We start from the raw sequence: 71,878 nt of genomic DNA on the forward strand, positions 1-71,878 counted from the left end.
GCAAGGATGACAAGTGTCTGGCCCTTCTCTGCCCAGATGCTATGGCAACATTGCTAACTGATCACAACTCACAGGAAGCCTCAGCACCTTTCCTCCCATCCTTCCAACTGCCCACCCCAGTGGGTCAGAGTTGGCACCAAGGCCATATCTATTTGGAATGCTGGTCTTAACTTCTTCCTTCTCTGGCTAATCCTTAAGCTGTCCTTGAGGTCTCGACTCAGGAGGCTCCATGTCACCTCTGCCAGGAAGTCTTCCCTGATATGCTGTTCCTCTTAATCTGCTTTCAGTCACACCCTGTGTATAATATATCTATATCTATATATCTCAGAATACTTTTTATGCAACATTTTAATAATATACTTGCTCGTCATACTAAAATGTGACCTTTTTGAAAGTGCATGAAATGCCTCAGTAGGGATCCCTGGGTGGCGCAGCGGTTTGGTGCCTGCCTTTGGCCTAGGGCGCGATCCTGGAGACCCGGGATCGAATCCCACATCGGGCTCCCGGTGCATGGAGCCTGCTTCTCCCTCTGCCTGTGTCTCTGCCTCTCTCTCTCTCTCTCTCTCTGTGACTATCATAAATAAAAAAAAATTTAAAAAAATGCCTCAGTAATCTTCATATTTCCCGGACCCAACACAGAGCCTGGTATACAACAGATGCTCAGAAGTCTTGATTGTACACAAATGAGCGAATGAATGGGTGATTGAATGAATGAATGAAGAATAACCTGGTCGTGCCAGGTTGTTTTGAAGGTGAACGAATCAAAAGTTCATTAAGCCTCTTTGAAAAAGAAAATCAATTTGCTTCTCCCTTCCCCATAGCTGCAAGAGAAGGTCATAGTTCTCAGCAACTTGCCAAGAGATGAAGTTGAACCTGTTTGTTTCAGTCAGTGAGACTGGAGAGAAAGCATTTGCCTCACCTTCCCGTGAGGAGCAGTGTGAGTCATATGTGCCCTCACCTTTCATAGTGCACTGATCTAGGCCACCCTGGGTCCTTCAACTCACTCTCCTGAGTCCTAAAATTTTTTCTAACTTATGTGCATGTGTATGCACATGTGTGCGCATGTGCGTGTCTGGGTGTATACTTACGCATGTCCAAGCCACCTAGTTATATGCGGAATCTTGTCAGTTATTTGAGTGCAGGTGCATTCAGCAGGGGATTATCAATATTTTCTCTCCACTTCTCTTGGTGCCATGTTCTTGGTCTAATGTTGGAAAGGAATCTTCATGGTGAACTGTGGCTGCTACTAGCCTGGTCTTTAATACTTTGGATCTATTTCTCTTTGTATTCTCTTTTTATTTCAGAAACCCAGTTGGAGATTGAGAATTCCAATTCAAAAAGATATTATTTCCTAGAAGAATGCCAAAAGAAAAGGGCAGTTTGAGTGTATGTTGCAATGTTACACTTTTATCTGGATCCTCAAGGAGCTACAGAGTGGTCTTTGCCTTTGATTAAGACCAGGTTTCTGCTTTCCCGGTGAATGCTCTCCTTCTCACTGCAGATCTGCTGTCCTGGAGGTCTCTAGAGAGGCCCTCTCTGCCTAGAAATGGGCTGCAAGGAGCAGAAAAGCCCTTGGAGGCAGCAGAATGCATAGGGGACATGCGATGCTGGGAGACATGGTGACACTGGGGGACACAGTGACATTGGAGGACACAGTGACAATAGAGAACACTGACACTGGGGACGTGGTGACACTGGAGGGTATGGTAATGCTGGGGGACACAGGCACCCTCTTTCCCTTCTCAGTGCCTCAGTAAGGGCCAAGAAGGATGCACATGATCACAAGTGAAAATGGAAGTCAGTGGGAAGAAAAGTTAGTTCTGTAGGAAGACACTCCTGGGTAACAGCGTCTGGCTGCTGCAGGGATATTAGTGAGAGGTTTAAGAAAGAAGCTTTAAAGGGATTAGTTGGTAGGGAGGAGTTTGAAGAAGCTAATTATAAAGTTTGTACCAGAGATGAGAGAGGATTATAAGGCCTCTTTGTGCACCAAGATTTTGAAAATGAGAGAAGAGTTCTTTTCCCTGAGATCAGTGGGGATAAATAGAGAGCAAAGGTAAGGAAGGGAGGTGTGAGAACTGCTGAGCCATAAGTGGGGTTCAGGGCTGCAGCAAGGAAGACCATGTTTACTTGCAGTGCATACATCTATGAGGGTCCTGCTGTGGTCTGAGCCACGTGGAAGTGGCAAAGACTCCTCACCTGATCATAATTCATCAAGTGTCAGCTTACTGACAGGATTACGCATTGTTATGAGGCTCTGTGAAATATGGGTATTATTAATCATTTTGTCTTTCCTGGACCTCTGATCTATGCTAAGTGTAGGACTTGGAGCCCTGGGGAATACAGGTTTGCCTCCTAGGCTTGGAGTACTTGGCCAAGAAGGATACAGGCCTGGGATATAGGAAATGCTGCGGGAGCTGTGCTGAAAATGAGGGTTGTCCCAGACTGGGGGGCTGCGGCAGGCTCCACGAAGGAGGGAAGCCAAGGCAGGGTGCAGAAGGATTGGGGTTGCCATGCGGGGAGAGCCATGCAGCCAGGAGGCCTGATGGGAGTGAAGGAGAACTGTGGGAAAGAAGCAGGAGCTGAGGCTTGAGGAGGCAGTGAGAAGAAAGCCTGAGAGACCCTTGAATTGTGGAGTAATGAGCCTGAGCTTCTTCTGCAGATGCTGGAGAACCATTTGAAGGGTTTGTCACATAGAAATGTCCAGGTAAAAACTGGGTTTCAGGACAACTTGGCCAGCAGGTGCACAGAACACATCATAGCAACCTGGACAAGGAAAGCCTGTGGGAGGCTTTTCCAAAGTCCCTGGCAAGACAATAGGGCTTCCCTGAGGTGGGAATAGAAATGAACAGTTGGACGAATGGGCTTGCCCCTATCAAGACTGGGCTAAGCCCCATGATGATGGCAGTGGGCTGGGGTGCTCTCCCATAGAGTTCATCATGCATCTTTGAAAGACTTTGGAGGAATAAGAGAAGGGGGGAGGCATTCTTTTTACCACAAAGCAAGCATCACTATATAATAAAGAGAAGACATGGTGGCATCTTCTTTCAATTACAAGCCTCATTGTCTGTACTCCTGTCCCTGAGGAGTACTTGGTTTGGTACCAAGGCATTCTGCTCAGCTGGCCCGAGACACATGAATCCAGAGAGCTGGCAATTCCTCTGGGTTACACATGAGACCTTGCACTATGCAAGGCCACTAGGGTTGCATGTTACAGGTGGGATCCACCAAAACACAGATTATGTCATTGACCTCCTGAGTCACAAAGGTAGTAAGGGGGGGTGGGATTTGAATTCATATCTGTCCCAAACCAAACCTTTGGCCTTCCTTCTATTCCATCAAAATGGATTAACCATTTTGAGAGGTACAAAATTGGGATGGTCAGGAAATAGCTCTGTAACAAATGGGAGAGAGGAAACAAACTCCCTTGGGTTGCTCTCTGACTCCCCTCTTCTTCTGATCCATTTCAGCCGCCTGGGTCTATCTGCCATGAACAGCACCTTGAGAGATGCCCAGGCCCCGAGCCACCGTGAGTGCCTCCTGCCTTCTGTGGCCCGGACCCCCTCTGTCACCCAGATCACGCCAGCCAAGAAGATAACCTTCCTCAAGCGAGGGGATCCCCGGTTTGCTGGGGTTCGCTTGGCTGTTGACCAGCGCGCTTTCAAGAGCTTTGGCGCTCTGATGGACGAGCTCTCTCAGCGCGTGCCTCTCTCCTTTGGGGTGCGCTCTGTCACTACGCCCCGGGGCCTGCATGGCCTCAGTGCCCTGGAACAGCTGGAGGATGGTGGCTACTACCTCTGCTCTGATAAGAAGCCCCCCAAAACACCCAGTAGGCCAGGATGGCCACAGGGAAGAAGTTCATCCGCTCAGCAATCAAGAGATTTTGAAAGTCGGTGTGAGGCACCAGGAACATCCTCTTCCTGCAAGGGTCCTAAGGCCCCAAGGAGGATAGTGCTGGTTAAGAATGGTGACCCTAGATTCCAGCAGACAGTGGTTCTCAGCCATAGAAATACAAGGAACCTGATGGCCTTTCTCAGCAAAGCTTCAGATCTTTTGCATTTTCCTGTGAAGCAGGTGTACACAACAAGTGGGAAAAAGGTAGGCTATTGGAATGTGCTATTTCCTTTAAAAAACTATCTGGACCTTAGATGCAATGCGGGGAGCGGGGGGTGGTTACTCCTTACAGCAGGGCACTGATTGCCCTGCTACTAATTAAAGGTGAATTAGAGGAGTGGAGACATGCAGTCAGTTAAACAAGCAATTATTATTTGTATTTTGGCTACCATTTAGTGAGCGCTTAGTGAGTGCTAGACACTGTGCCTTGAACGCTTTCATTATTTTCTTATCCAATCCTTCTATTAGCTACTACCACCTATTTCAGCGAGAGTTCTGTGCAGAAAACAAAAACTCTTCAAAGTACCTTGAGCAGAAAGTAATCTAACACAGAGCATTAAGGGATTTCTGAATCTTTGGACAGTTGGAGGCATGAGCTCTAAGCTGGATCTACAGAAATAGCTCCCAGGGTTCTACAGGAAGCTGCTAACCTGGCTGAAGCTACTGTGATTTTTGAGTTCAAGAATACTTCTCTGTAGGGCATCCAAGGTTATAAAGCTGGGATCAGGAAACTGCCACCACTGCATCTTGATGCTCTTGACACGTAGGAGCACTGGGGTGCCAGGTCTAGCTGCTGTTGCCTCGACTGCTGTGGCCTCCCGGTGCCCACACATCTGCTTCACAGCAACAACAATCAGAAGCAAGAAGAGATGGTGTCTGCCTCACTTGCTTTCCCAGACTTGATCAAGTGCATCTAATTGATGGAGAACCCCATCTGCATACAGCCCAGACCATGAAGGCTAGAGAATATAATTTTTTGCCTTCCCAGCTTCTGCAGAACATAAATGTACACCATAGGTGGGCAGGATGGAGGTGGCTTGATCTATCCCACAGTCTCACCATAATCTAATCCTATCGCTATTGAACGCTGTTGAATCCTATCGCTATTTTCCCACTACTTAAATTTACGAGCAACAACTACAGCAGCATGTTCCCATCTAAGAGTGTAGCTGTCTTTCCTACAATCAAACATATTCATCTTCCCCTCAGAATCACATCAGCAATATACCGTCCATCCTCTAGGCACAAGCCTATCTTTTGTAGCCTCTGTCTTAAGATTTAACTATCAAGTCCACAGCCACCAAAATGTCTTATATGAAGTGCTAGAGGGAGGTAAAGGCAAAACAGAAAATTGATTTGTGCCTAGCAGAGCTGTGAAGAAAACTAGGTTATCCTCTGCATCGCCATTGATAGTATGAGGTTTCCTTCCACTGTCCATTTCCTGTTCCCTCTGCCCTCTGCCAGCACCTCAGCTGAATGTGGTGACGGATATGGAGGAGCACTGGACCACTTCCACCACCTAAATTATGGTGCATTTACTATGTGCTAGTATGTGTTACATCATTCTTGTGGACTCTGAGCCCTTGGAGGTCCTTCCTGAGCTATTGTGGCCTTGTGTTAATTTTTACCATTGAATATGGAAGCCACAGAAAGCACCCAAGGGATTCCTGGGCTGTAAATGACTTTTTCCATGACCCTATTTGCATAATAGCAGCTCTATTGCCCCTAACCAAGTTTGAATAGGATTCAAACTCCCATTCTTAGAGACCCATTACAGAATCAATCACCCCATGCGACACACAACTCCCCTTGTTGCCTTTTGGTTCATTGTTGCCAGGATCCTCATATGGCCAAGTGACTGTCTCAACTTTCAACTTCACGGATCCACTGTCGTGTCTCCTGGTGGGAACATTTTCCCTTGCATCTAGAGACCTTCAAACTAGCAGAGCCTGAAGTTGTTGGGATGGGAAGTAAAATGTTTGCAGCTAGGTCATAGGTGTAATAGTGAAAGGAGCTGCTTGCATTTCCACCCCTTAATTCCAAAGGTACCTGTTGTCTGTGGAGAAACAGCACTGTACTATATGGTGGTTACCAGTCCAGAGCACATATCCCGTCCTGCAACATAATGCCTCAACATTGTAAAGTGATGCCTTTCAGCTGATGCCCAAACTTAGCTTCCCATGGAATGATCCACTGTTCTATAAGTTATGCTGCTTTTGGGTAATAGGGTATATGGCTACACGGTGAATTCCATTGGTGTTAGTGCATTGCCTCACTTCTTTTGCTATAAAATCAGTTCTTTGGATAGAAGTAATTTTCATGGATTATGGCAATGATGCATGAGGTCTTCAGTAAGTCCATGGATGGTGATACTGGAAGAAGGATGTGGGCAAGGAAGGAAATATATATTTAAAATTAGTGAATTTAAAATTCCAGTGAATCCACATTGCTTACCCTCCCCATGAGGGAGGTGTTCAATGTCATTAGCTTCCCACGAGATGGCTGGCTGAATACCTCAAGGTTTGCTGCAAACTTGCTCGCAAGTGTTTTGGCACAAGTTTAGCATGGATCTCTGTTCTTGGCAGAGGGTCCCCCTCAAGCAGACTTGGCAGTCAGACCTACATGAATAGGGTAGTTTATATTTCCAGTTCATGTTATTTTGCCACTCTGTTCATGAGCCAGTTGAGCGCACCTTGGGGTGGCTGGAGGAAAAGAATGACTGACATCCATTGGGCAGGTCATTTGTCCACATGATTATCACCTTCTGGTGAGCATTCAATGGGACTCAAATATTCTCACTTAATGGACCCATTCTGGGAAACCCATTTACATACAGATTCTTCTCTAGAGTTCCTTGTCACCAACCCTCCAGTCTTCTTCCTTCCAAGGCCCTATTGTCAGATTGAACTGCTAACTACTGCCTATGCATTGCCATAGAACCTCCTGCCATTGCTCTTTCCATGAAAAGTAACCAATGAAATCACATTGTCCCTTGTGCTTTCCTACCCCACTGCCCTTTAAGGTCCTGCAGGTGGGTCTGTGATGCTGCAGCAGTCAACTTTTGACTCATGTCAGAATATCCTGTGAAACCATCTGAAACACACGATCAAGCATTTTATTCTTCAGTTAACTGGCCATAGGGAACTTCCCCAGGAAGTTGTAGGTATGCAGGCAGGAGAGATGACAATGCAGCAGAAGCGAGTGACCTGGGAGTGGGACTCATGCAATTTACTAATGCCTCAGTTCAAATGAAGTCTGGAGCCTGATCTAGTACATACCACTCCCTCCTGATGATGGAGTGCTGCTTTGACATACTTGCTTTATGGTTTGATGGATCATATAACAGTCATTTCAATTATAGTTCAACAACTAGAAGAATAAGTTTCTGTGCGGGATGTTTGGCTACAAGAGAAAAGAGATTCTTTTACAGTAATAGTAGAAGCATCCAGGTCCTCTGGCCACCCTGAGCTGAGAGTTTAGACCTTGAGCTTGCCATTTTCTTTAAGTCAGAGAAGCTAGCCTACTCCATAGTCCTTGTAGTTCTCATTCTCATTAAAAGGGTCTATCATGCCAGTCAGTGATGGTCAAAGTCTTGCTCTCAGTAAGCATTCATCCTACTATCAGAACTAATCATCCAAAAACCTGTTTTTATCACTTTGTGCCAAAGGCTACCAGTATTCCATTGTGACCAGATTGTCACTGCCTTCAAACCCAATCTGGTCAGATAACTATTCCAAGATTTCTATCCTTGAGGGTCTACTGCCTACAACAACCTCTGATATCGTACATTGAATCAGTCATACCTACAGAGGAAACAGAAACCTCTGTAGGTATCTTAAGCATGAAGAAAATAACTTATACATGTTTCAATTATACATGTATATTGTATACAAAACTTACACATTAGGGGATCCCTGGGTGGCTCAGGGGTTTAGCGCCTGCCTCCAGGATCAAGTCCCACATTAGGCTCCTGCATGGAGCCTGCTTCTCCCTCTGCATGTGTCTCTGCCTCTCTCTCTCTCTCTCTCTCTCTCTCTCTCTCTCTGTCTTTCATGAATAAATAAATAAAATCTCAAGATTAGAAAGCTGGAGGAGAGAATAGGCTTGGTTTCTAGAAATAATTTCCAGAGCATCACAGAATTGACCTATCTGGGTGGATTGGATGCCTCTAACATGATCACGCAAGTGGGTCGTTGGGGTGATGTTCCTGGAATAATTGAGTTCAGTATCAGTCCACCATTGTTCTGATTCCAGACCATTGTTCTGGTCTGGGATCAGAGAGGTCATGTGACACTGCTGTCTGTTGATATTCAGAAAGCTGATGATGGGGTACAGGAACAATGAGTGTGGCTTTTGCCATCTCAGCTGCACATGCCCCTTTTCATATTTGACTTTTTTTCTTGTGGCAACAGTCAAGAGAAAAAAAAAGATGGCCTCTGCTTCAATGTCATTTCTCCTAGCTTGTGCAAGTTCATCTAACTGTTGGAAATGATTTCATGGTTAGAATTCTAGCTGCAAGGGAGCCCAGAAAATGTGTGTATAGAGCTGTGTACACTCTGCATTACTGGAAATTACACCAGAAAGGGAATAAAATAGAGGTTGACTAGTTTAGGACATGACATCTACTGCACAACCTCATGAGGCAATTCATGCTATCATTTCCTTTGTATAGGTGAGAAAATTGAGGGACAGAGGTCAAATAATTTGTTCATATTTGCATAGCTAGCAAATGATAGGATTAGTATTAATGATTTCAGAGTCATAAGAAAACTTCTAAATTATGGCACATTTGCTATGTACCAGCATGTGCTACGTGCAGAGTATACTGAGAAATAAGGCAGGGTTCTTACCTTCAATTAGCTACAGTTTAGTGGGTAAGGGGAAAGGGAGACAGCAGGTACAAAAATAAGTTAAATGAATAAAAAAATATCAGTGTATTTTTATATAGACTTACACCAGAACAATACAGTCTCTGTGAACAAAATGGTCTTATTGCTCCCCAGGGCAGGCTGTGGCATAATTATCAGTTTTTAGGTCTTCAACTGAGTGAACACTCTCAAAACACTCTAAGTAACTTTCTTTTTTTTGTGTGGATCCTAAATCTTGACGTTTTTTCTAGAATGGGAGCATCATTTTGCCCTGAGTTCTTTATCTCCCTCTTAGAAAATATGATTTCTTAGAAGTATGACTATATCTATAAATTAATAGATTTGGGTCATGTTTGTATTTTTGTGATGGACTAGAGCTCTAAATCAACAAAGAAATGTACTCAGTAGTTTGAAACAAACTTCTAATTAACTAGATTGAAAGATATGGTATCTAACTAATTTAATGTCATTTGTGGAGAGAGGTAGCAAGAGTTCCCTTTTTCTCATTTCCTTGCTAATGAACACACTCTTCTAATTTGAGAAAATAAAGAAGAACAGATTCAGTCCTTTGAAGATGAAATTAAATCCCCTAACACTGCCAATTACTATATAATGTCATAAATAGTGCAAAGTCTCACATATACAAGGGCCTCAGGTCCATGTGAAATTTTTCTAAAAGTAGGGACCTATTCCTTGGAACGCAGTGAATGCTCAGCATCCAGCCCAGGATGTCCTGGGTGGCAGGAGGGAAAGGATGGCACAAACCCCTGAGCAGGAGCTTAGGGAATCACTGGGGGGAGCCTGTAGAGAGAGCAGTCTTGCCCTTCTCTGCTCCAAAAGGGCTGAAAGCAGAGGCAATGGGCTCAAGATTATACTGGAAAACACAGATTAGACCCAGGAGAGAACTTTGTGTGGGAAAAGAGTGAGATAGTGAAATCATATCTCCTTAGGGAAGCTGGAGGCCTGTCTGCTCTGGTTGCTTTTAAAAAATACATATTCTGGAGAGTGCAAGTGAGGGCAGGGAGGCAGGCCAAAGACTTCTTGAAATGTTTTCCACTTGAGGCATTCAGAAGAACGCCTAGGAACCTCTGAGGAAACCACAGGCCTCATATACCAGGTGGAGGGAGGGGTGTAGGTGGAGAGGAAGGTCATGGTGGAAGGACCTCAGCCCCCAGCTAGTTATGGAGATACTATGGCAAGCGGATAGGATCCTTCCCTTGAATCAGAATTCTGGTATGATATGTGCAAACTTTACGAAAGGGCCAGAGTGATGGGATTCTTTCTTTATCTATGTCTCCCTGGGCAGAAGATGGGTTCTGCATACTGGGCCTCCTAACTCAACACTCTCCTTCTTCAGGTGGACTCTCTGAAGGGTCTGCTCCACAGCCCCTCAGTGCTAGTATGTGCTGGTTACGAGTCTTTCAAACCACTGGCAGTGGAAGATGCCAGAAGATATGGGACTGAAACTTTATCTGGGCAGACTTCAAGAAACAAAACCGGTGAGTTAGTTTTGGCATTTCTCCAAATTTGTTTGCACTGGATGGTGGTTCAGTAGGAGTGGGCATATATTCCTTCTAGATAATCTAAAAAACCTGCCTTTTGGCCCCAGTTCTTGGGTATCCCATTTGTTTTGGGTCACCCTTGCCTTTTCTTCTTTCTTAGTGCCATCGACCTTAATTGGGTTGAAATTTGGCTGGCATGTGAGAGAGGGGAGTCTGGTATTTAAAAAGAACAGGGACTAGAAGATCTTTAAGTTTCTAGGATCTAAAATAAATTTTATTAAGGACCATAGTGGGCATGACATTATGGAGACAATGGACCATCGGTATGTAGCATTTGCATCTTTCAAGAGTCATGACTCCCTTAGACAACAGAAGAAGCCAAATGGACTAAAACTTGTGATAACCATCTATCCTTCATGTATTCGTCTATCTATACATCCAGCTGTATATATCTCCAAAAAGCCTACTATGTGCCAGAGTGTAGGTGTTGTTATTTGAAGACACATTATTTTCAAGGCATAATTAACAACTACAGGTTGAAACTTTCAGCAAAATCATTGGAAATGGACAAATCTGGTGAACAAACAAAATATTATCCTTTGTGAAAAGCTGCTAAGAGATGACAATAATGGTTTTGGTGATCACTGCATGCCAGGTGCTAGAGGTACAAAGGCCTGTTAGCCACAGAGCCTCCTTGGAAGGAGCCCCCAGTCTCATTAGGTGCTTATGGAAGAGCAGAACTTGATAAAACCTTCTGTCCAGACAGATTCTAGGGGGCACATCTGTTTTTTTTTGCTCACCATAGGCTTAGCCTCCACTAGCTTTCTCCTCTTGCCAAGCGTTAGTTCAGGAGATGAAATGAGAAAGTACTAAAGATTTCATTCTTCCTTGGGATCACTTCTCTCTTCCTTCAGTGGCTCTTTTTTCTTTTTTTCAAGGCTAGAGTGCAGGCTTGACTATCAGGGCTTAGTATTGTGTATCCACATCCTTCCTTGCCATCATTTATCAACTCCAAAGCTTGATGAGTGTTAGAATGATAAATCACCACTAATAATTGCAAAGCATTTTTACAGTTTACAATCAGGCACCTATGCAGCAGCTTATTGATTTTGCTTCCTGTGTTGGGGGTGGGCATGAGCAGGGCTAGGAGTTAGCTCTGGCTACTGCTGCTCTGCCTTCCAACTCTGCTGTTTATCAAGAATCTACTTTGTGCTAGCAACTCTGCAGAAAGCTTTCTATGCATTGCCTTGCATCATCAAAACAAACCTGCCATTATTATTTTACAACTCAGTAAAGAGGCTCTGCCAAAAGCTACACAGCAAGGAAATGGCAGCATTGAGACTGAATTCAGATCTCAAGTTCATCTTACTAGATTTTCTGGTTCACAAATTGCAGACTGCGTATTCATTCTAGAATGGTTTCTGCCCTTACTTTGTGGTTTTGGAGGGTGTTTAACTAATGAAAGGCTCATGATTAGCCTTTTTTTCTCCTACCCTGAAGCTTTCCCTAGTAGCTCACTGTCTTTCCTCTTTTCTCTTATTTTCATTGTGTGCCAGGAGGCTGGGGGCCAAAGGCCAAGCAGAGTGTGATCCATTCAAGGTCCAGGTCAGGCAGCCGGCCACGGCAGTGCTCCTTGCTGTCAGAGAGGTCTGGTCTCAGCGACGCCCCGGGATCCCTGCATTGCGCCCAGACGGGCCCTGCTCCTGACGGACACCCTCAGGATGTGCCTGCCCACCCTGGCCCATTGGTGGCCAGTGACGATGTTGAGAAGAAGGTCCGCATGAATGAGGATGGCAGCCTATCTGTAGAGATGAAAGTCCGCTTCCACCTACTTGGCAAGGATGCAGTCCTGTGGTCCAGGAGGGTGGGGAGGGCCAGTGCCCTCCCGGCAGCCAGTGAGGGGGTCCCTGTCCTGGGAGAGGTGGACTCCCTCCACTGTGTGTGGGAGGGCCACCTTGGGGGCTCCTCAGAGCCTGGGGCACAGGGACTGGGGCCCTGTGGGGCAGGAGGATGTGAGGAAGCCTTGGGCCGAAGCCGGTGGCAGCCAGGGTCCAGGTATGAAATCTGGATGAACCCCCTGTACTCTACCCAGGGAGATGGGACAGACTCTCGGAGGAGATCCAGGCTGACCCAACACTCCCATTCCCGGAGGCCCTGTAGCCAAAGGTTCACCAGCAGGAAAAGAAGCAGCAAGGACAGTGTCAGCCCTGCCTCTAGTGACAGATGCCCCAGAGACTCTGAGCCAAACTCCTCATGCTGCTCCAGGTCTCCGGGGAGCAGCATGGGCAGCTGTGACCTACAGTCAGCCTCTGGGGCTATCTCTCAGAGAGGAGCAGGGTGGGAAGGGGGTGACCCATCGGGGACGAGTGAGAGCCCAGGTCCACAGGGAGCAGGGCAGGGCAGCAGGGAGTGCCACAGCCGCCTGAAGGCCCAGACCCAAGGCACAGCTGGTGCTCTTTCTGACTCCTCAGGAAGTGCTGGGTCTCATGAGGAGTCTAGTGAAAGGGGTGAGCAACCCCAGGGCTGCCCAAGCAAGACAAGGGCTGTGAGTACTTCCCGGCCAAAGATCACCCAGAGGGAAGGTCTCAGTCCTCCCACAGTGAGTCCCTTGTTTTTGAGGGATGAGGACTCACAGGAAGAGGAGAGTGGACAGGGTACCAGGCACTCTCAGGCTAAGGATAGGTCTGGGATGAGATGGCGCCTGGCTCTACGTCATTTTGGCTCTAGGGACATTGCAGGAAGCTGTTCTCCAGTCCCAGGCAGGAGAAGAAAGCAGAAGGGCCGAGCCAGTGCTATGTCCTTACCCAGCCAAGGGGCTCAGACAGGCCACCCCAGGCAGCATCACCGCCCACTTGACTCACCTGTGCCCAAGAAAATGCCTGGACCTCCCAGCAGAGCCAGGGCCTGCCCAGATGGCCCAGCACCACACCTTTCTGAAAGCTCACCTAGTGCCAGGAACCGGGCCTCTCAGGACACAGGGCCATCCTCCTCTGCCTCTCTTCATTCCCAGTATGCTCTCATTACCCCTGTGAGCAATTCTGAATGTGCTTCCAATTTCTACCCCCCATATTCCCTCTCTGCTGAGACTGAAGGGGACCCTAAACTCAGGGCAAGCTCACCAGCTCCCACACCTTCCAACACATCAGACTCTTTGGGCAACCAAGCTGATGGGCTGGACAAAAAGCCAGGGGGCGACATTCCCAAGCCTTCCTGGCCTTTAGATCCGCCAGGTGGACAGCCTGAGGGAGGGATGCCAGGAGCCCACCGAGGCTGCAGCTGCTCACCCATCAGCACATCCATGTTCCACGGGACCCCCAGTGATGAGACTCATGCCCCGCAGACCTCCCAGCCATTAGGCAGCCAGGGAGTCTTCTCTGAGGTCTGCTTAGAATGCAGCAGATACTGTCCCACTCCCCCAAGGACATGGCCTTTTGTCAAGAAACATGCTTATTGCAGCAGCAGCTCCAGTGCTGACTGCGGGCCAGGTCGGGGGGAGCTGGGGGAGGGAAAACTTGATATGTGGCGCCCACAGCCCCCCGCCTGTCAGCCAGGGGCCATGGGGAAAGCAGTCAAAGCCTCGAGAAGGGGCAGCTCCAGCTGTGGTCCCAGGTCTGGGAGAGTATTCCAGAAGAAAGTTGCTGGTGGAGGGAAAAGCCTGGAGGAGGAAGAGAAAGATGGCAGAAAGATGCTGTGTGCTCTGCCCCGAGCCTCACCAGACACTGTGGTCCGTGAATGGTTGAGCAACATCCCAGAGGAGCCCATACCCATGAAATGTGAAATGGTGGGTGACAGCACAGATGTGGCAGGGGATGACCCAGAAGGCCCCAAGGAGGATCCCGTTGGCCGACATTCCCCAGAATGTCTAGGGAGAGCCAACCCAGGTCAGACAACTGTTGCACGAAGGTGCTGCCAGCGAGAAAGCAGAACCAGATGGAGCCCTCCCAGTGCCTGGTGATGCTCATTCCAAGTCAGGAGAAGGTCTTCCTTGTAGCGGAATTTCACAAGACCCCAGGGAGGCTGGATCAGGCAAAGGGATGGCTGTGGACCGTGGTGTGGGCCAGTGCCTGCTTCCCCACAAGCTCTCTGCCTCCATACAGGTCATGAAGGCACTGATAGGCTCCAAGCAGGGCCGGCCCAGCAGCCTCCCTGAAGTGTCCAGTGCAGTGGGCAGGAGGCTCAGCCGATCTGCCCAGGCCCTTATCACCTGTCTTGCTGGGCTCCACTTCTTTGATGAAGACCTTGGGTCTCCCACTGGCCAAGTGAGGTTCATAGACTCTCCTCGGTACCAGGAGCTCTTGAGCATCTTCCAGGCTCTGTGGCCAGCGTGTGGACTCAGGCGAGGTGAGGTGGACTCAGGCCTCTGGGAGCTGGGCCGGTGCCAGGCTCTGCCAGGCCTCAGGTCCCACGTCATGACTGAGGACCTCACACCAACGTCCTCATCTGGTGTGGATGTCGGCAGTGGCTCTGGAGGCTCAGGGGAGGGCAGTGGACCCTGTGCTATGGACTGTGCCATGGTCCCTGAGAGGATAACACTGCCCTTGAAGATCCCCTCCCTGAGACAAGATTCTAGAACCTCTGAGAACCGAGAGGATCCGGGAAACCAAGAGCCAAGTGGTTCCACAGCCTCTTCAAACTCCCAAGCATGGGCTTGTGCCACCAGAAAAGATGAGGCAGAAAGAAACAGTGGACAGCAGGTGCTAGGCAGTAACCTGGACCCAGTAGTTGACAACACAATGCAAGAAGAAGAGGTACAAGTAGAGAAGAAAGTCAGAGAAGAAAAAGAAATAGCAGAACTGCAAGGAGAGGGTGTCCCAGGATTTCCAGAAGAGGAAACAGTCATGGGACAAGAATTGTCAGAGGCCAACTCTCAGGCTGGGGAAGGTGCACCAGAAGATAAGAGTGTGCAGGAAGAGGAAGCAGGAGACCCTGCCTCCCCCATACTTTGCCCTCCAGGGAGGAAAGAGAAACCCACAGAGCCACCTAGGAGCCTCAGCGAGGGGCATCCAAATGCCAGTGAAACTGAAAGTGACCCCAAAGTTGAGCCTGGTTTGGAGAAGCTGCCCAAAGCAGCTGAGACATGCCATGAGCAAAGCCAGGTCAAATGCACCCAGGGGCCTGGGGAGAAGAGCTCTTCTGCGGTCCGTAGGGTGTCTCTGGACCCCGACCCCCTCTGGGTGTCCAGGTTGCTGAAGAAGATGGAGAAGGCCTTCATGGCCCACCTTGCCAGCGCCACGGCTGAGCTCCGAGCCCGCTGGAGCCTACAGAACAATATCCTGCTGGACCAGATGGTAGCAGAGTTGCATCAAGACCTGGGCCGGCGGCTCGAAGATAGCATCGAGAAAGAGCTCCGGAAGGTCCAGAGCCGGGCAGGGGGCAAGATGCAGGGGCCGGCCAGGGAGGGCCTCAGGTGGGAGATGTCCCTGCAGACAGAGCAGCGCAGGCGCCGCCTCCAGGACCTGCGCCGCCTCTCGGCCTTCTCCAGGCAGGCTCGAAGCCAGGGGCCCCTGGCCCTCCCCACGGAGGATATGCCAACCCTCAGTGGAGCCCTGGGGGCCTGGCAGGTTGGGGAGGCTGAGGAGGAGGAGTTTTGTCCCTGTGAGGCCTGCATGAGGAAAAAAGTGATCCCCACGTCCCCAAAGGACACAATGGAGGCATCCAGGGCACCCATCAAAAAGGCCTTCGACCTGCAGCACATTCTACAGAAGAAGAAAGGGGGATGCATTAGTGGGGAGGCCAAAGAGGCAGCCCCTGAGAAGAGAGGGATGGAGCCGCTTCAGGGGGACCCCTTCGGGACAGGGACTGTCCAGGAGTCTGATAGAGGCCTGGAGCTGGGGTTAGACCAGGACTCTGGGACAGAGGAGGGGGGTGAGGGTGAGAGCAGTCAGACCCTTGGCAGAGAGGGAGACCCCAGAGTGGGAGAGGGGGAGGCATCTGTTCAGAAGAGAGAAGGGAGCACAGGTGGGCCAGGCAGCATCCCAGAGGGAGCAGGTGGGGAGGAGCTGAGCTCTGGGGGGAAGGAAGAAAACACAGAGGAGGGCTCTGGGGCTGAAGGCAGTTTGGAAGGTGAAGACTCAGGAGGAGGTAACCGAAGCCCAGGAGATCAGAACGATGGTGACAAAAGTGAAGAGATCCAGGAAGCTGAAGGCGAGGGGCAGCCAGAGTCAGGGGGAGGAAGGGGAGAAGGAGAAGAGGAGAAAGAAGGTAGCCCTCAGGTCGACTGGGGCCAGGGCCAGCCAGGTGAGACTTCTGGAAACAGCAGCCCAGACCCAGAGGGGAAGCCAGCGCTGCCCCCTACCACAGGTGCAGACAGCCCCTGCCCAAGGGCAGGCTGGAAAGCAGGCCTTGCCTCCTCCAGCGTGGCATCTCTGGGAAACTGCTCTCAGCTCTCCCAGAAAGGTTCGGAAGAAAAGCCCTTGAACGGAGACATGAGGAGCATCGAAGAGGAGTCCGAGGAAATCCCTGGTCCAGAGAGAACAGGCACAGGCATGTATCCAGAAAGCTCCACTTCTGAAAAAGAAGGGGCTCCCTCGGGCCCGAGGACTCCAGAGCAGGAGGCAGGCAAGGCCTCTGGCCTAGAAGCTGAGAAGGTAGTTAAAACTCTTGCTTTCACAGAAATGGGGTTTCAAAACCTCCCCGTGGACCGGACAGATGGCTTTGGCCAAGATGACTTAGATTTCTAGAGACCCAGCTGCAAGGCTGGTCATGAGTCTGTTTTTATTAATATTTTGTCCACGGACCTGAGCGTGGCTCGGTCCCCTGGAGGTGTACTAAGAACATGGAGAAAGATCAGGACTTGCCAAGGACACAGCCTCACCACGCTGTCCCTGGCTTCTGAATTCTGGAGCTGGCCAATCCCATGCACGGTGTGACGGAGGGTTATGTCAGATCTGCCCTGTTATCTGAGGTCAGCTGGACCCCTCCATTTTCCTGCTGAGCCCAGAAGGATGGAACTGACTGGAAGTGTTCCAGGAGAGTTTTTGTTTGTGTGTTTTATTTATTTATTTATTTATTTATTTATTTATTTTTTTGCTCTCATTCTTTTGCCTATTGATCTGCAGTTATTTTTCTCCTTGGCCTCTCTTGGCATTCACCTCGTTCGACTTTGAGGTGCTTTTTTCTAGTCTTGAATATATTTGGTGACTCTGCAGATGTGAATACTTAGAAGAAATGGATAAATTCAGGGGTCATTGGATAAAATTTTTTCTCAGCCCAAAAGTCCATGTAGATTTCCTTTATTCATGCATATATGCATGAATATACGTATTGGCAATGGAAAAAATTGGGAAAGGAAAGAAAAAGGATGAAGAAGGAAAATTATCACCCATGGTCCCATCACTCAGAGATGACAAATGTTAGCAGTTGGGTATAATTCCTTTGCATTTTTTTCCTAATGATTTAATAGTTGAGCAAACCTTTATACACTTTTTTTTTTTGATTTAGCAATATAAGAATTTGCCCGATTTATCTCAAAATCTTCATAAAACTATTTTTTTCATAAAACTATTTTTGATGCCTGAATAATTTATTATGCAGATTTTACCTCTTCATTTCCCTAGTGTGGACCATTTAGATGGGTTTCATTATTTTATTTTATTTTTCTTAACATTTTTCTGCATGAACTGCAGATGATTTCCCTAGAATAGATTCCCAGGCTTGGAATTACTTAGCCAAAAATATCAGCTTTTTTAGGCTTTTGATATCATGCTGCCAAATTGCTTTTCTAAAGGTCTGTACTAATTTACATCACCTGGCCCACCACACGCTCATCAGTGTTTGGTATAACCATTAAAAATGAGAAATCTTTTACTAATTTTATGGGCAAAAAATAGTACCTGATTTTAATGAGGTACTATTTTTGATATATTTGATTGCTAGTGAGATTAAAGAAATTTCTACATTTATTAAAAATATATTTGCATATAAATTTTATGTTTATGCCTTTTGCCCATTTTCAACTGGGATCCTAGATTTTTTTTTGATGAATTGATTTACATGTGCCCTTTATAATTTTTTGCTAATATTCTATTTATCATTTTTTGAGGTTAAAAAAAATGCCCTTTCTCTGCATCCTTCCACAAGAAGCCTTGGACCAGGCTCTGTCTGAGTAGGGAGCTTCTTTGACCGATTCTCAGCAGTGTTCTCACTCATACACGACATTTTATGTATTTATAATTATTAAAGTGGAGGTTGATGCTACAAGGACAGGTATTGCTCTCTGGTTGCTTAAATGTAAATATTAATAAAAAATAAGTAAAAATAAGTAAAAAATTAAGATTAAGTGAATGTTGGGTATAGGCTGTGTCCTCATGCCTGCAGTCACCTGGTTCTGTTTCTGCAAACTGGAGATGTTCTTAATAAAATTTGATGTGTTGTAAAGTTTTCCGTGGAGGTAATTCTTTTTTTTTTTTTTTTTTTTTTAAGATTTTATTTATTTTTGGGTGGAGAGAGGAGCAGAGGGAGAGAGGCAAGCAGACTCTATGCTGAGTACGGACCCTGACTTGGGGCCTGATCCCAGGACCCTGAGATCAAGACCTGAGCCAAAATCAAGATCCAGATGCTTAAATGACTGAGCCACCCAGATGCCCCTGTGGAGATGAAATGTATATATATACATATATACACATACATGCACTGGTGCCCTAGCCAGAAGCCCTCAGCAGAATAGATTGCATTGTGAGCTTTGTTTAAATGTGGTGATACACAGAGTTGTCTGGAATCTGTCACTACTAGTTGATATGATCTATACACCATGCACTTCTTCTGTGGCTTGAGATGCCCAGTCATTCCCTAAGAGATATTCCAATCTTCCTACTTCTTAATCTGTTCTGCCCAAATGATGAAGACAGCCGTCCATGGCACTCACTGACCTGGCATTTCATTAAAATGGCACTGTCCATCTCTGATCATGAGAATGCAATGGAAAAGAGTAAGGGATTTAGAGTTGCATGACCTATAGGCTCAAGTTCTAGTATTAGCACCTCAGCTTCAACATCTGTGAAAATAATGTTTTCCTCACTGCATTGTTGAGAAGTAGATGAGAACATATGAAACTTCATTGCACTCATGTTGGGAAAATAGCAATACTTCTACTAGCACTGCTGTGTTTTTAATGCTTGTTATGTGTCAATTATCATATTAGATGTACATGACCCCCATACTCTTCCCAACACGTTTGTGAAGTACGTAAGTGCACGTTGTCACCCCCATGTCACAAGTGAAGTAACCAAGGCAGGGAAGACTTACATAAACTTCTCCAAGCTCAGGAAACTCCTTAGGAGCAAAGCCAAGATTTAAACACAGATGTTTCAGAGTCTGAAGTCCTGTCCTTCCTCCATTGTATCATATTTTCCTCATTTCAATTCAGGCCCCATAAATAAATAACTTAACTAAAGGTGATCAACACTTTGTTGAATGAACTTACTGCAAAATAGTTAAGACTTAGAAAAGTAAATTAGATGAGATTGCTTTGCTCAACTGATTGTATTATGTCCTTAGTAATGTTCTACTTATACACAGATATCGAGAGCTGGAGATAAGCTAGTTTTATAAAGCTCAGTTAAACTGGAAAATTATCTCTCTGTGAGATTCTCTTTTTAGTTACAAACTCCCTTGCCTTAAGCTCCCAAATATTTCTGCCCTTTAACTTTCAAAAATCTCTGTTAATGGAAAACTGTGTTTTCTTCTGACTTGGAGATAAAGAATTCAGGGCCATCACCAAAGGTGGGGGATCTTTGTGTCTCACCCCCACCTCTCTCTTCTGTACAATCATACTGCACAGCATGGCTCAGACCTCTGACATGTAGCACCTCGGGAAAGTGGTGGCATTCCTGTATTCTCAGCCTGAATACCTGATTCCAAACTCGATTCATTCGTCATTCAAAGGGTTGCCAAAGTGCTTATAACATTTCCAGCCAGAGATTTCTCCTTGAAGTAAGTTGGAGAGAAAAGTGAGTAGTAGTCAAAAGAAGTCCAGCTTTTCTCCCCATCCTGTTATTTAGCTGGTGGGGATCAGAGGCTCTGGCTCAAAAGGACCATCTTTCAGCAGCTGGGAATCAAAGACCCCTGTGTCCAGGTCCTGTGCCCAGAGATTCTGACTTTATTGGTCTAAGTTAGAGCTTAGCACAGATATGTTGCCAGGATCTGAGATGTATACAATATTCTATTAAGGTGGCTCATCCCTGATTTGGTCCAGCTTCCCTTTTTTTAGGTAAAAAGACAGACCCATCCTGAAAAAGAGGATTGCTTACAGCACACAGCAGGACAAGTGGCCATGCTGAGACCAGATACTATATCTCACTTCAGACTCTTCCTTCCCAAAGCTGAGAGTCCCTGCAGAGGAATGGAATGAGCTGAAAACCCACTCCCTTGTAACCCAAACCTGTGCTCATCTCACCTGCATGCCCACCCACCCGCCTCTTCCCCCCAATTCCCTGCATCTGAGTCTGTCCTTGAGACTCAGGCTTTATCTCCACAAGGGCCCTTCCTAGGTGTCCAGGGGAGAAGTAACCTGACTTTAGTCTGTGAAGCTCTCCAGGCAGGTGCAGCTTGGAAGGGTCACTTCCTGAGAGATTTCCAAATGAATCATAGGCCAGGGTTTCTACCTAGAGAGTTTCATTAAAGTGGACAGTTCCACTCTGAAAATTCTGATTCAGTGGGTCTGAGGTGGGACTCAGGGATGTACATTTTCCCCTGGAAGAAACCCCACAATACCCAGCACCCCACTGCTTCTGCAAAGTTGACTCCTGTATTCTGTGGTCAGGCCATCCCACCAGAACTGGGGTTTCTCAGAGAGGCTGCACACCTTTCCCCAGCCTTGTCAGCCCGCCAGCCCCACTCCTATACACACAGTTTCCCTGCTTTCCTTCATCATATTGTCTGCCCAGGGGACATAGCAACCTTTCTCTGCTTCCCTCTCTGGAGAAGCAATTAGAGTGGATAAAGAGAAATCTCAACTCCACTGTTCCTCCCAGCCACCCCTAGATCCAGAGGTGCAGTTGGCAGCCCAGGCCCCTCTGGTTGTCTATGGGACTCACCTGGGGCAGACACTGACCTGGGCAGCAAATACCCCTGAGCTCATGCCCTCTCACTAACCAAGCTATCCCAGGCAGAGGGACCCACACTTCTTTGATGATTTCCACTGGAGCACCCCTGGACCTGGCCTCCTGGGGTACTCAGCCCAGGGTTTTCAACCTTTGGTCTGGTGGTCATTCCTAGCATCTGAGCTGAGACCCAGTATCCAGGGGGAGAGGGCAATTGCCTCATGTTGCTCCACCTCTGGGCAGTTCTCCACTTTCCCATTGCTTCCATACCCTCAGCCTAGAGGTATTTGTAGACCTTCACCTGTGCCTTCATTCCTACTGGGATTTACAGAGCCCTATCCATAGCCTCCTGGGTTTTAAGATTTTAGACTTTGTTTGGGGGTGATTAGAACCCAAGGTGCCTGGTTTTTTGATGAGAAGGCTGAACAAAGCCCCTGCAGCTCAGGAGCCTGAGCCCCAGCTGCTGCCATGCCTCCCCCACATTCATCTGTACCCCCCCCCCATCTCAACTCAATGTCTTGCACCACACTCTTAACCCTGGAATCATGGCTAGTGACCTATTTTCCAAACCACATGGTGTTTTTTAGTCATGATCCTCCTAATTGGTAGGGCCCAGACTCCTAACGATGTCTCCCTGGCTCGTGACAATGTCTCATCCTCATGGCCCCCGACTAGTCGAGCTCTGGTACTTCTTCCATGGCCTGCATGTGAACCTAAAATGCTGAAATCTCCCCATGCCAGCCCACTGCTCTTCTTTTCTTTTCATCTCCCTGAATGACCTCACTCACTCTTGCTGTGGCTGCTTCTAGTTTTGGGTTGATGACTCCCAAATCCAGGGCTTCAGTCCAGACATCTTCCTGAGCTTTCAGCCCTTACATTTTCCTCAAGAGCAACACTTGAAGAGCAGAACTCATCTCCTTTTCTCAGCCTGTTCTTTTCCCCACATGCTTTGACCTGGCACCATCTCCATCTTTCCTAAACTCATCTCTCCCCCACCACACCATGGCACCACCACTATCCATCCTAGATTCATCTATTCTTCCACCAAGTCCATCAAGTCCTCTCCCTTTATTCTACTAAAACTTCCCAGGCCTGGTGTTGCAGTCTTCAACATTACTATCACCTGCCTTCTAAGAGGGTCTCCCCATTTCTCACCTTGTTCTACTCAAGTTTATCCTCACCATGGCTACCATCACCTATCTAAAAGATAAACCTCACCATGTTACTTCTAGTTACAACTAGGCAAGAGCTTCTCATCACCCAGAATGATGCTCCTGAGTGCTCACAAATACCCTGCAGATTACATACTTATCTACCAAAGGCCTTTTTGCTAATGACTTGGAGAAATCTTAAGCGTTTACTAAAGTATTTTGCTGGAGCTTTGGGAAGAGGCCATTTTCTTCTTATTTGCTTTTCCCAGGACTGTGACCACAGCATGTTCTTGCCTAGATTCTCCTTGAGGCAGCACCAGAGAAATGGCAGAGCACAGTGATTAGTGTTGTGGTCTTTAGAGGTGGGCTGAGGGGCTCTAACCTCACCTCCACCATCAGGTGTCATTTACTTAAACTCCTTCATGTGAAAATCAAAGAAAACAATAGTACTCACCTCCTAAAGTTGTTGAGATGGTTCAGAGAGAACACACAAAGCAATGAGCATGGTGCATGCTCACCTAGAAAATTGTCAATAAATACTATCACTTGTTGTCACTGTTATTTTGTTCTTTTTTTTTTTTTTTTTTTTTTTTCAGCAGAGTCAGCTATGGGACATTTTTATTTGGGGAGTGAGGAAGCTTCCCTTAAATACAGGCTGGCATAGTGCAGTTGAAGGAGAGCATTATGTGGGTAAGATATGAACACTTGACATGAGCAAGAGGCATTCCAGATGGGCTGTCCAGAAAAGTACCAGGGGGGTACTGACACTTGGCCTGAGTCTTGAGGGATGAGCTCTGTTGTGGAGAGGTGAAGAGAAGGGCATTCCAGGTAGAGGTGATGATAAGAGCAAAGGAACAGAGAGGTCATACATGGGTTTGGAGGGTGAACAGTGAATAGCCAGGATCTCTGGAACTAAGTGTGAGTGAACAGAGAGAGTGTGGTCATGTACACAGCCCCATAGTGGAGGCCATTTGAATCCTTTGGCTCCTGGAAAGCCCTGACCTTTGGCCAGAGAGGTATTCAAACAGCCCTTGGGTCAATTGGGCCTGCTCTCAGTCTGCACTCTGGTAACTGGACTTCTATCTTTAGTCTGGGCTTGAGTCCTTGCTTTGGGAATTCAGCTGTCTGGGGAGCCTTTTTTTTTGGGGGGGGAGCCTTTTTATAGAGGATCTACCTTGTTCTTGAAGGTGCAACTTCCCCCTCTTCCCAAGATAATCTTCAATTTCTAATTGCACTCCTAAGGTATATCAGGAAAATACAGGCTTTTATGTACATTCTTATCTTTAATCCTTGCCACAACTCTACAAGGCTGTCATCTTGCCACTTTATGGATGAAGAAATGGCTTCTGAGGTGAGTTGCCAAGGGCATACGGCTGGTAGATGTGAAGTTGTGATTTGAATCCAAACCTGAATCTCCCAAGCCTGGGTTCCCTCTTCCACACAGCCCAATTCTGAACTCCAAGTTCCAAGCATCTTCTTGCCTTATGTCTCCTGGACTGGGCTTCAAGCTTCACCATTTTCCCTTGTGGCCCCACTGGGGAGGCAGGCCAGGGTGGTTGCACTCTGCTGGGCTGCACCTCTGGCCATGTTTCAGTCCTAAGCTTGGTCTGCTGGGCTGAACCTTCCAGGTTCTCACTTCTTGTCTCAGTCAGTGTCTGCCCCCCTCCTCAGTTGCATTCTTGACACCTTCACTGGGTTTTCCCTAATAAGGAACAGGGAACCCATGGTTTTTCAACTATGGGAAACCCTGGAAAAGCATTGAATGTTTTTGTTTGTGACAATGGCTGGGGGCACTAATGAAGTTTGGGATGCAGGGGCCAGGATGATGAACACTCTGCAACATGTGAGTCAGTCTCACAAAGATGGGTGGTCCCACCTTGGCCACCATGGGTATCATTATTGCTGCATTTTACAGTTGAGCGGACTGAAGTTCTAGAGCACCATGTCTTCCCCAGAGGCCCAGGGCTAGGAGTGGATGAGGATCCCTCTCCTGATTTCTGACTCTTCTCACTCTATCCCATAAAGGATGAGATCATTCCTAACATTCCAGCTACCTTACCCTAAGGCAAAGAGATGAACTGAGTGACCTATCAAAGCTCCATCAATCACAGTCATTCCAGAAAAGGACAAACCCAGGGACAGATACTAATTGGGTGCAATGGATGGAAGAGTGGGAAGGATAAGACTTGGAAAGTGACTCATTTTCTTGGAAAAGGCTGAGCCCCTTTTTTGCTCTGCCCCAGCATGGTGAGCTTTTTCTTGCCCTGTGGGAAACACGTTCTGACAGGATAGGCAGCTCCAGAAAATGTTGGAGACCCAGGGGTAAAGAGAAAGCTTTATAGCTCTGTTGTTCTATGATCAAGGAGCAATTATCTTTCTTACCCCTTTTTGATCCCAGCTTTCCAAGCACACCTGATCTTCCCAAATGCATATCAGGATCAAAGTCACAAAAAGTTCTAAATTGAAGGAATGGGAGAAGGATATAAAACATCTACAGGATAAACTGAGTCTATTTCCTCCTGAGCCCAGGGCTCTTTGCCCCTACCATGAAACTAGATGGTATCTAGTTCATCCTGGTCTTGCAGATGGAGATTATGATTCTGCCAGTGGGTTCACTGAAATTGGATGTCACAACAGCACCACAAAGACTCATTATGATAGAGTTTTCCTGCATTACTTAGACCTGCATTTTAGGACATGCTATATGCTGGGATGATTGATATTTGTTAGTTCTTTCATCCAACATATATTGAGCAGCTATTTCACGCCAGGCCATGTTCCAGCTGCTGAGGTAAAACTCATGCTCCTGATGTGCCTCTCCCTGTACCTGTCTATGTGGCCCCTCCCTGGGGTTTACTGAGTATCAGTGCTACCCTCTCGATGGAGAAGTGGAATAACAGAGTGGTGTTTCTAGTCCATATGCCCACTGGGGAAGCAACAGCAGAAAACCCAGGTGGTGATTGAGAAAACTGGGAGGTACAACAAGGGCCTTAGGAGCGACTATGACAGCTAAAAGGCCAGGCTGCAAGGGTTAGTTTGACTAGTGGCAGTGGTGGTGTGGGTGCTTTCCAGAAAGAAAGGACTGGAGCCAAGGTAGGATAAGTTTTCCATGAGCTAAGACTGGGGATAAGGGAACTGGAGGATGGGGGTTACAGTAATTAGAAAGAACCACAGGGAGTCATGTGGTATATGGGGAGTGGGGTTACGGATAGTGGGTATAGGGCAGAGAGGGAGCTGAAAGTCACAGAAATGTTGCCTAGTTGAGGAAGGGGCTCTGATGGTCCCCAGGTCAGTATGACCTGAGAGACGCCTGTTCTGGAAGGCAAAAGAGACTCATTACAATGGAAGAGGATGGGCTCGGAAATCTTGAAACTCCTCCGTCACTTTCAAAAAAATAGGATGGAGCTTCGGCCAATGTGAGGGCAGGCTTCTTCCCATGCCTCAAGGAGGACCAGGCTTCAGCCATCCCAGCTGGTAGCTCAAGGCTGGCTCTGGCTCAAAGACCCATCCAGCCACCAGCCTCCTTCCCCAAACCACAGACCCAGGAAGGAGTGACTTGGAATCTAAGAGAAGTGTGGGATGTTGTCAGGTTGGAGAGCAGCCAGGACTAGCAGGATCTCTGGGTTCCTGGGGGATGGGGGCCAGGCCACCATGAAGGGTGTGGTCTTCTCCAGTCCAGGTGTTCCTGCCTGAGGCCATGCCCTCTGACCATCAAGACGGCCTTCCTGCTGCACCTGCCTTCTAGTCCTGGCTTCATACCTAACCAGAAGAGTGACTCAGGGCACCCATGTGTTTGGAGGGCTCAGCTATCCCTTCCTAGTTATAGGAGCCAGGATTGGTGAGGACCTCCCTATAGTTAACAGCCACAACAAGAAAGAATGACTTCCATCTTACTCGGAAACACTTGGCTTCTGGGGCTAGTGACAGTGAACCATTGGAAGAGCACTGCTGGTTTCCAATTCTCTGTGTCACAGAAGCAGGGGTCTTTCAGACCAGGAGAGCCATGTACCTGCTACATCTTGGCTCTGCCATTTATACTTCTGTGTAACTGGAGTTCGCATAGTCCAGTGGCCTGATTTGAAAGATAAGAGCCCGGGGGTCCAGGGAGGTCGTGCTTTGGCCCAAGGTTATACAGCAAGTCAAAGCAGAATCAGGTCTAGAAACAGGATTCCCTGATTTGCAGGCCCGAGTTTGCTCCACAGCTTGAGCATGAGCCTCAGAGTCAGGGCTGCCTCCTCTGTTCGTGCGGGAGGAGAGCGTGGCAGGCAGAGAGGGCAGCGTCCCAGCCTAATTAGAAGCTGTAGAGGAGCAGGGACATGGGGGGCCGTGCTTGCAGATTAGTGCCCCCTCCATAGATCATAGGCACGCCAAGGACATAATAAATAATCTGCCCAAAGGTTTTAAAGGTAAAAATCAGCAAACCATTAATAACATCCCCAGCACCATACATCACACTGAAATCTTCCCATTACGCCGCTCCCTGAGCCGATTCGCATTTTCTAGGCTGTTTTTTTTTTTTTCCTCTTTCCTTTCCAGTACATTCTCCTACAGCTCTGAAACCCCTCCCCTGCAGCCCACTGAACTTGAGAGAAGAGGAGTGTGAAAACTTTGAGGATTTACTATTTACCCTGGTTCTATTCAGGCTTATAGAGGGATGAACAAAGGGGGGGGGGTGTCCCTGTACCTGTCTTGAGACCCCATGTTTCTGCTTCCACTTTTCCTTTTAATGGGTAGGATGGAGCTAGCCTACCTACTCCTCGCCCCCAGGTTTAAGTAGGAATAATTCTGTAACATCTCTCTCTCAGAGGCTAAGGAGGTTTAATTAATTAATTAATGCAACAGGGTCACTTTAAATAAGAAAAGTGCTAATGCCTGCACCATCTAATCCCTGGTGTCCCCTCACTTGGCAAGAGGCTGCAGGGAACTCTGGGCCCACCTGAGGTGCATTGCATATGTCTTATAATTTGAGGGTAACCTATGGCATCCAGTAAATCAAGACCTGGGATTGGAGGAAAATTAGTAAGAGAGAAGCTAGGCCAGCTGACTGATGGTCTATGACCTGGGGCAGCACAGGGATATGGTGATAATGGGGCAGAGAGCCCAGAACTACACCTAAGTCTCCTCTCAGGTGGGAGTGTAAGACATTGGCCCAGTCACCAGTATTTGAACAGTTTCCTCAACTGTGAAGTAGAAGTTTGGAAAGACTGTTTTTGGCAGTAGCCACATGCCACCCTCCACGAACTCGTTAGAGAGCACATGGATTGAGTAGCTCCTGAAACTGCCACAATAAAGTGGTTTCTTGGAAGCAAGATCTACACTGAAGACAGAAGAATCCTGTGCTAGCTAACTGTTGCCACCTAGGAAAGAGGGCGACTGTCCTGGCAGTGTGGGGAATGGCTGGGGTGGGGAGGGCATTCCCATCTCAGCTCTTCTGTCTTTAGCTGGGTGACCTTAGGCCAGCCTTTTCACCCTTCTGGGCCCATTTCCTCATCTACACCTTTCCTAGAGTCCCTTCCCACTCTGAACTATCAGGGTGAGTCACCTCCCTGAATTTCCCATCCAGACTCATCCATACCCATGCTGGTAGTTCTGCAAAATCTCTTGAGCAGTCCTGGGTTAGATCTCAGGATCTACCAATCTCAACCTTTTTCGACCTTGGCTAGAACAATATACCTCTCCACAGCTCAGAGTTTGGTTCCCGTTCCCGTCAATCCCACAAGTCAGACGTTAAGAATCCACCAGACCACATCTCACAGGTGAGGGGCACCGCACATTTCACAAAGCCCAGCCTGTTTTCCTTTGACCCTTGGAACAACATTGTGAAGAAGAAAGGCAAGGTCTGCTATACTCATTTGATGGATGGGGATGCTGATCTGGATGGATGAACAGGAGGAGTGAAGAAATCCTCTGGTCAAAGTCCTCATGTGGAGGGAGCCTCAGGTTGTGACACAACCAGCAGGGGCTTTTGGAGAGCCTGAAGACATGTACACCTGCTAGACAACGACACTCCCTCTTCAAGAAGGAACTTTCTTTCCCTAGAGCATCCAGGCGCTGGCTCTGAAGGGAATCATGCTTTATAAGAAAGATTCAAATTCCCTAGGCCTATGAATGCCAGCCCAGTTGACTCTATGGGCTGGGCCCCAGGAGTCAGAAAGGAGCCTGGACCCTGTGACCCACAAACATGCACTGGTTTCCGTCTCCATTGGAAGGCACCCCTTAAAGCTCAGTGCCCTCCTGAGGCTGGTGGGACTTGCCAGGACCAGATCTTCTCAGCTTCCCTCTGGTTCAGGGTCCCCAGGGGCACATTGGCAGCTCTCGAAGGCTCTGTTGGTTGACTCCCTCATTGCACAGTCCTTTGTACCTACAGAACATTCAGCTGCCACACTCTGCTTACCAACTGTGTGATCTAGGGTGAGTTACCAATGCCTCTGAGCCTCAGTCTGCCCATCTATCAAAATGGGCTCGATACTCAGCTAAGTGTCTGCGAAGAGTGAAGCGTTGTGATAAATGCAGACATGCCAGAGTAAATATTTAATAAATGATTAAATGGAAAACTTTTTGTCTTGAGAGGATAGAATCCTACCACAGGTCAGCCTGGAGAGAGAGCGCACACATTCAGACTTGAGGAGAGTAAATTTGGGAAGGTTTCGTAAAAGAGATAGCATTTGATCAGCACTTTGAAGGAAGAGCAGGGTGTTAATGAGAGGACTTGGGGGCTGGGGCAGGGGAGATTCCAATGAAAGGGACAGACTAGTCAAAAGCCCAAAGGTTTAGGAGACTGGGAGGGCCCATCTTGACCAAACACTGGTGGGTGGGGGAGGGGTGGGCACTCGGGCCCAGAGGACTTGCTCTGAAAGGTCCAATGCCTCATGCTGGGCCTCATTCCACTGCCGAGGCGTCAATTCTGATGATAGAATGCACTTTGCCAACCAGCTGTCCTGAGAGACTCCCAGCTTCCCTCAACTCCCTGTCACTGTGACAGACCCTCGCCCCCTCTCGGGCCTTGATGGATGGCCCCTGCGCTGGATTCCATACATCTCCGTCTTCTCCAGAAGCTGTGACACAAGTAATTGGTGTCACCTCTGTTGATTGCATGCCAAGTGCTGACAAAACAGCCCATAACAGGGATCTCCAGTGGCTGCCCTTGATTGGGTGGGCGAGGGAATTGCCGGTAACTGACCTGATGTGGCCCCTTGATCTCTCTGGGGGTAAGCAGAGAGAGGCAGCTGGCCCAGCAGGACTAGTTAGGAGCATGTGTAAAGGTATCCTGGCTCCAACCTGGAGAATGTGCTAGAAACTTTCTAAACTGATGCAGCTTGGTGTTTGGGATCCATGACTCACCTGCAAGGCTGCACCTCATGTCTGACACACACTTCTCTGGTCAGTGCAGTGCATGGCTGCTCAGCATCCTGGCAGTGTAGAGGTGGAGACCCTTGAGAGGCCTCCTGGTTCCCACCAGCAAAGCTGATATCCTTCCCCTGTCCAGAGGATGCACCTAAGTTTAAATGAGTTTCATCTATAAATACAGGTTGAAGTGCTGGCCAGGACAGGAGTTTGGAAAGGGGTAGGCTTAAGTGGGTAAAAGCCGAGTCACCTGCTCATGACCAGGGAGATCTTGCATTAGGCCAGGCCTGATCTGGCCATGCCAGGGCCTTGGCCTTTCTGAACTGCAGGGTGGAGAGGGTGGAGTGGCCTCTCAAATATCTTGTCTTTCACAAGAGTGTGGCAGCCTCACCCCATGGCACACGGCTTGGCAGAGAGGGCTGTACTGAACCAGGAACACATACAACGGCTCTCCCAGGTGTTGCCAGAGAAGAACACCTCCTACTCTGTGTGATCTGATCCCTAAGCAGAGTTCAACCAAGAGAAACAAGGTTAGCTGAGGATTGACCAGGGGCTGGAGAAACATCCACTTCTCTCAATAAACTAAAATTTGCCCCTTAACATTTTGCCTTACAATTAAGCAGAAACAGCAGACAGGTGGACACATGGGCCATCTCACAGTGGTCTCCTTCTAGGGCCTTTATTGACTGATCCCTGCCCAACACTAAGAGAAGCTTTGAGAAGCACACTCCCCATGCAGGGGAAGGTATTCAGTGCCCCGCTCTGAGCTCTCCCAGAGGACTTTGGGCAAGAATTGGCCTATGGTTTTAGTGTCAGAAATAATATTCCACTCAGTATAATAAGTCAATCAGAGAAAGACAATCATCATATGGTTTCACTCATACATGGAATATAAGAAATAGTGAAAGGGACCATAAGGGAAGGAAGGGAACTGAGTGGGAAAAGTTAGAGAGGAAGACAAACCATGAGAGACTCCGAACTCTGGGAAACAAACAAAGGGTTGCAGAAGGGGAGGTGGGTGGAGGAATGGGGTAACTGGGTGACAGGCACTAAGGAGGGCATTTGATGGGATGAGCACTGGGTTTTATACTATATGCTGGCAAATTGAATTTAAACAAAATTTGAAAAATTAAAAAAAAAGAAATAATAGTCCAATGTTTTGTTTTGTTTTCTTTTATTTCTGCTCCTCCCCAAAGGCAACTTGTTTCTCTCTCATGGTGACTGCTACAGCCATGGCTCCCCAGCCGGCATGCGGAACTTGGTCGCAAGCACTGATGGGACTAACCTTGGCTCCTGGCTCCATTTTACCTCCTTTCCCTTCCTCCCTCCCTTGTTTTTATTTTATCCTGTTATGTTGTTGCATCTCACAGGTTCCTTTAAGTCCTTTGGGGTGTAAGATGGGACAGAGCAATGAACACAAATTCAGGACCTGTGGCCTGGATTTTGTACAGGGAAGAGGCAGATTTTCTTCAAAGCTCATCATTTTCTCCCCAGGCCCCACCTCCTGTGGTCTCCAATGTGGCCTGGAGGATTTGAGAATATATTCTACATGCATTTACCCCATAGCTACCACATGCCATGAACCATAGATGAAGTGGTGGCAGCATGTGAGACATCTCAGCAGTCGTTCCTGAGAGCAGAGGCAGCAACTCTTAGGATTACTTGGTCAGCACCTTCTGACACTCAGCCACCAAACCTGGTCTGTTTGGCCAGCCCCCAGCAAATGTCTGTCTGCTACCCCTGGTGGCTGGTCTACCTGAGTGGTTGGCGGGCCTGCGTAGGTGTGCGTAAGTGTACCCAGCCGCTCTGCATGGGCTGGAGGTGTTGAAGAGCCCTGCCTGCTGCAGGGCATGGGACAGGCAGGAGAGCAGGAGAGTAAGCTGGACATCAGAGCTGTGGTCATCCTGGGAGCCTCTCTCTCCTTGTCCTAGCTGGATGATGCCTGCCCTCCCGCCTGGGGAAGTCTGGAAGGCCCCTTCTTAGGTTAATGATTCCTTCTCTGAATCTGCCCCACCCACAAAGAGAGAGACAGGTCTCACGGGGGTTGGAGTAATGCCAAGGCTGCCCCCCAGCCCTCCTTCCCAGGGTCCCTGGCACACCCCCCTCAACCGCCCCAGCACAGAGCAGTCTCCAGCCTGGCCCCTGGGACCTGCAGATCCTTCCTCGATCCCGCCTGGCCTGGGAGAGTCCCCCTGGCTGGCTCATTGTCCCACTCCTGCCACTTTTCCTCTGCCGCATTGTTCCCGTTATCAGCATCCTCCACGCTTAGCGGCTGCACAGGAAAGCGTGGCTGCTGCTGGGGCTGCTGCGGAGGCCGGCCGTCGGGGCCCAGGTGTCCTGCTGGCGGGCCCAGAGCACGGGCGGGTCTCCTCAGGCCGGTCCCAGAGTCTCGGCCTGCTGCCGCATGCTGGAGCACAGGGCACGTGGCCCTGCTCTTTGGGTATCTCGGTCCTCTGTGCTTGAGGTGGGGGGCAGGAGACCCCAGTACCAGCTGTGATGTGGGGAGGTGCGTGCAGTCTCTCCACGTCTCTCCATCAAGACCAGTGCCTGCATTGGTCAGAAGCTCTGTGTCTAAGTGGTTAAGCGCAGGCCTGTGTTGTTGGCAGGATCAGCTAAGGCCCAGGAAATGAGAGTGTGAAGGCATGTTTTGCCCACAGTTCCGAGGCCCCTTCTGCAGTGAGGGGTTGAGATTAGAGCTGGCCTAATAAAGCAGCTCTTACCCAGCGTTTTAGGGGAGATGGGGCTGGGGAAAGGAGAAGAAAGCCTACTTTGGTTCTGCTCTGGGATAGAATATTCTAAGCATCTCAGGAGAGCTGAGTGTGCAGATTTAGCAAGTCAAAAGACTGAACTCCCAATTCAACTTGAATTCCAGATAAACAAAAATGATTAATAAAATATAAATATGTCCTATGCAAGATTTGGGGCATAGTTATGTTAAACAAATTACTCTTTTTTAAAAATCTCAAATTCAAACATCAAATTGGATGTCCTGTATTTTATTGATTTTACTTAAGACCCCTTTGTGGGGTTTAGAATGCTGTAGAGCAGTCTTTGGGATGTTTAGACAGGATTGGGGAGATGGGGGTTGGGGAGTCTTCCTAGATCTGTCTGACTCCCTAAAGTTTTTCTGGAGCACCCTTTCCAGAGAAGACCTGCAAGCTGCAGGTGGCTCTCTAGGACACAGGATTCCCAAGCCTAAGGCCTCCAGAACAGCCCAAGCCAAATGTTCAGGCCCAGGGCTCTCTGCAACCTCCTCAGGTGGGACCATCTCATCAGGGGGTGTGGTGTTTAAGAGTAAGTCTGCAGAACGCATCTGGTAACGGAGGGGGACCAAGGCAAGACCCCTAGCTACAGAGCCAACATTGTTCCTACCATCAGGGATGTCCCGCCCTCTGCTGGCAAATGCAGATATGACAGGATTTCTCCTTCAGGGTCTCAGGGAGAATTACCAGATAAGCCACATTTATAGCTTCTCTTCACTACTTTATCTGTTCTGGGAGAATCGGAATTGTGGCTTTTTCTGGGAAGAAAAATTCACCATGAATATTGGTTGTCTAAAAAACCATTTTTTTTCACTCTAGCCAAGCAGTACCTTGGAGAAAACAAACTATGAAGTTTACCAATCTTGTCTCCCAGAAGGAGTGAACTTGGGAAAATTCTAGAAGCAAAGAAAGTATGTTCCCTTCTGTAAAGTAATGTCTTTCAGTGTCATTAGCAGCAGTGGGAACAGGAGGATGGATGACCACGCTGAAAGGCCTCGTAGCTCCTCTCAACCCAGCTCACCAGGGCGGGATACCATTACATCATTCACTGTACTCAAGTCACTGGCTTGTGTAGTTCACTATTTGCTGTTCCCTTCTATTGACATGGAACATGGATAATTAGATGCTTCCTGTGATACCCCTTCTGTTTTAGCTCAAGACACTTCCGAGTGACCAGAAATCTCAGGACAAAACTTTCCGTGCTCTACTCAACAGGCCAGTAACACAAATCCTACAGATAACAGCCAATGGAGTATAGTAAGAGGGGGTCTATTAACTCCAGACAGCAAATAGTTGTCCTTCATGAATGGAATACAGGAAATAGTACTTTTTCCACCATCAAGATCTTTATAATCTGAATGGAAAATGGCATAATTATTAAGTATGAACTAATACAGCTGCAAGAATTTGCTGCCTGTAAGCAGGGCAGCCCCAGGTTTTGTGGGAGCCTCCACAATTCAGAGTCCTCTTCAAGAAACAGAATATAGCTTGTGAATGCTAACTAGGCTCAAATGTGAATATTTATTTGGAATGAGTAAATGAATTACAGAAAATTGTCTATTTTTTTAAAAAAATAGTCTTTATTTTTTAGAGCAATTTTAGATTCAGAGTAAAATAGAGCAAAAGTCGCAGAGATTTTTAACGTACACCCTGCCCCATACATCCACAGCCTCCTTCCCCCATGAACACATCCCCTTTAGAGTGGTACATGGCTACAATCAACAAACCAGCACTGACACAGCATTATCACCGAAGTCCATAGTTTTACATCAGGATTCATTCTTGGTGTTGTACATTCTGTGGATTTGGATAAATGTATAGTGACATGCATCTAATGTTACAGTACCAGAGTTTCATTGCCCTAAAAATACTCTGTGTTTCACCTACTCAACCCTCCCTACCCCTGAACCCCTGGAAACTACTGATATTTTTTACTTTCTCCATAGTTTTGTCCCAAAAACATATTTATAAAAGAAAAAACTCGACAAATATCACAAAGCCAGAAAAATAATTCATGCAAACTTCTGGCTCTGGATATTCCAAATCTTGAGTCTTGCCTGCTTGGTACACACTTCCAGTGCTGGGAGCCCTAAAATGTGCGCCCACTGAGGTAAGACCTCTGGCCTTGCACCTTCATTTAATGGTGCTGTTGGTCCCTGGGGTGTGCCTGGAAGCCATTGCCACACCTGGAGAGCTAGCAATGATTAACTACACAGAAGTGACTAAAGTACGTATATACATGGTGAGTATGACGGAGGGAAAGTCAGAGTGGAAAAAAACAATAGTCTTAACCAATTTGTGACTAAAATATCTCACTTTCACAAATTTCACAAAACGCATGGCTGGATTAAGGCTCTTTGGTTAGAACAAGGGATTCTGAAGCTTAACCTTATACAGACCAAGGCCAAATCTCAATACGAGTAAAGTTAATGTTACCACAGTAACATAGCTAATAAATATTTAGAGAATGACACTATGGTGTCTGGCTATTTCCAGTGTTCCAAGTGTCTTGGGTACATTTTTTCCAAGAAGCATAGTCCTGTAAGAGTGATTCTGATTTTTACATGTGTTTTACAGAAGCCAGGTTTCTGAAGTGTAAGCCCAACAAATAATCAAATGCTCTTCATTTGTGGTTTATGCAATCTAGCTTTATCCCAAACTCTCACACGATGTTAGATTTAATCTGCCAATGTTCAAATTAGGCCTAATTTGCACTGCCCCAACCCCACCCTGTGTCCCATCCCAAGGATGTTAACATGGTAGCGAATGCTGGCTAAATGAGAATAATAGAGGGAAAGCATCTTGGGGAAGTAATTCGATCTGCTGCAATATGGACACAAGGTTCAAAGTCAGTGGAACAGAACAAGAGGAAATGTAACACAATGGGCTGCAGGCTGGTTTAAGGGTTTCTTGACAAGGAGGACTGCTACAACAGGACTGAGCTCCCGAGTAAGACAAGGGAGTGCTTTGTGAACTTATGACCTTCTCATCTGTTAGGCTGGTTTGGACCTGGTTTGGAAGAGACCAGAGAACCAGTTAGATGACCACTCTCAGCATCAGAATTCGAAGTTTGTCTTGTTAGGGCGAGTTCAGGCTTGGATTTTGGGTAAACAATGCCCTCTGCTGCTAAACAGCTCTCATTACAGCTCTCTGGGTGACCGCTTTCCCAAGGAGGCTCTGTCTACAAAGACCCCCAAAGAGGAGTGGAACAAGATGGAAATGATGTTTGATCCATAGGACACCAGGAGCCTTCAACCAAAACAAAAGTTTCTGTCTCATATTTAGATTCAAGCATCCAGTTGAGGTTGGACTACAGGGCCTTTGGAATTCTATCAGCACCAAGATACAAGAATATACACATTTGTTTGACTAATTAAAAACACAAAACAAAACAAGCAAAGACTTTTTCTACCTCTTTAGACCCGATAGATTGGCTGGCACTTATATCTCACCAGATCACGTCTTTGTAAGCAGAGCAGAATGATCTGGAGATTCAGAGCTTCTTCTAAGGATCAAGAGTTAAGCATTTCTCTCCTCTCTGTTCCCCTGTCCTATCACCGCCACTGGGACCTCCAATTTTACTTAATTTAAGAGTGGTTAAAACTGCTGACTTCCATGCTTTATGTAACTTGAAATCTCTCTCCAGGAAACCTGCATTTTCTTTTTTTTTTTTTTTAGATTTTATTTATTTATGCATAGAGATGCAGAGAGAGAGAGAGAGAGAGAGAGGCAGAGCCACAGGCAGAGGGAGAAGCAGGCTCCATGCAGAGAGCCTGACATGGGACTCGATCCAGGGTCTCCAGGATCATGCCCTGGGCTGCAGGAGGCACTAAACCGTTGCGCCACCAGGGCTGCCCAGACCTGCATTTTCTTCTCTTTTTTCTCCTCCCCTTCCTCCTCCTTCTCTCTCTGTCTTTTAAAGACATTTGGAGGGATCCCTGGGTGGCGCAGCGGTTTGGCGCCTGCCTTTGGCCCAGGGCGTGATCCTGGAGACCCGGGATCGAGTCCCACATCAGGCTCCGGGTGCATGGAGCCTGCTTCTCCCTCTGCCTGTGTCTCTGCCTCTCTCTCTCTCTCTGTGACTATCATAAATAAATAAAAAAAATAATAAAAAAAGACATTTGGAGACTATGATGTATATAGTGATTTAAAATAACCCAGGCTCAATCATTTGAGACAAAGTCTTGTGTCCACATTCTCTTGGTGCCTTGGGTTTCTGGTTTGAGTGACTGTCATCCCTCCTTACCTGGACCTTTGAGGGGAATGCTAACTCTCTCTGCTGCCTCTCAACTTGGGCATCCTCCTCTGACACTGCCATTAACTAGCCACTTGACCTCAAGCACTTGACTTTCTTGACCTCACTTTTTTTGCCACAAAGTGAAGAATGAATTGAACTAAATCATATCTATACTATCTGCTAGGTCCCTCTGGGACCCAATAATCCCACTTCTTTGTCCCTCAAGCTTCTGCCAGGATCCTTCTGGGTTGACCACTTGCACTCTACTGGTGAAGTAGGGAAAGGGTCCCTGTGGGTAGACTAGGTAACCTGAGATACTTACTAGTCTCTCTGCAATTTGCATACACACTTAACCTTTATGGATTATTTGACGAAGCTGTTTCCTAGCTTCATTGGTTACAACAGGCAAAATGCCTAAAATCATCTGTTGATGAGATTTACAGGGTTTACAGATACAGTAAGGGATCCAGGGTCATTCTCCATCTAGAATTGCATCCCAAGGAACTGCAACCTCATAAAGGTCCTTGAAAGGTCAAATTAGCAGGTTTACCTCACCAGGTAAGGTGGTGAGGAGGCCTGTGCCCTGTGGGAGCACTCAGCCAAACTCTAAACACTTGATTCTCTGATGCGCCAAGTCTCTGTTCTGAAGGAGGCATCTCTCCATGGAGCTCTAGACTCTTCCAACTGTGGTCCATCTGATTTCTTCTCTAAGCTCCTTGGTAGGTGAAATGGGAGAGGAGAACCTGATAAAATCGAAGATGGATCCGTGATATTTAACCACACCCAGGCACTGGTTTAAAAACCTCCAGGCGCATGGGAACCACTCAGAAGATAATAAATAATAGTGACAGACAGAAACAAGGACCGAATGCCTCTCTTTTGATCTTCTATTTCCTCCATAGGGGTCTTGGCGCCTGGGTTCAACGCTGACTTGAGCGTTTTGTTCTACTGTTTGTGCCTTGGTATGAAAACACAAACGCCAACTTCCTTCTAAGTACAAGGCATTCTGAGGAGAACCAGGAGAAACTCTGCAGGAACGAGATCCTGCTTGTGTCCCCCACACCCCAACTTTAGTAAGTCTATATCTGGGGAATCTTCATACCCTAATTTATGCTGAGGTTCAGGTGGAAAGTGAAAAGGCAGTCTTAATATCCTGTGCATGCATACATACACACACACACACACACACACACACACACACACACCACTCTGACTGTAAATACAGGATTCAGCCTATAAAAGAAACAATAAGAGCTAGATTCAATGAGGTTTCCCCGGCAAATGGAGTGTTTAGGCTTTTGCTGGGATTCTATTGTGTAGACTGGAGTTTCTTAACACAGTAAGACAGCAAGCAGCTTCCTGTTATGGAAACAGCCAAACCCTAACATTCAGAAAGTCAATCTATACAGCAACTGGATAAACAACCAAGATAATGATCAGCCATAATGGGCACAATAGCCAAAATGGGATTGCTTGGAGAAAAGGGGCTGGCGTAGACCCAAGCGATGCAGATGAATACAAGCCATCTCCTGCTTAACAATCCCCATTCATTGTGCCCTGGGCTTGTGCACACCGCCCTGTACACGGCGGTCGGGAGTGTGCAGGTACAGATCTCAGTGCTATTTATAGGTGGCTTGCTGGGAGCCGTGTGTCTGGTTCCCTAGCTGACCTTCCGGAGATCTGGGGCAATGTGCTAGGACAGGTGTCCTGTCTTTGTCAGCACTGGGATTGGTGTCACACTCCAGGTCTTGCAACTCATAAAGGTGATCTCATCCAAGCCAGTCCTGGCATCTGGGTCTTAGTTTCTCCATCTGTAAAAGGCTTTCCTAATAATGGATTCTGACTGCTTTGTTTCCTCTGAGAGCTGCACATATGACAGTGCCTTTGGTTACAGAAGAAGGGGCAGCAGAAATGGCACTACTTTATAAAGTATTTGAGTGCTGGGCCTGGCCCTTTAGCAGAACTGTGTGCAGGGAGGCCTAACTTCTGCCCTCCGACTTGTTCTATCACTGAGGGGATCCGGACCTTCTATCAACCCTTACTTAACACATGTTCATGTTAACCTGCCCTGGGCATCATACAACTGGCACAGACAATGATTCAGTCTCTTGAACTAGGTGGACTGGGTGATCACGACCTTATGTGTTCTGATGCAGGGTCTTGGAAGGTCTTGCTGGAACCTAAATCTTTCACTTACCACTCAACTTTTGTCTGAAAGGAAGTGCCCACAATTTGACTCATCTCTTTGGGATAAACTAAAAGTTGAGGTGCATTTTACATGGGGACATTGTGTCAAGAAAGCCCGTGTCAGTGGGGACATTGCCTGGAAAGGAGATCTAGGCCATTGGAATATCCCATGGCCTTCTCTGTGCCTAATTCCCTTTTCTGGGACAAAAGAGCAGGTCAGATAGCCTGGGAAGTGTGGTATGAAGCACTGTCAGGGCCCAGGTGGGCCATTCTAGTGTCAGGTGGGACAAAGAAGCCTAACCTACAATGATGAGGACTCTTAGAATTTTTCAGTGGGACAGAGGGGAGGATAAAAACTGATCAGTAAATCCTGAGATCTAAGAGCAAAGGCATCACAATGCATTTACAGTTTATGAAGGGCAGGAATTTACTTTTCAGAGGTGGCAAGGATCTTAGAGATCATTCCAAAGAGAGGCCATAACTCACCCAGGTTGCAGAACAAGCGAAATCAGGAATGAGAAACCTGGCTTCCCAAGTCCATCCTTCCTACCACACCTCACCGCCTCATCTCACAGAGACTGCCTGGCAGCAGATGACCTATGAACCATAGGGTTTTTCAAGCCCCCTGGAGGAAGCCTGACCAAGGGCCTTGCTTGGGAGTCTTTGCATCAGGAGTCTCCCATTCCCATGGCATTGTCTGCCTCTAATAGGGAAGGAGGGAAGCCAGGCTCCCTGGGTACTCTTTCCCATCCCTGCCTAAGAGAAAGGCCTGTTGGGGGCCAGGAGAAGCCCCTGATCTGCTGCATCATTCCTGGCAATTCTACCTTCCCAACTCCCAGGGAGGGTGGGGAGACAACAGCCAAAGCCAACAGATGACCTCTTTGAGCAAGAGTGTCTTCAGGCCAAGTAAATCAATTCTAAAACTCAATAAGCAAAACATTTCCCTCTTCTGCAGCACTTCATGGTATATATAATTCTTTTTTTTTTTAATTTATTTATTCATGAGAGACACAGAGAGAGAAGCAAAGACACAGACAGAGGGAGAAGCAGTTTCCCTGTGAGGAGCCCGATGTGAGACTTGATTTCAAGACCCTGGGAACATGCCTTGAGCTGAAGGCAGACGCTCAACCGCTGAGCCACTCAGGCATCCCACTTTATGGTATATAAAGCATGTTCACATTTATATCCCATTCAACTGTGACAGCTTCCCTATGTATATATTATCCCATCATCCCATTTTACAAATAAGAAAAATAAATGACCACAAGGCTAAATAACTTCCTTACAACCATGTACCCAGTGGTGAGTTCTATGCTCAGGATCCCTTCAGGCCCTTTGATTTCAAGACTCCAAGCCCAATGCTTATTTCACTAAATCCCCCTGGCTCTGAACCCACAAAGGTTCTGCTTAAACATACATACATAGCATTCACAATGATACAGGGATGAGTGTTTGTTTGCCTGTGTTCATTATAACTGGTAACTTTCCAACTATATTAGATACGATTGCTCAACTGCTATGGATTCAGACTGAAATCTGTGGTCCTATTAATATAAAATCTTTAAGAGTAAAGTAAAAGTCTGTGCTGTCTCTATTCCCAAACAAGATGAATTTGGCATGGTCCACTGTGGTCCACATTTCTCCATGGTGGAGAAGCCAGCTGTCTTCAATTATACAGAATAATAAAGATGTGGCCTGAGAAAGGGTCCAGAGGAAAAAGAAGCCCCTCTGTCCATACCTCCCTCTCACCCAAATAGGTTATTTGCTGGACCCTGACTTCTAACCTCTTCTTGAGCACAGTCAGCTTTGTGACTCAGAAGACAGAGCAAGTAACTTCTGCCATAGAACTGAATGCAATGGTCCTATTTCCTTACAGGGCTGGGACTGGGCCTGGACCCCACACCTGTGTTCTCCTCCTTGCTCTTGCTGATCACAGGTCTCAGATTCCAGTTTTCCAATCTGTGTTCTCTTCTATGGTGTTCGTATCAGGCATTTAAATCCAGTGCCTCCTACAGCAGTCACCTAAGTGTGTTCATGTACTTCTCATAATAGCCCTAAGAGGGCAATATTATTATTACATAGATGAGCAAGTTAAAACTCATAAAGGCTTCATTTGCATGCTGATTCCATAGCTAAACAGTGGCCAGAACAGAAGATGAACTATGGATTGTTAGACTCTAGGTTTTGTGCTTTTTCTAGCATACTATGTGCCCTCATCACATGGTCTTCAGTTCATCCTGATCTTGATCCAAGGAAGCCCCTAGGCCTTTTGGATTAGTCAGACCTTTGATCTGGCCTTCTTCTGCTTCTTCTAGCCTTTGGTACCCACCTCTCAGAATGACCAGGTTGCATATTTCCACCTGGACTAAAGACACCCCACTTGTTCACTCCTTGAAACTATTTTTTTGCACATTCTCAAGGGCACAACTTTCAGTGACTTAATCTGCCTTTCTCTGCTTTTCTTGGCATCAGTCATGTGCTAAGAGTAATGAAAACAAAAATCTCAGTCAGCCAAGCTCATGTCCAAGCTACACACACCTGTGGAGAGACATGAAAGGACATGAGACAACCCTGGGGTCCTTACTCACTCTGCCAAGAATGGATTCCCCATTGCAGGTGCTATAAGTGGGATCTCCATCTTCCCAGAAACCAGTATCAAGAGCTCACTTCTAACAGAGGCCAAGAAATGCAGTGCAGATGACCTCATTGTTAGCAAAGCTTCCATGGTCCCTTTTTGCCTACAGAAAAGAGCTCCCCCTGCCTGGCAGTCAAGGCCTTCATGATTTGGCTCCCCTGTGCCCTGTGACCAGCAGAGCTGTTGTCTGCCTCACTCATTTGCATCTGCTTCCTCCTGGACTCTCCTCTCCACTTCTCCAAATCTTACCCATCCTTCCAGGCCTGATTCAAATGATGGCTTCTTTGCAAAGCCTTTCCTAATGACCCTATTTTGCAAGTAAGGAAATAGGGGATCAGTGGAATTAAATAACCGTTCAAGTTTACACAGCCAGCAAATGGTGAAATACGGATTTCAAGCCACGTCTGTTGGACTCCAAAATCAAGGATCTTTCCACTGAACCCTTCCTCCCTAGGAGGAACACATGGGATGACATACATAGTGCCCTGCCAAGGATGAGATATCAAAGCTTTATAGGTTCTGCTGGAAGGCAAGAAGCACAGCATGAGAATACAGCCAGCCTATGTTGGATATTCAAGCAGTCCCCTTGATAGAGACCACAATATTGATGACACTAGCTGCCATTTATTGAGATGCAACTCTGTATGGTGCACTCTGCTAACTTTAAATATGGTACCCCATTTACTCCTCACACCCCATAAGTTAGATATTATTATTCCAGTTCACAAGAAAACTCTATTTAGAAAGCTCACCTAAGCGAGGCATTTTCTCCACTAGTTTTTCAAAGCAATTATGTGAGAGATCTGGATGATTATTTCTATGTTACAGTGGTGTAACTGGGGCTCAGAGAATTCCCAGCCATTGGCCATTGTGCATAGCAGAGCCAAGTGAAAGCCAAGTGAAAGATATAATAAATGTTCCACTAGGGAACTGGGGTCACTTGGCCCTCACCGATGGAGGATGAGATGGAGACCCTCCAGGAAGGAGCCCTTCACTGACCAGATGCATATCAGTAACTACGGCCTTTATATAACTGGAATGGGGTTCCCACTACCTAATGGAGTAGAGAAAAGAAGTGAAAGTACGGATGGGTACAGTGCCCATTCAGAGATGAAAGTTTTAGAGGACTATCTCATGAGGAATAGCAGGTAGAGATGAATCTATGTGGACTCAGGGACCCAGGCTCTGGTGCTTGGGGGTACAGAGTAGGCTGGATGAGGCTGGTGAAGAAGGGGAAATTCCCCCAGCTGGGAACTTTCACCAAGTTTTGCTCTCAGGCTTAGCATGTAAAAGTCAGGGCTTGACTGGACACCAGCAACCAACCTCCAGCCTCTACCTCCTGGAAAGCAAAGACAGAGACTCCTGGAGAAAGGGAGTCTTCTCTCTGTACCTTCCTTAGAGTAAGTGCCTCGGGCCTGAAAGAAAGTGGGAACTTTGTTGTCAAGGGAAATAGGCTCAGTCTGGGGCCAGCTGAGGACCCCCCTGCATAACGAACCTATCAGGCAGGAGGGGCATCTATAAAGATAACAGACAATTTGGTTCAATTCTACACACACACAATCCCACACTGAGCCTGCTTTGGATACCATGGTGGTTGAGGAATGAAAGAGACCCATAACCTGCCCTACGGTGCTAACCACAGTGAGCCAACCACAGCTGGGATCATTTGAATAAAATCTACATAAGTGTACTCTACATAAGTGTAGTAACCACAAAAGATATTTACTGAAATAGACTCCTAAATAGGGAGGAAAACAATATAGGTTTATATTAAGCCCTAAGGATAGTGCAATCTCCTTGACTCTTCTGGGCTCAAAAGATCCGAGAAAGCCTCCAGGCATCTGACTTGGTCTTGTACTGTTTTCAAGGACAATAAAACAAGTCACATGATGCATGAAATGGTTAGCCAACTGGAAATCTCAAGACCAGGATAGGTTCTTGCCTCTGTTATTAGCTGCGTGTCATGGGTAAGTAACTTAACCTCTTTGGGCCTTCATTTCCATTAACTATAACTTGGGGACTAATGCTAATGATAACAAGTGTTTATTTCTTTGTTCACCAACTCACTTATTGAGTACCAACTGGTACCCTTCTGGGCTCTGGAAACAGCAGCAGATATGACAAAAAAAGGCCTGCACTCATGGAGTTTTCTGTCTGATGAGAAGAAGTAGAAAGTGAAACAGTGAAAAAATAATAAACAAGATCCTTTCAGGTGGTGATAACTTGAAAACTGTTATAGAGAATATGAACAAGGTAGAGAGAAAGAGAAAGAGAAAGAGAAAAAAAAAAGAGAAAGAGAGAGGGATGGAGGAGTCTTTCTCTCCTAACCTTGTCCTCTACCTTACACTGTTTCATAGCTGTACCATTGGAATGAGTTATTTGTCTCCTTATAACCCCCCACAACCAATTCATGTGTTGACATCCTAACCTCCAATGGGATGGTATTAGAGGTGGAATCTTTGGGAGGTGATGAGGTCATGAAGGTGAAGTTCACACAATGGGATTAGTGCCCTTATAAGAAGAAACACAAGAGAGCTAGCTTCCTCTCTCTGCTCTCCAGCATGTGAGCACATTGAGAACAAGTCTGTCTGCAAACCAGGAAACAATCTCTCATCAGACATGGGATTTGTTGGCACCTTGATCTTGGACTTCCCAGCCTCCAGAACTGTGAGAAATACACTTTATTGTTTAAGCCACCGGATCTATGGTAATTTGTTATAGCAACCCGAACTGACCAAGACATTGCATTTCTTCTGTCTACTGCCCCCTGACACAAAGGCATAAAAATGGTGGTCTTGCTGGTGGTTATATTCTTGTCTTCCTTCCAAGAGGATTCCATGACTGAATTTTCAGCCCTGGAGATGTTTCTGTGTTGCTGGTTCAGCCACCTCCCTGCCCTGGCAGCAATTGTGAGCCAAGTCAGAGACCAGGTACAAAACTTCAACCAGGTGCATGAACCCATGGTGATCCTAACCCTTCAGTTCTTCCTGTCTCCTATCCTGCATCCTTCAAAGAAGCATCAGGATCAGAAAGCATGAGGATCAGAAAGAAATCCATGACCAACATTGCTGGCCCAGAAGTAGAGTGCTAAGTTCTAGGCCAAGGGGAGCCTGGAAGGGTGGAGGGTAGGGCTGTCTTGGTTTCTAAGTGTGGAGCCTTCTGGAAAGTGAGAATCTGAGCTCAGTTTAGAAATTGCAAAACTGCAAGTGATGTGATTTGTCAGTAGAAAGGTTGAAAGTGGGGGTGTGTTGAGGTAGGAGGGATAGCTGGGGCCAATGGGACATGAGGGTGGGGAAAGCAAGCCAGTGGCTGCTGTAGTTACTATTTCACACCTGAGTCTCGACCTGAAGGGTGGCTGAGATTTAGATGGTTAGAGCAGGTGGTAGGGAAAAACCTTCTCCACTCAGAAAAGCACTTGCTTCCCGCTCTCAATTTTCTCTTCTTCTAGGTAAAGGGATAGTATTCTAGCAGCCTCCACTGTGTGGACTTCTGGAAGATGCTAGTGGCCCCAAAAGGCATGGGAACCATTGTAGAATCACTTAACAATAAAATGGAGAAATACAAAAGAGCATCTAATTTAATTCCCTTATTTGACAAATGAGGACAATGAGGGTCAGAAGGGAAGGTACTCACCTAAGGTCACACAGCTAGAAGGTAAATGTCTTGTAATATGATGCAGATTTTTGGTTTCCAGCGTGGTGCTTTTTTTTTTTTTTTTTTTTTTTTTTTACTACCCACACAACATCTCATCTGTTTTGTACCTGGTGGTTCTGTACCCAGCACATGTGTATAGACTAAAGGATGGAGAAGGTGATTAATACCAAAATGATTATCACCATTTTTGAAGGTCCACCTGAAGCTCTGGGCCCTTTCAATTTCTGAGGAGTTGATAGAGGACCAGGGTTCTACAGGGTTATAAGAAAAAAACTAAAGTCATCTGGTTCCTAAGGTGTTTCAGAGCCCAGTAGATTTTCCCAGTTTGGACAAAAGTATTCACTCCACTCAGCATCTTCTGGGTGATGGCATTGTGGTAGGCAGTGCTTTTCAGACTTGGCTTTCTTGGCTGAGAAAACAAAAGGTTGTCTCTACCACTTACTAGTTATGAGATTTCTGACAACCCGTGTATGTCTATGAACCTCAGTGCTCTTCCTTGTATGTCAATATACATCTCTTTTACATCATTTAGTTATTAGACCCAAAAATTCAATATAGGATATGAAAGGGACATAGCTCAGTATTTACTCTGAAGCTGTTTATGAATCATCAACATCACTACTATCACCATCATCATCATTGCCTGAGAAACCGACGATGTATATTATCTTGGATGTCATGATGCATACTTCACTAATTATCAAAGGCCTTAGGCAACTAATATCAACCAAACACCTGGACTGTCCATAGTCAGAACTTGCTCTCCAAACAACAGCAACCAGAGGGCTTCTCTCCCCCTAGTAGGTTCTTAGTATATGTTTATTGCTTGGCTCACCTACCTGCCCTGAAGATGGAACAAAGAGAGGCTAGAAATGGTAGGATATGGGGTTCCCAGTTGAAGGTTCTTCCATCTGTGATAGTGATGTTGCCAGAGAGGAACAATCCCAGCTAACGTGTTTCAGTGACCATGCAGTTGGCTATCCATGGATTTCAGGCAGTGTCTTCCACGATTGGGAGGAGTTGGGCCTTCCTACCTGTGATCGGGTCATGGCTATGGCTGATCCACGAGCTCTTGTCCATCCAGCTGGTGTGTATTGTAAACCATCTACTATGTAAAGAATTAAGCCATTTATGATATATTCTCTACCCAAAGAGAATAAATTCCCCTCTCCACTTCAGAATGACAGAGTCCCCACCCCACCATTGCAGCATATCTCTTAATCTGTCCAATTAAAATGGTTAAAGGGCAACATAACCCATCCCAGTGGCTACCTCAGCATTTGGGGACAAGAAGCCTACCTTGGCAGGGTCCCTCACCTGGCAGGGGGCTGGTGTGTGTTCTGTGGCCTGCATCATACTGAAATACATGACAGGGCAGTTGACTCCTGCCCACCCCGCTTAGTCCCTCTTCTTGCACCAGGCTAGTTTCACTCATCTGTGCCCCTTTCTGGTTTCTGTGGGCATTTGACACTAGAGACTCCTTTTCCCTTTCAGTTAGAAGCACTTCTGTCTTACAGTCTGATGTTGGATCATAGAAGGTAGCGCTAGATGAGCAGCATGTTCCAACCTCCTTGTTTGGGGGCTAAGGAACAGGCTCGGTGGAGGAGTGACATGCTCAAGGTCACAGGGCAAGTTAGTGGTAGATTCTATGACAGGCCTCCAGGCGCCTGCGTCTAGCTGTTCCAATATGTACCTGTGTTGATATATCTTAGCCCCTCCTTACAGATGGGTGTCCTTCTCCAGCATCTAACCCTAAACCTCCTCATTGCTGGGTCCCTCTTAGCTCCTGGCCTAAGTACCTCACTATGTGTCTGTCACCCATAGCTCATGACCACCTGTCTCCGTATACATCTGGGTTCCCTCTCATGAGCTTTTCTTACTGAAACTGGGCTGGAGGCTGTAATCTGGTGCTCCCTTCCTCTCTCTCATCCCTTGCCCTCATCTTTACTCTAGAATAAATCCCATAGAATTGATGCCCCAAGGGTGAGAACATGCCCATCATGGAATCCCAGAAGTCCAGGCCTGGGTGGCCTCTAGTGGATGGGGTAAGGTCAGGGGCATGGAGCAAGGGGTTGGGGTTGGGGCTGGGGAAGATTTGGCACCCGTGGCCATCCCCAAGCCTGAATGAATAGAAGCCCCGGCGGAAACACCTGGTGGTAACGGAAATCCAGGACAACTTTTATTATCCCTGTTCACAGGTCCATTCAGACTACATTGGGGGCTTCCTATTTCCTCTGCTGGCACTTCACACTCATTCATAACAAGAAAAGCCATTGTGCTCCTGAGTTATGGGCTGAGGATCCCCACGGGGCGGGCATTAAACACACTGGCCCAGAGGCTTATTTTTAAAATTGTATTCCCTGCTGATTTGCAGGTTCTTATTTTTTCCTCCTCCCACAAAGAAAACTTGAGAGGGGAGTTTTCTCTCAACTTCAAGGGTGAAAAATAACAGTGAAATCTGTTTCTGACTCCCTTCAGCATTGATCATGTGGGGACCCCACTCACTGGAAAGGAAGGTCTCCTTAGCTCCAGTTCTCAGTTCTAATCCCAACTGTGCTCTGATTGGTGATGAGTAAGGGATTGATTTTACCAAATGGTTTGGATCCCAACTGTTCAGTGAGAAAGTGGGCCAGGTATCTAGGATTCTTTTTTGAAGCAGGTGCTGTGAATACAAATACCGTGTGCTGAAGACTCGAATCTTCCTCTTGGATGTGGCCTGTGGAGAGGATTCTCTGTTTAGAGTAAGCAAGACCAGCCCCTAAGTAGTTGTTCCTCCTCATGCAAAAGGCAAACAGAATTTCAGACATCAAAGGTTCCAAAGCCCTTGGCCAGCACCACATGATGACAGAAGACTGTAAGAGGGTGAGGGTGGCCATAAGCTCAGGCTCTCACTTCAATAGTCACCAACAGAGTGGTGGTCTCACTCTGTCAGGGTATTGGCTCCAGGCCTGGTGCCTGGAGTTGCAGAGATTTCTGTCCATGTCTCTAGATTCTTCTCTCTGAAAGATAAATCCGACAGCCTGGGATCATCCACCTGGCCATCGCTCTGTGTATTGCCAAAAATACCTCATGATTATTCCCCAAAAGTTGATCAGGTAGGCACCTTGTAAGTCTCATATGTATAAAATCCTAAAAGAGCATATATCTGTTTGTTTGCTTGCTTTTTATATTACCTGTTAAAGGAACAATTATTCTGACACTTGTTAAGATGGTAAGGAAGACTTTATTCAGGACTACTGGGATAAGTGTTAAGATTACTGATGGGGCAGAGAGATGCAGGTAACTCTAAATATGACCAGAACAAGTAGGGATTTATAGGCAAGGAGCAGTCTATGGGGTCAGTGGATGAAAATTACTAAAAGGAGATATTAGGGTTAGGGGATTATTGCTAAAACAACCTAAAAGGACTCTTACAGAAGGCAGGTCAGGTGATCTGATTTTACCTGAGGCAGGGTGAGGGGGATGAAGGAATTGATCAGATATTGAGGGTCATCAGATACCAAGTGTGAAGTATTATTTTTAAACTGTCTTAGCAGGAATCTTACCAAAACTAGACTCTGAAAGAATGAACATAGAAGCCCAAGGATAAGGTCTACTTGAAAAAAAAGGTGCAGAGGAGCCTATCTAAAGTTTGGTTAGGGAGAGATTCTTTATCATATCCTGCCCTGAACATCAGCCATGGGTTTGTCTTCTCCTGCCTTGGGTGGGAGTTGAGTTTAGATCCTGACTCAGTTGCCTTTTGATCCTGAGTCCAGGATTTGAGAAGTGCTATGGGAATGACATAGGTAGGGCTGCTAGGTTCCCTCCCTCTAGTCAAGGCAGTGTGGGGGAACTTGCCTTCTGCTGCTGTCCTTCATCGTTTCCCTCTCACCTACTCAGTTGTTCATGGCTGGGTGGGGAGCCACAGGGACTATTAACTCCAGGGAAATCAGAAGGCTATGTGCCAGGGCCTTGCTGCTTATCCACATAGGGGCTCCATAAGCAGTGAATGAATGCATCTTGAAGGTGTGAGCTCCCCATGTACAGAGATAGAGATGAGAGGGAAGAAGAGTGGTGGACCATTCATGACCTCTGAGCTGCTGTTTGGCTCACCTCTGGGGAGGTGAAGTTCTGTGAGACTGAGAGACCCTTGGCCCACCGTGGGTTCTGAGAAGGGTCCAGGTTACACCATCTTGCCCTCTTAGTTCTGATATGGGATTTTGCTAGTTTGGGGGTCATTGGAAGAGAAAAATGGGGAAGAATATGCTGGTCACCCACTTATCAGCCTTTGGAGGATCAGTTAGGAAGCAGCCTTGAGATGGGACAGCTGAGCAGAGATTTCTAGAGATAGGCAAAGGGATAGTGGACGCTACATTCCTTAGTCAATTCCAGCTGTGCTCTCTGTGACCTTGAGCTAGCCCCATGCCATCTTTGATGGGGAAAGGAGGAGAGGAGGGACTGCCATACCTACTATAAGCTGTGCTTCACGATTTGCATGCTTTAACTTACCAACCACCCCAAAAGTTCTCCAGTGAGCATTAGTATCTCTATTTTTTGTATCTCAGGAAACAGGGGTTCAGAGAGATCAATTTTGTCCTAAGACATACATTGCTAAGTTGCTGAGCAGGATCCCAGTCCAAGTCTCCCTGGCTTCCAAGCCCCAGGCCAGCATTTCCCCTGCCCAGCTGCAAAACGGGGATGATTTTGCAGTCTACTGTCAGTACCATTGTGAGAATCCCATGAAGGAATTCACAGGAATGTGTCTTTGAGCTCTAGAGCAGTGTGATGTGTGTAAGGGCTTCTCAGGGTGCCTCCCATGGAGCCTGGGTAGAATGCACCCCTTCTTTTAAATCCTGATGGTCTCTTCTTAGAGAAAATGAGACCAATAAGGAGCCAGAGTAAGCCTCTGATGGAGTGGGATGTGGGGAGAAGTGGGTGTCCCCCCCTGCTCCTGGGTAAAACTAGATGCTTCCTGTGTCATGACCACCCAATGGCAAAGAATTCTATGGCCTGAATTACAGCCTCCCTGCTCTGACAGGTCCCAAGTCCCTTCTTCACCTCATCTGGGACACTTGGCCACTCATAGTGCATGAAGGCACACACACACACACACACACACACACACACGCATGCAAACATGAACATCCATGCACACAGAAACATGCATTCAGACAGAAACATGCATGCGGGCACAAACATGCATGTGGGCACACATATGCACACACATGGCAAGGAATTCCGGGGGTAGATTATGGCTCCCCATCAGCATCCTGGCATTCATGGGAAGTCTTGCTTACCCTACACTTTGTGTGGCCTCTGTGGGTCAGAATTAGTAGCCTTTCTGGCTATCATTAATCCCTAAATGTCCCAACCCTTTATGTCCCTCCCTACCAGCAGCAAGACCACTTCTCTCAATGTACTATCCATCTCCCAAAAGTGGCTCTTGACCTCCATTCAGCCTGTTTCTGTCATTGGCATGAATATCATTATCCTTGCATGCAGGCCTTACTGACTTACGTGAGTTTTAAGAGCCCTTAACTAAGAATCCATGGGTGGCCATGTTGGGATTTAGGCCTCCCAAGATGCCAAGGGGTTTTGTACTGAAGAGACTGCTGAGGTGGCAGGACATGCTTCTCTGAGGATTCCAGGGCTTTCTAGTTGTTAGCCCTCAATTCAATTCATTCTTCAACTTCAGATCCCTCTGTTCTTCCTTTCTATTTATTGCTCTATTTCTCTTGCCATTGACTCTTCATAGAATCAATGAGATCCTGGAGATCCTCTTAGAGAAAGGGTACTCCATATCCACCATTATGGGCTGAACTGTGCTTCCCCAAAATTCATATATTGAAGTTCTCAGCTCTAGTATCTCAGAATGTGATAGTATTTGGAGACAGGGCATTTCAAAGGGTGATTAAGTTAAAATGAGGTCATATGGGGAGGGCCCTAATCCAATATGACTAGTGCCTTTAAAAAAAGAGAAGTTTAGGACACAGACATAGACCCAGACAGAGGAAAGGCCTTTGTGAGGACTTTGTGATGACCCAGGGTGAACATAGCCATCTATAAGCCAAGGAGAGAGGCTCTGCAGAATGCAACCCTGTTGACACTTTGATGCTAGACTTCTAGCCTCAGAACTATGAGAAAATAAATATCTATTGCTTAAGACCCCCACCCACCCTCACCTCCTAGTGCATGTTGGCATGGCAGCCCAAGCAGATCAGTATGCCCTCTGAATGCATGGATGACTCAGAACACACAGCCCATCAGGTGAGGAAGAAAGGCTGTTGAGGTGTGTGCTTAGCACAGTGCAGGTTGCTGTGGGGAGTCCGGGAGGATGCTGTTGACCTGTGGGCTCCATGAAGGTAGGGCCATCATTCTCCCTATATCCTGTCACAGCCCTCAAATGCATGAGTTGAACTGAGGCTCCGTCTTGTGAAAACTTTCTTTCCAACTAAACTACAGAGTAGAGACCTAAATGTCAGAAACTTCTCAGAAACACCTGGGACATTTACCTTAGTGGGGGAAAATAAGGCATTTCAAAAAGGGGCTGTACTGTTGCAGAGTGCAGGGACAAGAACTTCTTAGAACCTTTCAGGCAGAAAGCCTCATGGAGGTGGGCATATGGGTGTTGTCAGGTGGGAGGTAGAACAAATTGGCTGAACGTCCAGGCAACCTGTGCATTTTCTGAGCTGGAACCAGGATGTCAGGAGAGAAGACATGAGGCATAAGGGACCAGCTTAGGGAAGAATGGATCACAATGTACAGGGTGTTAGGAAGAAAGAGCAAGCAGAGTAATTCCAAGGGTGAAGACAAAAAGTTATTGAAGCTATAGATCTCACTATGGAAGGAGCCTTAAGGTCCCTCAGGACTGCCTATCATCTGCAGGCTTGCGCCTTGCAGGGCCAGCCAGCCTCAATATAAACAGGTAAGAGGGAGAGAACACTGCTCCAGGAGTCCAGAACCCTCAGTTGTGGTCCTGGCTTTGCCATGGGCTCCCTGTTTGGCCTTGAGCTTGTCATAGGGTGAGCCTGTGCTTCATGGTCCCATAATGCCTGGTCTCAATGGTACCTGTCACCCTCTGGCTCCACCTTACTCTGGCTCTGCTTTTAGTGATGTGGTTCACTGCTTTCTCAGGGCTCACTTTCAACAATGGGGAGCATCCTTTATTAATAGGAAGTAGACTTCAAGTAGCTTGCACCCTAGTCCAAATTCTGCTCTTTCAGTTACTCAGAGTAAACCTCTCCCCAGCTCCATGACAGTCCCCAGTATGTCAAGGAACCCCCATTATGGCCCCCTGGCCAAACCCCTCCAGGCCAGAAGTCCCATGTCTACTCCACTACCCTACCCTTGACCCAACTTTCAGGCCTTTCTTAGCTTGCAGTCCTCTTCTGGGTGGTCAGTGTTCCTCCAAAAGTGTGTGTTTCCTCTCCTCATGTGTCCTGTGGTGGGTGACATGTCAGCCTCTTCTAGGGAAAACCCCATTTCCTAACAGCCCATTTCTACCTCCCAGGACTCGGGCTCTCCAGTGTCTAAATCCACGATCCCAAATTGCTTCTGTCCCTAGCCCTTCCTGGGGTCATGTGTTTCTGTCTCCAACAATACTGGGGAGATGAGTGGGGGTCGGGGGCCTCGGTCCTACTTGGGAGGCCTGTGGTTGAGAAGACCCCCCTCTCCTGCTCTTCTAAGGGTTAACAGAGTCCTGAGCCAACAGGGCCAGGATAGGAAGGGGCTCCAGGAAAGGGGAAGGATATCTTGCCTTTTTATCCGGGTTACAATGCTGAAAGTGAGCCAGTTGGGGGAGGAGCTGGAGCCTGAAAACAACCGCCCCCAAATAAAATTATGAATGGGCTGCCTCTACAACAATACTGAAGGTGTGGGGAGGGGGGAGCATTGGGTCTGTTGACAAGCAGCAAGGTCAGGGCCCCCGCCAGCACCGTAAACAAGGACTCACAATGCCCTCCTTTCCTCCAGGAGCCAGCTCCTCTCCTGGCCCTGGTCCCCTGGGCCTCGACCTGCTCTGTCCCTCATCCTTGCAGGAGTCTGTCACTGAAAAGCCACCGTTACTTCCTCAGGGAAAGGCCCAGCCTTTTGTGAGCTCTTACTTCCTCCTCCTGTGGGAACCACTCTTGGGGCTGTGACATCTGCTTCAAGGCAGCTTTCTCAGGGGGCCCAAGGTGGGAAAAGAGGAGGGGTGCTGGCTGCAGGGCAGGGGGGCTACAACCTGTCTGGGCTGGGATTGTCATCACGAGGCCTGAGGAGGGAGAACAATGAGGGGAGCCCCAGGGCCCCCCCCTCGGGGTAGATGCTGGTGCAAGCTTCCTCTTCCCACAAGCCTGCTCTTTTGTGTGTGTGTTTATTGGGGGGTCAGGGGAATTCTTTTGTTTGCTTTTGTTTCCCTTTTTTTTTTTTTTTTTTTTGGTTTGGCCTTTGGTTAGCCCCAGGCTCGGACTAGGGAGTGTGGAGGGGCAGTGATGCCACCAGAGTTCTTCGGAGAACTCCCTGAAGGAGTGGACAGAGAACTGGCATGGGAATGAAGGTAGTGATGGCTTTTGTGGGGGAGAGGTTGTGTGGGGTGAGTTTTAGGGTTTCATGGGCCAGAAAAGTAAGATGCTGGGACATAGTCACCAGATGCTTTTATGACCTATAGACCCTTTGAGCTGTGTGTGTGAGGCATCTGTGTAGTGCAACTGAGACCCTTAGCAAAAGCCACACACAAGATAAGTGCTTGATGACTAGCTGAAGGCCATGTGGAGGGGTGCAGGGTCAAGAGCTCTATCTTCAGGGGTATCCTGGAGTCTGTGACTTAGTCACTCCTTAGTTCCATGCTTGGGTCCAAGGAAGCCCTGCCAACATTCTACTGTATATGTCACCACCCGTGCTCCCTGTGGTTGGGACATACATGGTAGACTGATCAAAGAACACCCAAGGGACCCCAGAGAAGTCGCACCACTTGGGAGAGAGACTGTTTTGATTTTAGTTATCTACAAGAGCTCAGGGTGCTGAGAGGCTTAGCTATGATGAGAGCTCCATTTTCTAGAAAAGCTTCCAGCCCCCATGAAAAGAGTGGCAGGAGTCAGAAGAGCAGTTGCCCCTGGTTGCAAAGTTCAACCTGACTTTCCTACCAGCTGAATGTAGGCAAGTTTTCTACCATGCACTGAAGCTTATATAGATGCAGTATGGACATTTCCATTCTCTTGAGCTCGTATCTGAGAGGACATGCATAAGTAATTAAGGTGAAGGGAGCAGTCCTTTTTGGTCCTTAGGGAACAATTTAGAAAGATTTCCCAGGAATTATCTCTGAAAAATTGGAATGGGAGACCTCCACTTCCCTAGCTGAAGTGCCCATGGTTTCTGGGAATGCGTCAGCTTCCTTCCAGAGCTGTGAGTCTTAGCTCTAGCTGCACAGTAGAGTCACATGAGAGGAAAAGCCAAATATCAGATAGCCACTCTGGAAAAGAGTTTGGTAGTTGTTTCTTAAAGGATCAAACATGCAGCTATCAGGTGACCCAGCAATTGCACTCTGTGGGCATTTATCCTAGAGAAATAAAAAGTTATATTCACATGAAAACCTGTACATGAATGTTCTAAGCAGCTCATAGCCCCAAAATGGAAACAACTCAGATGTCCTTTGATGGGTGACTGGTTAAATTAAACCTGGTATGTCCACACCATGAGTTACTGGTCAGTGACAAATACAGTGAGTTATCAACATAGGCAACAATTTGGGGGGCATCTCAAGGGAATTATGCTGAGTAAAAGAAGCCAATTTCAAAAGCCAGTTTCAATAGACTGTCTGATTCCATTTGTATCATTCTCAAAATATCCAAATGTTAGAGATGGAAAACAGATTCGTGGTTGCTAGGGCAAGGAACAGGGATGGTGGGTGAGGCTGTAAAGGGATGGTATGTGAGAGCCTCATGGTGATGGAATGGCTCTGTATCTTGATTGTGGTGGTGGTGGACACACAAATCTACACATGGGCTAAGACTGCATAGAACCACATGCACGTACCTATAAAACTAATGAAATCTGAAGAAGTTCTGTGGATTATACCAATGTCAATGTCTTAGACTGGATATGGTCCTGTGGTTACAATGACATTATCACTGAGAGAAACAAGGTGAAAGGTACACAGGACCTCCTGTACACTATTTTGCAACTTTCTGTGAATCTATCATTATTTCAAACTAAGAAGTAAAAACTACAATCAGAAATGAGACATTCTGGGCTTCATCTCCACCAGTCAGGTGATTGTCAAGCAGACACATAAGAAAAGATCAAGACCTCACTAATCCAAAGAGACACTGGTAGTTTATTTCTTTAAAATTTTTTTTTAAATTTAAATTCCATTAGCCCTCTCTTCCTCGGCGCTGCCTGTGGAGGTGGCAGCCATCGATTGCTGGGCATCATGGTTGCCCTCAGACCTCTGGTGAAGCCCAAGATCATTAAAAAGAGGACCAAGAAGTTCATCTGGCACCAGTCAGACCGATATGTCAAAATTAAGCACAACTGGTGGAAACGCAGAGGCATTGACAATAGGGTACACAGAAGATTCAAGGGCCAAATCTTGATGCCCAGCATTGGTTACAGGAGCAACAAGAAAACAAAGCACATGCTGCCCAGTGGCTTCCGGAAGTTCCTAGTCCACAACGTCAAGGAGCTTGAAGTGCTGCTGATGTGCAACAAGTCTTATTGTGCAGAGATTGCTCACAATGTATCCTCCAAGAACCGCAAAGCCATTGTGGAAAGAGCAGCCCAGCTGGCCATCAGAGTCACCAATCCCAATGCCAGGCTGCGTAGCGAAGAAAATGAAGAGACAGCTTATGTGCGTGTCATATTTGTGTTAATAAAACCATAAAACTACAAAAAAAAAATAAATTCCATTAGCCAACATATAGTATGTCATTAGTTTCAAATGTAGTGTTCAATAAGTTATCAGTTGCATGTAACACCTAGTGCTCATCACACCACATAGACAGTTTATTTCTTACAGTGACAGTGAAAAGGAGAACAAAGGGTGCCATTTCCTAAAGAGCCCTGTCCACCATGCCAGAAGGACAACATGGAGACAAAAGGGGCCAGATGACCGCAGCAGGGGATGTGGGACAGTCTCCTACCAGCTCCTCCCAGGCTCCCATCCCTGGACTGCCATCCCATCACAATCTGTCTTGCCAAGACTCAGACGAGCTGAGCCTCACATTTTGCCTGCATGGCCTATGTGGACCTGTGCAAGGTTGCTAGGGTACCATTTCAAAGCCCCTTTTCCACTGCTCTTTCAGAGTGGGCCTAGGCATCCAATAGTGTAAAAAGCCTCCCTGTCTTCCATCAGTAAGCTGGGATTGGAAGCCCAGGTCAAGCTCTGTAAACAGAGGGCCAGAGGTTTGCATTCTGACTCCGCCAGCGCCATGCCCTCAGGCAATTCAGTCTCTGATTGGACCTCCTCACCTATAAAAGTGGGGATGGCTAGCCCTTAAAAGGAAAGCCATTGATTGTAAGGTTAGGCACTTGCTCCTTGGGACATTCCTGTACTTGCTATTATGAGCACAACCTCTACCTTGCCAGAGAAGTTCTTAGGACAAGCAAAAGTCACCCTCAGTGAGCACAGGTGCCCGTGAGGCTTTCTCCCAGACAAAAGCAGGTTAATGACAAAGCATGAAGAGAAGGGGTGCTGTGGGCAGAACAGGGCACCTGCTAACATATGCCGCAGCTGTGTATCCATGCATAGACACTTCTAGAGCAATTCTTCTCTTAGACCAAGAGAGTCTTTGCATACATACACACAGACCTAAAGGAAGAATATCATTGTCTTCACCTAAACATGGAAACAAATTAAAATGACATCCCAGATCCCAGGTTGTAAGCTTTCTCCTTCATTCAGTGAATTCATTTGTTCTTTCATTCATTCAACCCACAAACATTTTAAATATGCCTCATAATTATTTGGTATTCTTTAATCAACTCTCAACTTTTCATTTGGAAGTGTATGCTCAGGCTTGAACTCTGGGCCATCCAGAAAGCCCCAAATACTTACTTGATATTAGTTATCAGGGCCTGAAATATACAGAAGTAATCAAGAGCACTAACAAGGCTGGGGGCTGGGTGAAGGAGAGCAGAGGACTAGACCTGGGATATCTAGGGAGGCCTGAGTCCTCCTAGTTGAACAGTAGCCTTTGTAGAAGACTCTCCAGAGCCTTTCCTATGTAACATGCACTGTGTATCCCCAGGATAGAGATGTAGCCATAGGAGTTTCCCAAACCCACCCCAACTCAGAGCATTTCATGACACCCTTGGAATGCTCTTTGGGAAATGCTGTCCGATGCCAACAACAAGATCTGTTGGAATAGGGAGGGTGACTCTGGGTGTCAGGAGAGGCTAGGCTCATGTCAAGAACAGACAGGTCAGGCAGCCAGCCAGGTGAAGGGCAAGGGACTGGTAAAGAAAGACAGAGGGTCAGTTAGGAAATTTTTATAGGATTTGGGACAAATGACCTAAAAATGACAGGGAGATATCCTGTCTATTTAGAGGAGGAGACTATTTCTTCCCCCTGAGGTCTGGGGGACTTGGGTACAAGGGTTAGAGAGAAAGCCTGGCTTAAAAGGGAGGTCAACTCAGGAAGAACCAGAAAAGGAGCGTAAATGTCACAGCTGTTAGAGACTGAGATCCTGGGAGAGAAGGGACAGCTCCAGGTTAGATGCAGAGAGTTCCTCAGCTGAGGAGCTTCTAGACAGCTCAGGTGGCATGAGGCCTGACTTCCCCTGACCAGAATCCTCCCTTCCTGGTAAACCTGTCTCCCAGGCAGTCCCACAAACGCGAACATCTGCCACCTAGTGGCAGAGAAAAATGCTGCACGACAGTGGATTTGCATACTGCAGATGTACATTTTCACAGATTTCACGTGGATAATGGAATCTTATTTAGTGCAAGGCATCTGCTGCATAATTATAGGTTGCTGATATGTTCCAGATGATAACATCAGTACATTTGGGAATAGGACTGCTTACTCCCAGAGCTTCACACTCCCGTTCATCCTTCTGTATTTAGGCCCTTGAATTCACAGGAACCTGAAAACTCTCAGGAGAGGGCAGGCTGGAGTCCATGTCCCAAGACCCCCCACCAATTCTGGGGTCCACTCAACGAGGCTGTCTAGTCTTTGTTGTCCTCCAGAGCCCCCCTGGGTGGTGAGTATATCTGCTTCTAATACATGTCTGAGTTAGGAAAAGGCCTACTTGGTGCTGGGCTCTTTCTCCATGAAAATTGCCCAATTATAGTTGAACTATCAAACTATATTTCCACTGTGGGATGCTAGGAGACTTGAAGGCCCTTCAAGTTTCTAGTTCCTAGGTTTTAGTCTCAGTTCTTTGCCAGTGTATTAGGAGCTGTTCTTTGTGGTTAACCACCAGGAGATGTGGCTCTTCTCTTTGGTTTTGCCACTGGTGAAAGCATAGTGTAAAATTCTAGTCAGTGAGGAGACTTGCTTCCTCACCTGCCTAGCTGGACCTCAGAGAAGTGCCTCCTATTCCAAATCCCCTTCACTGTGCCTTAACCAACAATATTTCATTCATTTGTTCATCCATGCTTTTATTGCATGCCTACCAGGAGTGGGGTGCTGGAGAAAGGATAGAGGTCATGAGAAAGTACAAAAGCAGTTAGAACTATGGTGCTAGAAGTCACACTGGAAGTATGCCCAGTTATGGGGGCTTGGTGCAAATGTACCCAACTAGGCCTGGGTGACTATACAGGGTTCCCAAAGATTGACAGCCTAGATGACACTATAAAACATGAAGAGCAGCCAGGCACACAAAAAGCTGGGGAAGGAGAGAAAAGATTGTCAAAGTCGGCTCTGGCCAGTTATCTACAGAGTTGAGAAAGAGTAAGAACTACTAGGGGCCTGATCTCATGGGTAGAGTCCAGAGGCTGACATGAGCAGCAGTCCTTATGTTCCCCTTGAAACTGTAGGCAAGTCTTAAGGTGGGTCTCAGGGAAGTCTAGAAACCTCACTTGAATGGCCCAAACTATTTAACGGCCTTGAACTTGAATGTATTTCTTAAGAATCTCTTGGTCTGGGAGTAATACAAGATTTGGTAGGACATTTGGGACTTCTCCAGAAAGACTGGGTTTCTGAAATGGAATGGAAATTTGGGAGGGTAGATAAATTGATGGCTTCTCTAGTACCAGGCTAGGTGGGTAAACCAAAGACACAGCCTTCTGGATGAACTAGGCAAAGGATATCTTTGCATATAAGAAATCTGCACATACAAGAGTCTGAAGTGGGGGTCAGAATGTTGGGTTTGGTGGCCTAGGAACTTGACTCCTAATAACGAGCTTCCTCCCTTAAATTTCTTTTCTTTTCTTTTCTTTTTTTTTTTAAGATTTTATTTTAGAGACAGAGAACGTGCACAAGCAGAGGGAGTGGCAGAGGGAGAAGCAAACTCTCTGCTGAGTGGGGAGTCCAATGTGGGGCTCAATCCCAGCACCCTGGAATCACGAATTAAGCCAAAGGCAGACACTTAACTGACTGAGCCACCCAGGCACCCCCCTCCCTTAAATTTCAATGACTTATTTTTTCCATTGGTTTTGGCTTACTCATTTTTAAAAATATGAAGATTTGGCCTAAAAATATTTTTCTAAAAAAAGCAAACATAAATTTATTCTTTCACTGGTGTAGGCTGGGTCAAGATCCCTGTGAAAGGGGAGAATCTTTGCCTTTTACAGCTTCTGGCAGCTGTAGGAGTTCTTTGGTTTGCAGAAGCAGCCCTTGAATCTCTCCCTATCTTCACATGGCTTTCCTCTCCTCTATTTTCCTCTTCTATCTCTTATAAGAACACGTGTCATTTAACTGGCTTAAAAATCTTAAAGAACAATCCATGGAACAACTTGGAACAATCCATGATTGTGAATCAATGCCTTATCACTGTGTTCTTTTATCTGCAAATCTTTCCCTTCCTCCCTCCCTCAGAGCAGCAGAAGATCTTGCCCAGGATACCATTGTCACACTCATCTGCTTCCTGCATGGTGTCTCTAACATCCATCACTTTGCTAAGAACATTCTGTAGTGAACAGGGCAATGACAGCCTGCTGGGGACTGCAGATTCAAGATCTACAGTCACGAAACTGATGTCTCTCTGGTATACACACATCGCACTCCAAGAAGCTGTAAGTCTTACCTTTGCCCCACTGGAAAATCAGAAAGCCCAGACCTTCCAAGAGCAACCTGGCACTCTGCACTGATGGACGGGGGTTGTCTAGCACCTATGGGAATAGAACCAGACTCCTGGGAGGTAGGATCAGCAGGAACTGTTATGCACACAGAGCTGCCCCATGTGAAGCTCAATGGTCATTTCATGCTGGCCTCTCTGCTGGCCCCAACCCTCTGGCTCTGTGTATAGCCAGCATGTGGAATAATGGGGACAGTCAGGAAGCTTATGGCCAACGGCCACGTCAGTCTGGAAAGAGAGCTCCTGTATCCAGATCTTCTGAAGGATAAGCCAGAGTGTCATGAAGAGGGATAGCTCTAGATTACCAGAGAAAGGCCAATAAACAGGTAGACCCTCCATCTAGAATCCCAGGCAGGCAGTTGGCATTAGGGGAGTGTGCTAGGGAAGGATACAAGGGCCCCAATGGGGAGTAGTTGAACAGAAAAACCAAGATATCTCCAGGAGGCAGTGTCTGGGGATCATTTGGACCCTAGTCTCCTAATCTGTAAATGAGTATTTACAGATTTACAGATAAGAATAGGGGTAAATAACTGTAAATGGAGATGGTGATTAAAAGAGGTCAGGCACACGGAAGTATTTAAATGGGTGTATACTATGGCTATGGTAACAAATTACCACAACTAGTGGCTTAAAACAGTGGAAATTTGTTCTCCCACCATTCTGTAGACCAGAGTCTGAAATCTGTATCCCTGGAACAAATAAGTAAACAAACAAATAAGCAAAAAGCAGAAATGGACACTTAAATACCGAGAATAAACTGACGGTTGCCAGAGGGGAGGATAGTGGGATGGGCAAAATAGGTGAAGGGATGTGGGAGGTACAGGCTGCTGGTTATGGAATGAGAAAGTCATGGGGATGAAAAGTACAGCACAGTGAATATAGTCAATGGTATTATAATGGCGTAGTATGGAGACAGATGGTGGCTACACTAGTGGTGAGCACAGCATCATGTAGAGAGTTGTTGAATTACTGTGTTGTATATCTGAAACTATATTGTGTGTCAACTATGCTTCAATAATATATATATATATATGTAAAATCAAATCAAATCATACTAGTATCACTGCACTGAAATCAAGATGTCAGCAGAGCTGTGCTCTCCCTGGAGGCCCTAGGACAGATACTCTTCCTTGCCCCTTCCAGCTTCTGGTGCTGCTGGTGTTCCTGGGCTTGTGGCTACATGACTCCAATTTTCAAGGCCAGCATCTTCTCATCCCTCTCCATTCTGTCTTCATCTTCTCTCTGTGTGTCAAATACTCTTCTGCCTCCTCTTGTAAAGACACTTATGGTTCCATTGGTAATCCAGGGTAATCTTCCCACCTAAAGATCCTTACTGTATTTACATGTGCAAAGACCCATTTTCCAACTAAGGTTACATTCATAGGATCCAGGAATAAGGAATAAGGAATAAGGAACTGATGTCTTTGGGAGCCACTGTTCTCCTGACCACATGGGGATGATGATATTATATGCTGGCAGGGCTGTTGTGAGGGTTAAATAAGTCTACGTTCTTGAAAGTGCCTGGCACTATGCAGGGCACCTAGATGGCACCCAGGAATTGCTCATTGGCTTTAAGATGCAGGCTGGGAGTTGCAAAGACTGGGCAATCCCTTATAGCAGAAAAAGGAGCACAAGTAGGAACCCAGTGCTAGGATTAGGCCTGTACATGGAGTGGGATAGGAGCTGGGGAAACAATCTCAGTTGGTGCTTCCTAGGAAGCCAGTGCAATGGCCCAGCCCATTTAGGGACAGCTGTTACAAGTTCCTGAGTAATGGCCCTGCCTGGCCACAGGCTTCATTTCCCAACTTAGGATTTAAGTTAAACAAATGGTCTCTTCTCTACAACCATTTCAGAGCTGTCAGGATTTCAGATGGAATTTAGATATTACTTTGAATCAGGTCCTAGAGGGCTCACAAAGTTGTGAGGTCTGGGCCTCCACTGGCAGCCAAGGTGCTGGACTGGAAAGGCCAGCCTGACCTGCTTCTAATAGTGATCGTGGGGTCAAGTTCTTCTTGAAGAAGTGATGACCACTGGTTCTGGAACTCTTTCTCATTCTGAGCAACTGGGCAGTGCTGGCAGATGTTGGGCTGCTTTATTGGATCTCAGGGTGTGGTATAAATCCTGAAACTAAGGCTCAATATCAGGTACTTCTGTTATGAATTGAATTTGTCCCTATTCTCCCAGCTTATATGTTGAAGCCCTAATCCTCAATGTGACTATTTGGGGGTAGGATGTTTAAGGAGGTAATTAAGGTTAAATGAAAGCATTAGGGTGGGGTTCTAACTGAACAGGACTGGTGTCCTTATATAAAGAGGGAGAGATACCAGGGGTGTGTGTGCATAGAGGAAAGGCCATGTGAGGACATGGTGATAAAGTGGCCATCTCTACAAGTTAGGAAGAGGAGTCTCATCAGAAACCAACCTTGCTGCACTTTAATATTGGACTTTGGCCTCCAGAACTGTGGGAAAATAGATTTGTATTATTTAAGCCACCCAGTCAATGGTACACTGTTTAAACAAGCCAATCCCAGCCTCCTTTGGGAACCAGAGGGTCACTCAATCCTCTTATTACTACAAAGCCTGCTTCCCACAGCCCCTGGTTGTTGATACTGTTTCTGATGCCACCCCAATGTGGCCTGCATGGGGCAGTCTCCTTTTTCCCCAGGGTTGTGAGTCTATGTTGGTCGCATCAGTTCAGTGTCAGTTGTTATGTAAGACTTGCCCCATAACTCAAAAGTGGGAAACAGTCCCTCCCCAATAGAGTGAAGAGGAGGGGATTAAAACAGGAGTTGGCTCACAGGCCAAGAGATGGAGGTCTGTGTGGGATTGGGGTGCACCAGCCCCAGGGAAACTCCAGCACTTGTTTCCTCCTGGAGCTGGGGTAGGCAGCACTCACTTGCTCTTAGGGGCCCTTTCTCAAGTTTCTCCAAGTTCAGGTAGGCTGTGGGTTTGGCTCTGCTGGCTGCAGGTGTGGCCTGACCACAGCTGGGATGGGAGCTCTTTGGGCCTGGGTGCATGGCAAGGGTCAAGCCTCTGACTGTATGGACCTTGGCCTGGGATTCAGAAGCTCCAGTGAGTAAGCAGGATGCTCAGAGTGGCTGATGTGTGGAGGTTGTCCCATACAGTGGGTCCTTGCTGGGACTTCTGTGGGTCAGGACAAGTTTTTTTTTTGAGAAGATTCTGTGCCTTCTCTTAGGCCACAGGCCTGAATTCCTCTAGCCTGTGGGTAAAAGCTCTTGGAAATGGGTGAAAGAGGGGAGGAGGTGGACCCAGTAAGATTTATCTTTGGTGAGTCAGAGAATTAAACTGACCCTGTGGCAGGGCTCCATGAAACAGGAGGTTCTGGAACTCAAAGTTAGCTGAGACCTTGTTCCTTAATCTTTATGGAGACCCTAGAATCTGAATGGCAGTTCTGGAGGTCTTGGGAAACGTCAGGGCCTCTAGATATAGATGAGCCCAGGAATGGATTCCTGGGACAAATGGCCTCAATTCTGAATTTTCAGTCTCAACCAGGAGCTCCCACAGCAACCTACAGGGGGCGCCAATCACCCAGCTTGGGTCCTGCAGATTCTTGGTCTTTCAACCCTGAGAGAAACTGGAGGCTTGGGGTTTTAGATAGATTTCAACAGAATTTGATTAAAGCCCCGACTTTTTTCCCAGAATTGTAAGGGTTTGTGCTCCTAGTATCTGCGTTTATGTTGCATCTATTATTTTATTACATGTACAGGGTTGTGGGGGTGGGTTGGCAGGGAGCAAGAAGATGTTAAAGGTCATGGAAGTAGACTGAGGAGCCATGAGTAGAATCCAGTAATTGAAGACCTCAGCAGTGGCCAGGGCCTTTGCTGAGTGCATAGACTTGCTTCTCTAAAACCCTCCTGAATCAATCAGAATAGAAAGTCGTCGGGACATGCTAACTGCTGGCTGTGCTTGTGAATGCGGAAGCAGGCTGGTCAGGTAATCTTGTACTAGTTTGGGTCTAACTCACTCTTTCTTTCCTGTCTCACAGAGTTGCATTCTTCTCTATCCCGAAATCTAGATTACTTCCTTTCCCCTTAACCGTTATCTAGCCCATCATCAAAACACACCGATTTGGCTTCCAGACTAGCTCCTGAGCTATCAACTTCACTCCATACTTTGAATATTCTCCTACCTCCCCTCATGCTACCTATGCCCCCCAAGCCATCAGTCTCTCCCCGGAACCACATCACAGCACCTGCCTGACTCATAGGCATCTACTCTATTTCACTTCCAACAGCCCCCCTTCCTGATATAGCCACACGGGCCTCCCCTAAAATGGAAATTCCATCACATCATCCTCTGCTTAACCCCATCAGTGGCTTCCCCCTGGCTTATAAGAGAAGGGGGCAAAACTTGACATTGTCTTCTTGGTTCTGCCTGCTTTGCCCCTGTCCAGGTCTCCAGCCTGGCCACCACCGTGCATACACCCAAGTTCTCTCCAGTTCTCTCTCCACAGCCACCTGACCTCTTTCAGACTTCCAGATTCACCGGGAGTGTTCCCTCTCCCTGAGCCCTTTGATGCACATTGTTCCCTTTGCCTGGAAAGTTCTTTCCTTCATTGTTCTCTGACTCATCCCTTCCTATCTCAGTTTCAATGTCACTCGCACGGGAAGCCTTCCAGGATATCCCACAGGCCAGATCCTCCTCTCGTCTCCTCCCTGTCACCAATTCTCTATCCAGAATCACATTTATTGCAGCTGCAACCGTTTTAAGATGCCTATCTCCCCCACGCCCGCAGAAGCTGCACAGAGTAATGGCTGCTGCTTTTTGCTCGCCACCTAATTGCCCAGCACCTAGCCCATGGAAGGTTGCTCAGCAGGCATCTTTACATGGGCAAATGACAAAACAGAGGTTCTTCAGGACAAACAAAATGGGTAGTGTAGGCAGGGGTGAGCTTTTAGAGTGAAAGAAGGGATTATAATTAGAACTTGTCTCTCTCTTAGATCCTTTTTAAAAATAATTGTTGGTTTCTTTTCCGGATGATGCAGTGATACATATTAATGTTTTTCAATGTGGGTATCTCAGTTGGAGAAATGAAGTTCAGAGGATGCCTCAGGGACAAAGACCATAAAACAAAGACAGAAGGAGGCCTCAGAGCCCCATTCCCTAAGGCAGGAGACCACATGTATTTCTGAGCCGAAGATTGGCTGGCTTCATGGGGTTTGCATTTTCCTGGGTGATTCTCAGCAACCTCTGGGAGTGACCCAGAAGCATCAAGTTCAACTTGCTCCTGTGTGCCCCCTGGACACATTATGAGACCCCTATGTGTCTCCTTTTCCTCATCTGTCAAATAGAGATCAATAGTAGAGCCTACTGGGACACCTGGGTGGCTCAGTGATTGAGCATCTGGCTTTGGTTCAGGGCGTGATCCCAGTTCAGGGATCAAATCCCACATCAAGCTCCCTGCATGGAGCCTGCTTCTCCCTCTGCCTGTGTCTCTGCCTCTCTCTGTGTCTCTCATGAATAAATAAAAAAAATCTTTTAAAAAAATAGTAGAGTCTACTCTCTGGGGTCATATGGAGTTTTAGATGAGATGAGATGTTATAGCACACATGGTGTTAACAGTACATGTAATCTGTGTCCAGTAAATATCTTTATTACATTAATCACTTTCATCGAAGCAGGCTCCCAGCCCCCTCTCTTGCCATGGACGGTAACCAATAGAATCACAGTCGTGAAGAGACCTAATTCTCGTTATCAGTGCAATGTATTCCTTTTTCTGGTAATCGTGTGAAATTTCATGATTTAGGCAGGGAAAACGACCCCATTAAAACACTTTGAGGCTATTTCTATCACAAAGCAAAAGCATTATAAAAATGGAGAGGCTTAATTTTTCCATTCATTTAGACAGAAGAAGTTCCTGAAGATTTTCAACTTGGGACTATGCGTAGAGAATGTGTTTTCTGCCTGGAAAATGGCTTACATTGAAGAAGAAGAAAAGCACAGAATTTGCAGATGAAAGGCATGGGATCTACATGGCCTTCATTTGCTAGCTTCCCAGGTTCAGTTCTCGTAAAATGGGAAAACAGCTTTGCGTTTTCAAGCCAATGTTCAGTAGATTATAGTAGGAAGATGTTCCCTGGATCCCCTCCAGCCATCACTGGCTTTGCCATTATTAACACTCCCATGATTTCACTCTCAAAGAAAGGGACTTCTTAAAAGTTCCAACTTTAGGACATCAGTAAGTTAAAAATGAGATCTCTGGTTTAAATCAAACAGTCCCTAGCCTTTCTATTAAGAGGAAGACTAGGAGCTTCCCCTGGAGCTCCTAATACCTTTTCTTCTAATGCACGAAGATATTCCCTCTTGCATACTCACATTAAGGCTTACTGAGGCAAGGCAGGATATTAAGCCTTTTTTCCCCAGTAATCTCCAGCCATTTTCTCCAGTGCTCCACCACTTGGTCGCTCCATACTGCCATTATCCAAATGTGCAATGGTTCTGTCATTTAACTGTTCCTCTGGGCAAGAACATTTGAAGGCGGGGATTCTGCAAAGTTCTGCTTTTGGAAGTTATTTGTTGGCACCTATCAAACAAACACATGGAAAGAAAAGAGAATCTGAAATGCTTTATAGTGAGGATAGTTAGGGACTTGACCCAGAACAAAGCAATATGCAATTACTTGTTTGCTTCCTGAAAGGATGGGGTAGGGACTCTGTTCTAACCACTGAGAGACTCTGGGCCAGTGCAGAATGAAGAAACACTGTGTTCCCTTCAGCCCCTCTTGTTGATACCTCGGACAGCATTGCCAAAATTAGGAAGTGAAACCTGCTTGTGCTGTTCCCAAATCTTAAACAAGATGACCCAGGCAAGCACAGTCACAGGAGATCCTCAGTCCTCTGGGACACATGCCTTAGATCTGGTGCTTCTATTATTGCATCCACTGACTTGTGATGCTCCCAGGGACTCTGCCTCTCCCACCAGACGTTGAGCTCCCCCAAGATGGTAATCATGCACATTCTGTCATTTTGTTTCCCAGCACAGAGAAAGGCACTTATCCCTCTGATGCAATAACATAATGAATGAATGAATGAGTGAATGATTTAGCGCATTTTAGTGACAAGATATTTCTGTCTCACCAAATCATTGTTTTGTGAGCAAAGAAAGCAAATGAGAAGGAGATCAGTAAGCAGTCCTGTGTGCAGGATTGCTTCCTGTGCCTTTTGACCTTCAGTTATGAAGCATGACCTTTACTGCTTGTTGAGCACAGACTGCTTTTAAAGGATATCCTTCCACTGCCCTCCCAGAAGGAAGGGGAGATTGGTTGGTTCTCAAAGCCCACCACTTTCAGGGCCTTCTCAGCGTGCTCTGAAATAAGAAGACGCTAAGGGAAGGTGGCAGCAGTAGGGAATTTCAAAGTAGTTTGGGACCGAGGCTGGGTCCATTTGGGCTGATGGGGGTAGGAAAAAGCTGATTTATTGAAAGTCAACTGAATGTGGAAGAAGACAGGAAAACTGAGCAAATACCTTTCCCTCAAGCTCTCCCTACACCCCTGTACAAATGCTCACACCTGTGCATACTTATGTGTAGCTGTGGGTGCACATGAGCACACACACACACACTCCACACATAAATATAAACATATCATGTCCTTGGGGAAGAAGATCATGTGGTAGACACAGGTATTGAATGGAAAGCTGCTTCTTCAGAAGAGGCTATTAAAAGCCAAGATCATAGCCTATGGTGACAGGAATTTGGATATAACAAAGACGACATCAAATATTGTCATGGACGGGCAGGCTGGGAGGAAAAGGAAAAGCTGGGTGGACAGACTGCAGGTAATCCTGATTTAGAAAGTGAGGAGGCAGAGGATATGTCCCTGTATCTCAACTTTCTCCAAAAAGGCCAACAAAATGGCACAGATTAGGAGAATCCTGGAATCTACCTCTTTCTCAAAGGTCTCACAAAAGTCCCAGAACCCCAAATCATCATTGATATTTAAGACAGAGCAGACAGCTGCAATCAATGGTGCCAAACCAGAGCCTGGGCTGGGACAGACTGCACAGCACTCATTCATTGACTTTGGAATGTCTAAATCTTGCATTTTAGGAACTTGGATTTCTCAGTCTCCACTTATGGCTACCTGTCAGGGTTTCACTAGAATGATTCTTTATGGAATAATGATGATCCTTTGCATATTTAAAATCCTAGTAGTTTATCAAGTGCTTGCCTTTGTTCTACCTCATTGCAAGAAGACTGACAGCTAGACATAAAGAGATCATTACTTGCATCTTGTAGGCAAGAAAATTGTGGTTTGGAGAAATCACAGAGAGAAGGGAGTGGCCCGCTGTGCTTCAGCTGCTTCATGGCCCTGAGCATTCTATCCTTCTCCCCTTTATTGATCTGGCGTATTTGCAAAGCTCTGTGTCAGGGGTTTCAAGAGACCCAGGGGTGAAAGAGTGTGCCCCTGCAGTCATGGAGCTTTGAGCCTGATGACCTCTTTGTCCTTCCACCATCTTTGCTGTTGTTTCAGCACAAAAAGCTGGATCCTTTCTGGGACCTTGTCCCTCTGCAGGCTGCAGCCACATTCTCATTCTTACACCCCAGATCCAGGCTTTTCAAAAAGACATTCTCTTAACTAGTTAAACCAGGGATACCAAGAAATAAAGAATATACCTGAAACATTCTTCTGAAACATCTTAAAGCATCACTTTACTCAATAAGTAATTTAAAAATTCCTTCTAGATCAAAATGCAATAGATATACTACGGAACAGAATGCAAAAATCAACTGAGTTTTAAAGAAAATCGGAGGCTTCAGAGATCACCATACTTGTGGAGCTCTTTGCCTGCAGACCCCAAGGCCCATCTGTTAGCTCCCCTGAGCCACGGTAGGCACCCTGGGGGAAACAGGGCTACAGCTTCTCTGCCCTTCCCTGCCTTTCAGCACATGGCCTTGGGCTGGAATGTGCTGGGTTTTCAAGGCTCCCTAAGTTCACACAAACTCTGGTCCCACCCACAGAGCATTGTAATGTGACCATGCCACTGTCAGAGGTTAGGAGACTCCTGGAACATACCAAGTACTCAGTCAGGAAGAGAAAGACAGCCAGAAAGGGAGCACAGAGCTGAAACTGACTTCAGGATGCTCCTGCCTGGCATTTCTAACACAGCCGCTAGATAGCTGGAGGGCTGACTGTAGACCTCATTTCCCCATCTTTGAATGGGGAGCTTCTCTCAATGATCCACATGGTTACATCTACTGCTGCATTTGGCAGGGCTTGGTGAGCTTCATTGTGACCCCAGAGTGGTGGGATGCAGGCTGGACACCAACTCAGGCCTGACCCTCCTTTACCCTCCCTTCACTCAGATGCTGTTACCCAGCCTTTGAGGTCCTGTCAGCATTGGCTCCCCCATCCCCACAGCTCCTGACCCATGCAGGCCCTTCTCTTCTCCCTCCTGGATCATCATAACAGTCTCTCACTGGGCCCTCTGGCTCTGCTGCTATCTTCCTCCACTTCCCATGCAATAGTTCCAGGAAGAGATCATGCCACCCCTGCTCAAGACCTTCAGTGGCTGCCCATGACTGCTTCGGGGACCTTTTGGGGTCCTAAAGAATAGCATTCCCCTGCCCTCTCCCACACTCCAGCCAAGCTTCATCTCTAACCTGCCCATCTCCATCATAGCACTCATTATAGTGATGCAATCATCTGTTTACTTCCCTGTCTTTTCCTCCAGACCAGAAGACAGCAAACATTTTCTCTTAAGGGCCAGACAGTAAATACTTACAGATTTGTTGGTCATGTGCTCTCTGTTATGGCTACTCAACTCTGCCTTTATAGCACAAAGCAGCCATGGACAATAAACTAATGGATAAGGCTGTGGTCCAATAAAACTTTATTTATAAAAGCAGGTAGTGGGCTGGATTCAGCCGCCACATTTTAGTTTGTGGTCCCCATTCTATGACCATGAATGATCTGGTTAATGACATATTTCATTCACCCCTAAGTCCCCATCACACGGCCTGGCACATGTTGATGTTTTATAAAATGTGTTTGAATGAATATATGACCAGGAAGGCTATGTGGAGGGGACAGTAGGGCACAACACATTTTCCTACAGATCCAAGTCTAACACGACAGCACCGTGAACAGCCTCAGGCTGTGGGATTGGACTCTGTGCTGCCAAACCAGGGCTTCTGCTTCCTGCATTGGATCTTGGGAGGAGAAACTGCAGGCTTCATGGATTAGTGTTGGGGAAGCTATAGAGTGAGGCTCACTGGGCACAGGGACAGGAAGGCCTCCAAATGACCCAGCCATAGAGGAACAGAAACCACTTGCTAGCTCCCAGTACTGAGCAAACGCCATGGGGCCATGCTCCTTCAAAAATATCTGTCAGCTGGGCACCGGTCTTCAGCTCAAGTCATGATCCCAGGGTCTTGGGATCCAGTCATATATCAGGCTCTCTGCTCCATGGGGAGCCTGCTTCTCCCTCTCCCTCTGCCTGCCACTCCCTCTGCTCATGTGCTCTCTCTTTTTCTCTCTCTCTTTCTTTCTCTCCCCCTCTCTCTTGCATATAAATAAATAAAATATTTTTAAAAATATATCTGTCAGGTGTAACTGCTCTGGACCCAAAGCCTCATGGTAGCCATTGGGAGGGTGGGAGAATCCAATGGCTCCCAGAAAGCTCCACCTTGTCATGAGGCAAATAACCTCTTTTTCCCTCTCACCCTTCAGAGCTGTATCTGTGGCTCTGCTGCTTCTGGGATTCCTCGGGGCCTGGCCAAGCACTCCTCATTTGGAGGAAGAAAGAATTTCCTTCCTTGACACCTGGTAGACCTTTTGGCTGAAGTCATTCTACCACCTGGTGGCAATATCTGGAAATTGCATCCCCATTCTGGCCAATCCCAGATAAGCCTTTTTGGCTCCGTTGCTCCACCTCCAAAGCCCTTCCCAGCAACCTCATAGGACTCCATTCATTCTGCAAAATCTGTGGAGCTTTATTTTGTAAAGACGCCCAGTAGCATCAATGATGCTCTTTTCCCATGTAGCAGCGTGGCTCTACCCCTCACCTCCTCTAGGTCTGAGCTTTCAGTGAGGTCCTCCCTATTACCTGCTATGAAGGAATCCCAAATTCCTCTCCACTCAAAAGCTTCCCACCCTCCCCTACTTCTTTACTTTCCTTCACTGTGTTTTCACTTCCTGTCATTTTCAGTAATATCTGTTCGTTTATTGTGTCTGTCCTCACACTAGAATGTAGGCTTTCTGAGGGCCTGCTATCTAGTTCCAGTTTCTATCCTGTGGCTAGAACAGCATTGGCACACAGAGGCTCCCAGTAAATGTTTGATGAATAAGTACACAGTACCAAATACATATCAGCCCATGATTTTGCTTTCTTTAAACATTTGATTTCCGTTTTGTGAACTGTATTTCATCATGTCCCATCTTGTACATAGCATTAA

At 46.9% G+C, this 71,878-nt stretch overlaps 2 protein-coding genes across 2 annotated transcripts; both read left to right on the forward strand.

The window, feature by feature from the left end:
- Positions 1-3,486: 3,486 nt before the first annotated feature.
- On the forward strand, positions 3,487-18,478 carry RP1L1 (RP1 like 1). Its single transcript, XM_025462926.3, is given in 4 exon segments — positions 3,487-4,095; positions 10,117-10,258; positions 11,818-14,214; positions 14,216-18,478. Coding segments are annotated over 4 exon segments (5,874 nt in total). The 3' UTR covers positions 16,942-18,478.
- Positions 18,479-55,642: 37,164 nt separating this feature from the next.
- On the forward strand, positions 55,643-56,121 carry LOC112670205 (60S ribosomal protein L32-like). The gene has a single exon (XM_035720935.1). The coding sequence runs from the start codon at positions 55,658-55,660 to the stop codon at positions 56,105-56,107; it is 450 nt and encodes a 149-aa protein (XP_035576828.1). The 5' UTR covers positions 55,643-55,657; the 3' UTR covers positions 56,108-56,121.
- The last annotated feature ends 15,757 nt before the right edge of the window (positions 56,122-71,878 follow it).

This window comes from Canis lupus, chromosome 25 (genome assembly GCF_003254725.2).
Source record: "Canis lupus dingo isolate Sandy chromosome 25, ASM325472v2, whole genome shotgun sequence".
Taxonomy (NCBI): Eukaryota; Metazoa; Chordata; class Mammalia; order Carnivora; family Canidae; genus Canis; species Canis lupus.

What these genes read in the sequence shown, in the direction of transcription:
- LOC112670205 (XM_035720935.1), top strand. Translation starts at nt 55,658, where the DNA reads ATGGTTGCCCTCAGACCTCTGGTGAAGCCCAAGATCATTAAAAAGAGG.